Below are 72,089 nucleotides of genomic sequence, written 5' to 3'. Positions count from 1 at the left end.
AGAGACTGACACGCCTCTAGCAATTTCCTTTCCAGACAATCCTCTTATTCTCTCTACTCCACTTCCTTATCCTCAACGTTTTCAAAAACAAAAATTAGATAAACAATTTTCTAAGTTTTTGGATATTTTTAAGAAAATTCACATAAACATTCCTTTTACAGATGCCTTGGAACAAATGACAAATTATGTCAAATTCTTGAAGGACATCATTTCCAAGGAAATAAGGTTGGAGGAGTTCGAAACAATGAAGCTTACTAAAGAGTATAGTGCTATTCTTCAAAAGAAATTGGCTCAAAAATTAAAAGATCTAAGGAGTTTCACTTTGCCTTGAACTATTGGAAATTCATTTTTTGATAAAGTTTTATGTGATCTTGGTGCTAGCATTAATCTTATGCCACTTTCCGTTTGTAGGAAATTGGGACTTAGAGAGATGAAACAAACAACCATTTCTTTGCAACTAGCAGACCAATCCATCAAGTATCCACGTGGAATCATAGAAGACGTATTGGTAAAGGTGTATAAATTTATTTTTCCTGCTGATTTTGTGGTGTTAGATATGGAGGAAGACCAAGAAGTCCCACTAATTCTTGGTCGACCATTCTTGGCCACTAGAAGGGCTTTAATTGATGTTCAAAATGGTGAGTTAACATTGAGAGTGGACATGGAAGAGGTTATGTTCAACATCTACCAAGACATTAAATTCCCAAAAGATCCAAGCACTTGCTTTCAAGTAGATGTCATTCAGCAAGGTGTAGAAAAAGCCTTTCAAAAAGAAGTACTAGTTGACCACCTAGAACGATCCTTGCAGCAGATTACAACACAGCAACATGTGGGGAGGCTAGAACCTAAGGTAGCAAAGAATGAGTTTGTAATCTCTAAAGAAAAGATGTAGCAACCTATATCTCCAGAGTTGAAGCAATTCCCTGAGCATCTTCACTACGCGTTCTTAGGTGATGTGTATGAAAATGCAAAAAGCTACAAAAAGCGGACGAAGAAGTGGCATGACAAACAGATTCTTAGGCATGAGTTTGCTCCCGGACAATAGGTTCTACTCTTCAACTCAAGATTAAAACTCTTCCTGGGTAAGTTGAGGTCAAGATAAACAGGTCCTTATACAATTGACAAAGTTTTCCCTTTTGGAGTAATAGACTTGAAGGAAAAGTCAAGGAATATATTCACAGTTAATGGTCAGAGATTGAAGCACTACTATGCAGAAAAAATGGAGAGGAACGGTGCATTTATTCCTCTTGGAGATCCTAGTTGATGAAAATTGAAAAGTCTGGCTAGAGACGTTAAAACAAGCGCTTATGGGAGGCAACCCAAAGAGATTTTCTTTTGTTTATTTATTTTATCTTTATTACTTTATTTATTTATCTATTCACTTTTGAATAATTTAGATTTTTTATGCAGGTTTATTTAGCACGAATGCAGAGCTGAACATTTAATTCCTCAACGGATTCACCAAGAAGCCAAGGAAGTTTCTTTCTTTTCTTCAATCTTTCTCATCTTTTAATAACATTGAAAAAAAAATTAAAAAAAAAATGTGAATATGGATGATTAAGCCATAAGTGACACTACTTATTCCCTTCACATACTTGCATATAACCTAGGAGTACACACTTAGGTCATTTATGTGTAGTTTCTCTTTATATGGCTAGAACTAGGAATTGTAACTCATTGAAGGTAAATTGGTAGTTCAATTGTGTTAATCTGGCTATATAAACTCTTGTATCTACATGGTATCTCTAGAGGTTAAAAAAAAATACATGTTCACTTGACTTGTAGCACTTAGGGTTCCTTGTGAACACTGAGAGAGCGCCCGTGGTGACTTTAAAACCTTGTGAGGTATTATTGAGACATTTATCATTCTTTTGAGTTTTTGAAGTCAACTTAGAGTTCATAAAACTCAACTTTCTCTTCTTTTTTTTTATATTCTTTGTACACTAGTCTTGGCTTTTGACTTACTAGCCTAGGGGTGACATCTAGTGGGAAGATAGAAACCTAGGTCTTGTAGCCTACTCAAGATGCAAAGGCTGAGCCACCCCCAGAAATAGACTTATTTCGTGGACTCTTGTTCGAGCTTAATGCACATGGGTGGTATGAAAACAATAAAAGAAGTGTTATGATTGTCCTAACTGACCATGAAAAGAAAGAAATTGAAAAATGAGCAGAAGAAAGAAAAAGAAAAATAGAAATACCCCAGAAGAGGTGAAAGATTAATACCTGCTCCACACAACTACAACAAAAGTCAGGGACACGACACATGTTCTCCACATATGAAGACTCTTCACCCGCCTAATGCCTCAGATGTATTCACGCCTGATTTGTGAATAAGTTGATCTAGGATTGTCTTGACTGGATATGGCGAGTAGGTGAGAAGATGCTAGGGTGAAGGACCCGACACCTCGTAAATAGGCTGGATCCTTTTCAGACTAGTCCACTCCGTACATTTAGCATTTGTTCCTTACAAAATGTAAGATGTTTGATCATGACATTCATCCTCACATATGACGAGTGAACCCATCTTTTTTAAGTGTTTTTTAGGGCATACTAGTTAGGCTGAGTCAAAGCAACAGTTCTGTAGGTGTCCTTGGATATCCTAGGTGTAACAAGTCATACACATTACACACGCTTTGAGATTTCTTCTATTTATACTTGAGTTTATATGGCTACATTAACTCTGAATGGTGATTGTTGGTTAATTTTATGTGAGTATATTGTTCTCAATGGCTATACAATGATGAAACTTGAATGAGTGACTTTGTGTGTAATTTGGTGATATTCCTATATGTGAAAAGGTATGGTTGTGTTGCACGTGCATTCATTCACTGAAATTGATATGGCACCACCCTAGATTGCATTCACGTTATTTGCTAGAGACTAGCAAAATGCGAGTGGGGGGGTGTGATTACGCATCAAAATTGTGTAATTAGGCATTCAAAATTCACGCATTAAAGATCATAATTTTAATTAAATGCCCGATTTTGTCTAATATTTTAATCATGGAGCTCACTCGATAATTTTAAGATAATTACCCTATTTGTTGGCAAACATTTATGGACACTCATGTTTTATTATTGCAGGATAAATTTTAGACATTAAATTTGAAATTAGAATGTACGCGGGTCGTGAGCATGAAGAGGTGCCATATATGTGAGCTGTTAAATAATTGCGAGCTTGTGCGTGCACCAAATGAAGTCGTGTGATTTTGGAAAAAGAGTAATTTTGGACTTTTAAAGAAAAATAAAAAATAAAAATTTATGTGTGTATATATGTGTGTGTGCGTGTGTGTGTGTGTGTGTGTTTGTTTGTTTGTTGGGCATGCAAGTTAAAAAGGAGAGAATGCATTTAGATGGAAATTCAATTTTGAAAAGTCAAAATTAGTGGCTTTGGGTTGGAAATTCAAAATTGAATAATCAAGAATGGTGGGCGTTGGTTTGAGAGGCTTGTGGGATGATTAGACCACATGAATAGTGGCCAACCCAGGGTGCATAGTGCATGAGGTGCAAAAACAAAAGAAGAAAAGTAGGGTTTTGGAGATGATCTTTTTGGACTTTTCGTAAGGAGACAGCCGGGGGAGGTCTTTCAGGAGGCTTTTGGAGGCAGATACAGAAGAAGGTGCACACAGCAGCAAGGGAGGTGGTTGGCGATACACTAAAAAATTAATATCTTTTCGGGAACCGAAAAGTGGCGAACAACGGCAGTGCTCAGGGTGTTCGCGGCATGTGACGGCGGTGTTGTGGGTGTTGTTTAGTCTTCTACTCTCCAAATAAAAGAAATCATAGTGAAATCTTTTATGTTTGATTTAATTTTCTACATGAACTAATTTTTGTATTCTAGGAAAACGATGTAGCCCAATTTTATATGTTTGCTCTTCGATGCTAATGTGAAGTAGTTTTCTTTAATGTTTGTCTGAGTTATTATGCGCTTAATGCTTTTAATTAACTAGTCATTAATTAAATGATGTTGGTCTTGTGATTTGCTACCAAAAGGGGGAATTATAGGATAAATCTGGGATAATTTAGCGTAGGTGAATATAGAGATCAAAAGCCTTGTATGAACTTATATAGCATTAAAAAAAATCGAGGGTCTTATTGCATTCTTGCGTTATTAATTTGCATATTCTTATGTTAAGTTAAAAAACAAGAATATTCTGATTGACTATCGAAAAAGACTTTTAGAAAAATTGGAGATTTGCTAACAAACAGAGAAAATGAAGTCAAATTAGCTAGATGAGTAAAGCATGGTGAGTAATTAGGTGAAATTGGATTCCTCGAAGTTTTCACCCTCATTAATTTGATACGTGGCAACCAATTTTATTTCCCCTTGAATAGTTTATTTAAAATAGCCTTATTTCAATTTCGCATTCTAAAATTATTAATATTTCTAAATAAAATCAAGATTAGTATAATTTCGGTACTTGGTAAAAATTAAGACACCAATCCCTAAGGATGATACTCTTCACATCACTGTATTATAAAACTACGATACTGTGCACTTGCAATTTTTCACCGATCAAGTTTTTAGCGCCGGTGCCTGGGATTGAGTTTTTCTTATTTTTTCCAATATTGATACAAAGTAATCTTGATTTTTATTGCAGGATTGGGCAAACCTTGATAAAAATATTGTGTCTCTCTTGAAACCTAAGGTGTAGTCCCAAGAGGGGGGGTGAATTGGGTTATTTAAAATTTTTATTTTGAGTCCCTTTTTGAAATCTTAACCTTTTACAATTTTTTTTAAAGACTTCTTATTTTCTTGTTGATTAAGAAATCCACACGAAAAACTTTCGTATTCTATTCAATCCACATCCACAACATAAACAACCAAATAATCAACTATTCAAACCAATCAAACACAATACAAGTAATCAATTAATGTATGTTTTGCAGTATTCAGCTTAATTTTTAGCAGCCCTGTATATGAATATGCAAGTCTTGTAGTTGGCCTTTGAACTGAAAATTAAAATAACATCCAATCACTCTTTTAAATAACTCATATTTTAAATAAACTCTTAGTTAAAAGAATCTAGGAGTTGATCAACCAACATACTCCCTTTCAGTTTTTGCAATCAATGATGATCAACCCAATCAATTTTAATCTTAGGTTTATTTACTATCTGGGGTTGTTTGTAATATTAACACATCCACCCAGTTTATATTGTTGCTGGAATTTAAAGAGAATAAGAAAAGAGAGTGACACTGTGTTTTTACGAGGTTCGGCTTACCCCAACCTACGTCCTCGCCTTAGATTAACCACCTAAGAATTCCACTATACCTTGTTCCTTCTAGGTGGAACAAAAACCTTTACAATAACCAACCTCTTTTTCAGGTAGAGAAACCTCTCCAAACAATAACCTATGCTAGGTGCAACAGTCCAACTATACCTTGAACCATCAAAGATCTAATAGAAATGATCAGATATCTGCGTACAAAAACACTATCAAACACAAAATCAGTTGTACAAGTTAAATCACTAATCATACTTCAAAACCAAAACTAAATAGAAAATATGAAGCTCAAGGTTTAGAAGTCACCAATGGTTCTTTCTTATTGATATAGAAATCTTAGATGCAAATCAGAACCAAAGTTTTTTAATCAACTAGCAATATTGTAAAGTTTACCCTAGTAAGAGTGTGAGCGAGTATGAGTTTTAGGAGAGTTTTAACTTAGAAATCGTGTATTGCTTGAGCGTATGTTTTCATTGAGTAAGAGAGGTATTTATAGATTTCTTAAAGAAAAGTTTTCTCATTTAACAAGTTGACATGGAGTATTTAGGTAACTTTTCAAAAGATATTAAATCATAGAATTAATTTTAAAAAACTTCTCATATAGTTCGAAATTCAAAATCTCCGTAGAGTCAGTCGGTTGACTCACTCAACTGGGTCATTTTTGTACTAATCAGTCAGTTGGACAGGGGGTTGACAACATTCTGTCTCTCAAAAAATTAATTCTGATAAATTGTCAGTCAGCTAACTCAACTATGTTCAAAATAGCTAGACGGCTGGACAGACCAGGGAGTCAGTCAGCTAACTGATCCCAGTTCAAAAATGGCCAGTTAGCTGACCAGTCCTCTCTTTTTCATTTTTGATTTTTAAACTCTAATTCATTTTGAAAAGCTCAAGTACCACTATTTCAAAATCATTTTCAAGAGTTTTAGAAGAAATGGTTTCTAAGTCTTCTTATCCTAAAGAACTTTACATAAATAAACAGTAGTGAATTTGAAGTACTTACAAACATTCTTCTAAGCATGATCTCCTTAATCACTAAGTCTTGCAGCCTCTTGAGGTTCAGTCTTTACTTCAAGTCCTGCCAAGCCTTTAAGCTCTTTATTTGTCGTTCATTGCTTTAATATACTAAGAAGCTTTCACTTGATTGACTTTGATTTCCAGCTTACCTCCATAATTCATCATAAGTGTCCTTTTACTTAGACCTGAAATAAAGCCACTCAACAACACATGTTAAAACATCCTTCATTTGTTATCATCAAAACAAGATTGAAAAATCCAGTTAGGCCAACATCTCTCTCTATCTCATTTAATTTTCGCATTTAAATTTCTACATGTGTATGCTTGCTTAATTATTGTTTAATTATTTTACATGCACGCCTATATTTAAATGGGATATCATTTGTGGTAAATCGGTATAAATTTAATCTATCCAAAAAGTTTTAAATACCCAATTCACCCCCCCTCTTGGGAATACACCATTCCTGTCAAAGGGCTCCATCCTGTAAAAAGTGTTGTAAGGGGGGCTCCACCCTGTAAGAAATGTTGTAAGTGGCTTGGCTCCACCCAGTTAACGAAGCTGGTATAATGGAATCATCAAGCAGGTTGGCTTGGGGTGAGGACATAGGCGAGTACAACCAAACCTCGTAAAAATATTGTGTTTGCTCTCTCTTTCCCTTATCTCTTTAATTTCCAGCACTTGTATGTTTTTATCTAACTTGTTGTGATTACTGTATGTTCTTTAGATATTTGTGTGCTTGAATATTTGTGGGATTTGAGATTGTTAAAAAAACCTAGGTTTGTGAAATACTGATTGTGCTCAAAATTAGGGATTAAGAGACCTAGATTGTTTAAATACCCAATTCACCCCCCCCCCCCCCTCTTCTTGGGAACACACCATAAATCACATTTGGTATTAGTTCCTGGTTACAATAAGCTTAACCGTTTTTGGTATAAAGATTGCAATTGCTCGTCCAGGTGTTTCCCTGTTTTTCAAGAGACAAATCACTACAAGGCCTCCAATTTTTTGTGGTGAAAATTTTACAATTTTGAAATTAAAAATGAGTGTTTATATCAAATCTATGGATTGGAGGGCTTGGAGAGTAATAACACAAGGGGATTTTGTGCTAATGAAAATTTTTGATAACATAGAACTTCCTAAGTTAGAAAATGAGATGAATAAGCATGATACGTGTTTAATGCAAATAAATTCTCATGTCATAAATATGTTATATTGCGCCTTAGACACTAATGTACTTAATAAGTTTTTGACCTGTCTAAGTGCAAAGGAAATGTGGGAAGAACTAGAAATGAGATATGGAGGAACCAAAGAGAAGGAGACCACCACTCTGGATGTTTCAAGCTCAAATATGCAAGAAGTGGCAAATTGCGGTCTTATAGCATTAGTTGATGAGGAGTTAAGCATATCTCAATCTACCTCAGTTAATAATTCATTTAATGTTTCATGTGATGATTGTAATGATTCATGTGATAGTTATTGTGATAAATATTGTGTTGAATCATATGATGAATTTAATGATGAAAGTGTGTCTTCTTACATTCATCTAGAAAATACTTTATGTAAATTGCATAAGAATGTAGTTAGAATGTCTAAGATGATAACAATCTTGAAAACTGAAAATAAAAGGTTGGCAATACAATTAGAAAATCTAAGAGAATATCATGCCACCTTAGATATGAAAAAGATCGTGAAAGTTTTGAAAATCACTTGCTTGGAAAGAAAAATTAAAGATTATTCTAGAATGATTACCAAATCCACAAGTGAAAAAGGTAACCCAAATAAATTCTTAAGAATTAAAAAAAATAGATTTTTCAAAAAGGATTCGGGTTTATCTCATAAATCCCATAGTGTTGACCTTATAGGTCACGCCCGGTTTTGATAATGACAAATACTCCCGTATTTAATACATATCTAGTTCATGTGCAGGTTCATATTAGCATATCATCAATGGCACGTGAAAAGGTCAAAGCTTGAAGACAATCTCATGCTCTTAATTGTAATAATTTTTAGTGAAATTTGTCTATAATAGTAATTAGGATATTCGGTTTGTAATAAGCACACACATCACATGCAAGGTTTATTTTGTAAGCTCAAACCAGATAATAACCAAAAATAACCATAGAAAGATCTTAGAGTATTTCCTTTGGCCGACTGAAGGTCAACTGACACCGGACTTTTTTGGTGTCTTCAAATTGGACCCCAAGTGCCCCTAGGACACTCACACTTTCACATATATTTGTTAGGCACTTGAATAGGCCTTGTTTGCTTCAATACAGGACCGAAATGCACACACGATGCACTTTCGGTTGACCAGCCAAGCCAGTTCATTTTGGCCTGGTCGACCGAGACACCCTGGGTCAAAGTTTGACCACTAGGTCGACCAGCAAAGGTAGTTCAAAAGGCCCTGGTCAATCGAAACTCCCTTGGGTCAAAGATTAACCACTCGATCGACCGAAAATGGTAGTTCAAAAGGCCCTGGTCGACTGAAACCCTCCTGGGTCAACAGTTGACCATCTGGTCGACCGAGAACATTTGTTCTCCAATTACCTGGTCGACCGGAGGGTCCTTCGAAGAATTCCCAGCGATCTGGTCGACCGAACCAGGCAGTTCAAAAAGGCTCGGTCGACCCAACCTCAGAAGTTTGGGAAATCTCCCTCTCCGGTCGACCGAGCCTTTTAGTTCAAAAGTCCCCTGGTCGACCGAGCCATTTGAGTCCTGGTCGACCGAACCATTTCTGGTCGACCGGACCTCTCGGGTTGCTCCTATTTTTTTACCGCGGTTAATAATTTTAAACAGGGCTAAATTGATTTAAATGTCATTAAACTTTTCCAATAATCCCTAATAGGTCCCCGACGGTTAAAATTTTCAGTGTGTCTTGGTGGATTAATCATTGATTAGCAAAAAGGATTAAGAATTTTCTCTCTAGAGCAAAAATACACTCTTTTGATTCCTAGTGCTCATACCTCCTTACAAACACTCTAGCCTTCCTTCTAAAAGTTCAAAATCATTTGTAAGTGCTTTGAGTGTGTATTCTAAAAGGTTTGCTCTCATTGTTTGAAGTGCCTTGAATCGATTTTTGTAACGAGAGCATAACCTAAGTATTCTTAGGAGGCTTTTCTAATAAGCCTATTCGAAGAAGACTTGTTAAACTTCCAAGTGTTGCATTCTCATTGCAATAACTTAGGAAGTTTGTATTTGCATTTGGCTTGCAAAACTATTTTCAAACATATTCAAATATCTTGTAGTATTCATATTGATATTCTTGTGAAAAGATATTTGTGTGTGTTATATTAATCTTTGTAGCAATATCCATTCAAATCTATATCATTTGCTGAAACACACAGATTACTTATATCTTGCAATCCAAGCATATATATATTCACGGGATTGACACATTCTATTGATTGATATTATTAAGGCTTGTTTGATACTCTGTGTGAACACGTTTGATTGAATACTCTGAAATACACAGATTATTATTGACACTCTCACGTGCGTACTACACTGATAGAAAAATTGTTTGAGAGTTGAACTACTTAGACCACACTGAGCTTACATTATTAAATCATCTGTGGTGTATGTGTTTGTGCACATTTGTGGTACAAATCTGCTTTACGTGAAAGCACTCTTGTATTGTACCTTGTGATTGTATATTTGAGAGATTCCAGGCGTGGCCTGAGGGGGCGGTAATCCAGCCCAGTAAGGATTGATAAAGGTTGAGGTCAGCCCTGTGCTAATTTGACCTGGTCTATATAGGTGACGCTCCACTCGTTTAAGTGAGCAAGTTATTGTGATAATCCTTGTGCTGGTTAGCCAAGGCGGGGACGTAGGCAGTTGGCCGAACTTCGATAACATATCTGCGTGTCATCCTTTCTTTACTACTTTCTGGTGCTTGTGTGATTGTTTAAACTACTTTATTTTATTTCTAGTATATTTACATTATTTGCACTAGATTGACCATAGTCTTGTGAACATATTGCTATTAGGAGGAATACCTAGGAGATAAATTTTAAAAATACCAATTCACCCCCCCCCCCTCTTGGGATCACGGTAAAGCTAACACATAGTCATAAAAACTTTTATGCCTCATCAAGCAAAAATATGATATATAAGCAAAAACCTTCACTTACATATAAAACTTGCTTATATTGTGAAAAGAAAGGGCACATTCGATATACTTATCCATTTAGAGGTGCCAAATGTGAAGATAGGAAAATGATATGGGAAATAAATAGAATTAACCCCTTAGGGACCAAGGAAGAGTGGTTTCCAAAAGGAATTACTTAATTGTTTAGAAAATTCTTCCTTAGATTTTAGGGTTAGTTGTTTAAAACAAAAAGGGGTTGTGATGATTATTTGCTTGGGAAGTGGTTAGTACATAAATTGTCAAACCTTAATATGCTTTGTTTGCATACTAAGACCTATAGAGAAGCAAGCCAATATGATATTTTAAGTGATAATGTCCAATATTTTTGCTCAACGTGTATATATCATTATGATTGGTTAATATATGAATATATTGGCTATAGCATGCTTAAATAAACCCACTTCCAAATGGACAAAGGTTCTTAACTTGTTAAATAATTCTTAATGTTATATATATGCTTAAGTTGAATATCTTAAATATAGCATATGTTGTCCATCACACTAGCTTGAGCTTTAAGGAATTTATCATAATACTATATATATCATTTAACCCTAGACTCATCTTAGAGCATTAACTATTAATCATATTCTAGTGTTGCTAGCTTTCCACGTTTTTTTTTTTAAACATCTTTAGTGGAAAGTTTGGATGATATTATCAAGAAATGGATTCACTAAGATAAATTCTCATGCTAATCCAAAAACCCTCACTCAACCATGAACTTCAAAGTGTCAGTACCACGAAATGTGGTTTGAATTTTCAAAACATACGGTTGAGTCAAAAAGAAAAGAAAAATTAAGTCTGAATACTCTTTTGAATTCATTAGTGAATTATTCTTTCAAGAGTATTTATGTATACTCCCCTCATAAGCTCTCGACTTCAAATTGAATCAATTAAGAGTTGTTGAATGGTGTTAAATGGCTAAAATGATTGCACTAGGTTTTAATCTTGAAGAAGGTACAAAGTTCAAAGAAACCTAAGCACAAGCAATTAAAATTGAAAACCATCCGAACTTGTGCCTCTCATAAAATTCAAAACTAAGTTCATTTGAGAGCATTAGATAATTATATATAGGCTGCATAACTGAGGGGGAGCAGCAGTGTTTTAAATTTTTCTAATAAACACTTTTTAGTATTGTGCTTATCCTTTTTGTTTATTGGATGCCTTGTGAGAACTACAAATCACTATCCATAAATTGCTGATTATTTAAATTCATTTGATGGATAGTTAATTATGATAACTGCACTGAACTCCTACTATACAATTTTTGCTTAATGTTTATATTATCTTATGGATGGTACTTTTGTATGATAATTTATAGCATACACTACTTGGGCTATATTGAGCTGATTGGCTATACTAAATTACATACTAAATTGCATGCTTGATCTGAATGCCATCTGCATGACTAATGCAGATTTGTGAATTGCATGCTGATAGTGGAATATGTTGTTGCATGTTGATTCTTAAATGACGAATGTTTGTAAACATGTACAATCTCTGCAGTGTTAAAATTCCTTGATTTTTCCTAAAATGCACTAAATCATACACATATTCTGATCTTAGGAAAATCTAGTTCGTGGACATACCATTTGATCTAATCCTTTGATTATGAACTTAATTTGGGACCAAAATGGTAAATCATCATGTTTTGAATGATGCATTTTTTGATGATAGTCCATAAATTAGGGAATATACATGACAAAGGGGGCAATTTTCATTTCACACTTGGTCATTGAGTTATAGAACCCCATCTACATAGTTATTGCATGATTATTTGAGTGTAGCCTTGATTGGCTATCATTTGCTGAATGGAATGCAATATATAGTATCCTTTTGCTAAATGAATATTTATGCTGCATGCTGAACTCTTGCATGATAAATTTTGAAATCTCTTGCATGGTAAGTTTTATTATGAAGGATGAATATATGATGAATAATTTGTTAAATGAAATTCATCCTTAACTATATGCACTTATGCGTGCTTAAGAAAATATAGGGGAGCTAAGCTCCATCATTAGAGAAAAAGAGCATTAATTTAACATTCTTGTGGATTCATATGTATCATATTATCATTGTTTTTGTTTTTGAGTCCTAAGCTCTTATGAAAACCATGAACATTATATCCCACTTTTATGGATTTATGATCATATATGGATTGGTCTTGGAATTTTTGAACCTTACATGTCTTAAATTTTGATTTTCTGATGCGTATGAGTTCTACAGGAATAATCTTACTGGATGATAAAATTGGTTTAATCAAATATCCAGTAGAAATGCTTAAAGAATCAAAATTCTTGCCTATTATTTTTAGTGATATCATCCTTGATAGGTATAAGCACTTGATTACATCTAAGCTAGCTTACAAATTGAAAGGGGGAGCTTCTAATTTTAAAATTTTATCTTCTCACACTCACCCAATTTTTGGCTTAGATCTATATTGAGTTTACTGTGGCATGTATGTTTAAAGCATAATGATGTTGTTGCTCACAATAAATATGTTGCTATTGGCCATATGATCTTGCATTATAATTTAACATTTGGTATCATATGGTTGCTTGTTTTGGTTATAATATATTCTGTGCTTAATTGGTTACCATAAAAACTTAAGCTTGCTTTACCTTAGTGTTAAAATTTTTATATAGCAAGCATACTCCCTAGTACTTGATGATAATATCCAAAGGGGAAATATTTTTTTAAATGAATTTTCTTTAGCAAGAAATGAACTTATATAAGATATATCTTATCTCTTGCTTGTATAATTAATGACATTCATGACATGTGCTATTTGCAATTTTTTCTAAAATTCAATTTTCATGAAAATTCTTATTAATTTTAAGGGCCTTTTTTATTAAATAGTACTCTTATCAAAGAAGAAACATTTTTAGCCCTTTTGCTGATGACAAAAGGGGGAGAATGGTTTTGAGCAAAATTTTAAATTCTCTTCCTTCACATTTGGTATCTCCCTGCCCTTTTGTTATTTACAAAACGAAAGATGAAAGACATGATACTCATTGTCATAATTGTAATCATTTTTGTATCATGTGATTTTGTATTTACCAAAATATTTTTTAAGTAAGCTTCAACATAAACTGCACATTGACTTGAACTGAACTTAGTGTCTCAACTTGAAAAATTTAGAAGTATTCATGTTTGAATATGTGTGAACTGTATTGTATATCTTTTGACCTTATGCATATTGTAAGGAGGAGCCTTGTCAGGCAAACCCATTTTTGCTCTTGTATTTGTCATCATCAAAAAAGAGGATATTGTCGACTTTTTGAGTCCTATCCTTGTTTTGATTATGACAAATCACAGTATCTCATTTGTGTGCTAAGTGTATGAACAAATTTATATTTCTGTAAGCACAAAACATAGATGCAAAATGGAAGTCGTGAAGCACTTAAACGCACACATCATACGGCATATTCCATGGATATGAGAAATGCAAAGCTTGAAGACTTGTGTCTTTTCAATTGTAATGTTTTTAGGTTTCAATTGTGCATGCATATCATCTGATTTGAATTAAAACTCTCATATGACCTTAGACTGACCTTAGGCACTCTATATTTCACGGAAAATCATTATACAAATGTGCAAAAATTATTTCAAGTGTAAAAATCATTTTTGGAATGAAAAACTCCAAAACAAGTTTTTCAATAACCCCTTCATGTTTTTTCTATCACATTAATGAGCACTTTTCTTGATCAATCTGTTCTCTCTTGATTATGCATCAAAGTTGCGTAATTAGGTGTTTAAAATCATGAATTAAAGATTGCAATTTCACTTAAATGCCTTATTATGTCCAATATTTCAATATTGAGCTCACTTTATAATATTTGAATTTTTTATCCTATACTTGCCTTAAACTAATGAGTTTTTTGTATTTAATTATTGTAAGGTATTTTGGGAATTAAAGATTTTAAGCGGGCTATTCAAAATGATGCAAATGGAGGCGTTAAGTGCAAAATGAAGCTAATTGAGCGATTGTGGACAATTTCGACATTGCTTCATAATCTGAGCATAACTTTTTTCATCCGAACTTTGATTGAGATTATTCAAGATGTTGTGCAACACCAAGAAAAAGGTCTACAACTTTTATGTTTTGAGTTTTGAGAGATACTTGCTACATCAAGGTCGAAATTGGGTTTGAAGTTGTTGCACATGTTACACCAATCGTACATGGGTGAAGTTTGAAAGCCCAAAATTGATTTATATGGGTCATGCATACGTGGATCATACACACAAGGAAGCTGGAAATTAGAGGAGCAGCCATGTATATGAAGAAACAAGCATATGGGCCACCCAAAATAGGCACAAGTGCTACAAGAGAAGTGAGACACAACTTGGGTGAGTTTTGGAAGAAGAATGGTTTTTTTTACACATGTTGTGGTCGTGTGCATGTGTGTGGGCTGCAAGGAGCAGCTGTGCCATTAGCTTTTTGGGGAGTCTTGGGCCACCAAAAGTTAGGCCCAGGCACCTAACTCAAGATACACGAGTAGGGCAAACTAAAAAGGGGGGAATAGGGTTTTTTATGGAAGAAAATGAAGGGGTAGCAGCAGCTTTTGGAAGGGGCTATTGTGCATAGCCAAAAAGGAGGAAGGAGAGTGCTTTTGGATTGAAAAAAAAAACAAGGGAACACAACAACTTTTGCTGCTATGTGTGCACCAAATAAGGGAGGACATTCAGCCAACTCTCCATCTTCATCTCTCTCTCTCTCTCTCTGTCTCTCTCTCTCTCTCTCTTTTCCCTTACTTTTGTTTATTTACTTTCTGTTTTACTTCATTGTCATTTCAATACTTATTTTAATATTTAGTTTGAGTTGATTGTTGGATTGAGTATTTTTGTTTAAAGTTATTGTTAGGGTTTATTTATGTTTAAGATATTGTTGGATTAAGTTCATTTGCAGTTAAGCTATTGTTGAGTTTGTTTTATTTTTGTCTAAGATATTGTTGGACTTATTTTATTGTTGAAAGGTTCGTATTAGATTAATGAAATTCTTGCTTTTGATTCACTATTTGAATGCTTAAGTATTTAGTTGTTTGGTTTATTTAATTTCTTTATAGTTGTTTTATTGTTTGAATGAACCATTAGATAAATTATTTTGATTAATTATAGGATTGAGTTTGTTGGATTTATTTTTATTTAAGTTAATGTTGGAGTGAAAATTTCATGGTTGAATGTTTATTAAATGAATGAAATACTCATGTTTAAGTTCATAATTGAATTTTAAACATTGAGTCATTTGATTCGTTTAATTTCGCCATTGTTTAATTTATTGTTTCATTTTTTCGTTTACCTTCCGTCGGCTTTGTTATTTAGTTTGTTTAACTTTATTATAGTTAATTTATTGTTTATGTATGTTATGTTTTTTGGTTTAGGATTCGCTTCGTTTTAATTTCGTTACAAGCTCTCAAAAACCCAGAAATATGAATCTAAACTGTATTCAGTAAATGCTTGTTTATCTTCTCCTTGTTATTTTAATGCGAGTGTGAAATTAATCTACATTCCCTAAGGAGATGATCTGAGCTTTTGGGTTAATTATTATGCGATGGAACTCCGATACTTAGGATAGCCTTTACGCTACTCATTTCAAAGTGAGTCAAGTTTTTGGCGCCGTTGCCGAGAAATGTCAAATTTAGTTTCAAACTTGTGGTTTCCCCTTATTTTGATTTCTCTCATGATCTAAAAAAAAAAAAAAAAAATTCATGCTCATTTGAAGAAATTATTGCTGCACCTGCATCACACACTCTTAAAGATTTTTTGCAACCCACACGAACCACTGCACTATCATGCATTGCTTTACCTGATGATGCACCTAATTTTACGATTAAGCATGGGATGATGTCAATGATACCTCAGTTCCACAGGACAGATTCTAAGAGTCCTTGCTAGCACCTGACAGACTTTGATTTATATTGTACTACTTTTATTACTAAAGCTGGCACTGATGAGTTTATTAAACTTCATTTATTTCCTTTCTCTTTAAAGGATAAAGCGAAGATTTGGTTTAATTCTTTGAGGCCTAATTCTATCTCTAGGTGGACTGATATGCAACTTGAATTCTTGCATAAATTTTTTTCTTTTCAGAGAATTCAATTTGTGGAAAAGTAGATCAGTTAATTTATGCGTAAAGTTGATGAGACTTTCCAAGCTTGTTAGGAAAGATTTAAGGATCTGATAAACATCTGTCCACATTATGGGTTTGAGTCTTGGAGGCTAGGCAATTATTTTTACACAGCTCTCCCTCTTGAATGCAAATAGTTTGTTCAGACTATGTGTATTGGGGAATTCTTTAGCAAGGAACCAGATCAAGGACTCTCATTTTTTGATTACCTAACTAAAAGTGCTCAGCAATGGAATACACGATCTGATCGGGCACCATTGGCAACACAGCCTCTTAGAGCAATTGGTGGTGGAGGTGAATATGAAATCAAAGTGGAAAATGATGTCCAAACTTGTATTGCTACCTTGACTAGGAGGGTAGAAGCTATGGAATTATAGAAGGAGAGTGGGTCTAATCATATGCAATCAGCGAATTGGATTAATGGAGCACCAAATTATTCTCTAACACTTATAATCTAGGATAGAAGACTCATCCAAATTTTTCATGGAGGAATCATCAACCTGGTCAATCCTCTTCTCATTTTCAGCAACCTCCCCAGTCTTATGCACCACCTTCTCAGCCGACATATCATCAAGTTTCTCCTCAGCATAAATATCAGCCACATCAGATTTCTCATATCTATTCTTTAGCAGCGCCCACTGCACCGAAGAAATCTCTTGATGATAGCATGGCACAGATTACTAATTCACTGCAGCAATTTATGCAAAGTCAAACCACAACCAATACACAAACTTCTCAATCCATCAACGATATTATGACAAATTTAACTAAGCTGAACACAACATTGAATACATTAGAGAAAGGTGAATCCCCATCTCAAGCTTAGCTAAATACTCAAGTGCAAGTTGCAATCATGGAACCGTCTTCCTCTACTGAAGTAAATGTCAGGGATTACAATGTCGAAACAAATCCCCGCAGTGGTAAGGTGACTGGTATACCATATAGGGAGGCTGATCACAATGGTAAGAGTTCAAATTTCAAGGAACCAGGTAAAAATTTTAATGTTGATATTTCTGAAGTACCGAAGGTAATTGTTCCGACACCTTTTCCTCAAAGACTAATTCTTAAAGAACTGAATTTTCTAGAAAACATACTGGATAAAGATCTTTTCTTGTTAAAACAAGAAAGACAATTTGAACATTTTTTGTCTAAAACTTTGGAGAATATTGACTTATCTAATGCTAATTCATCGAATCTTGTTGCAGATAACAAAACAAACTTGTCGTGGTGACTCAAATTTGGAGACCCACCAATTCAATTTATAACCCTGCACCCACCAAATGAAATTCCTCCCAAGCCTCCCTCATGTATACTGTGATGTTTTTCTTTCCTTTATTTTCATTTTGTTTTATTTTTAGGTATATTTTCCTATAGTTTTAGTTTTTTTTTTCTTTTCCCTTAGTTCTTTACCCAGGTACTCTTCTACTTCCCTCATTATCATTTTTTTGCTTCTCTTATCAAACATTGAGGACAATGTTATATTTTAGTTGTGGGGAGGGGGAATATGTATGCGTAATTGTGTGCTGCCATGTGATATAATTTTAATGTGACAGTTGCATATGATGTTTGCATGTGTTAGATAGTTTGGCAATTTGGTCCACCTTAGGAAACTGCTGGTATTGAGCTTAGAGCATGCTAAATTCCTTATTTGTGAACGTTACATGCTAAATTTTTTTTTTTCTTTTGAGGACATGCAACATGTATGATGTAATGCGAATCAAGTTTAAATCAAAAGGGAAATTTATCCATTTCACTTGGTTTCAACCAAGGGAAGGATGTTGAAAGTTTTGCTAAACACACAACACAGGTCAGAATACTTAGAAAGACTACCTTAGGTTGTTTTTGGTTGATGTATACTTCAGTTGTTTGGGATTCTAATAAATCATATCCTAATGGTTTAAAAAGAAAATAGAAAAAGTTTAAGTAAATGAAAATAAGAAACAAACCAGGGATCAATTGCAAAAAGAAAAGAAGAAAAAAGAGAGAAAAGAACAAAAAATAAATAAAAAGAGGGAAACAATTGTGTATTGGAAAGGGCTACCTATTACCGAGGTCCTAACTAAATAACAAAGTGGGTGCCTTCTAAAGTGTAATAGCATGAAAGCCACCATTGTACATTCATGTACTTGAAACGGGTACCTACTACCAGGTTCCTAACTAAATAATAAAGTGGATGCCTTTTAAAGTGTAATAGTGTGAAAGTCGTCACTACAATGGTTTTGAATTAGAGTAAGACCATGCGGTTGTCTCAAATTAATTGTTGTGATTGAAACTGTTAATGTCTATTGATAGTCGATCTTAGAATTCTAACCTTATTCTCATGCACGTGAGCTTTGTTATATTCCATTACCTTGGTTGGTTTACTAAATGGTGTATAAATCTCTCAGTTGATACTTAACTTGGATTAATCTGTTTCCTATGTTCCTACACTCATTAAGCATATTTCATGGCATGTGATTTTCAAAACTATTGGAATTATGGTTGCTACTCCCCTGGTATGAATGTATTCATGTTATTTGCTAGAAACTAGCAAAACATTAGTTAGGGGTGTGATTACGCATCAAAGTTGCATAATTAAGTGTTTAAAATCATAAATTAAAGATTACAATTTCACTTAAATTCCTAATTATGTCCAATATTTCAATATTGAGCTCACTTTATAATATTTAAATTTTTTATCCTATGTTTGCCTTAAACTTACGAATTTTTTGTACTTAATTATTATAAGGTATTTTGGGAATTAAATAAGTGAAGCGAGCCATGCAAAATGATGCAAATGGAGGCGTTAGGTGCAAAACGAAGCTAATTGGGCGATTATAGATAGTTTCGACATTGCTTCATAATCTAAGTATAACTCTCTCATGCGACCTTCGATTGAGATGATTCAAGATGCTATGCAATGCCAAGAAAAAGTTCTACAACTTTCATGTTTTTAGTTTTAAGAGATACTGGCTGCATCAAGGTTGAAATCAGGCTTGAAGTTGCTACACCTGCTACACCAATCGTGCATGGGTGAAGTTTGAAAGTCCAAAATTGATTTGTATGGGCCATGCATACGTGGGTCATGCACACAAGGAAGCTGAAAATTAGAGGGGCAGTCATGTATATGAAGAAACAAGCACATAGGCCACCCAAAATAGGCCTAAGGGCTACAGGGGAAGTGAGACACGACTTGGGTGAGTTTTGGAAGAAGAATGTTTTTTTTTACACATGTTGTGGCTGTGTGCATGTGTGTGGGCTGCAAGTGGCAGCTATGCCATAAGATTTTTGGGGAGTTTTGGGCCACCAAAATTTAGGCCCATGCGTGTAACTCAAGAGAAATGGGTAGGGCAAAACTAAAAAGGGGGGAATAGGGTTTTTTATGAAAGAAAAGGAAGGGGTAGCGGCAACTTTTGGAGAGGGTTGCTCTACACAGCCGAAAAGGAGGAAGGGGAGTGCTTTTGGACCAAAAAAACCAAGGGAACATAACAGCTTTTGCTCCTGTGTGCGCACCAATTAATGGAGGACATTTGACCAACTCTCCATCTTCATCTCTCTCTCTCTCTCTCTCTCTCTCTCTCTCTCTCTCTCTCTCTCTCTCTCTCTCCATTTTTCCTTTCCTTTTGTTTATTTACTTTTTATTTTACTTCATTATCATTTCAAAACTTATTTTAATATTTAGTTTGAGTTGATTATTGGATTGAGTATTTTTGTTTAAAGTTATTGCTAGGTTTATTTATGTTTAAGATATTGTTGGATTAAGTTTATTTGCAGTTAAGCTATTGTTGAGCTTGTTTTATTTTTGTTTAAGATATTGTTGGACTTATTTAATTGTTGAATGGTTGTTATTATATTAATGAAATTTTTGCTTTTGATTCACTATTTGAATGCTTAAGTGTTTAGTTGTTTGACTTATTTAATTTCTTTATAGTTGTTTTATTGTTTGAATGAATCATTGCATAAATTATTTTGATTAATTATGGGATTGAGTTTGTTGGATTTATTTTTATTTAAGTTAATGTTGGAGTGGAAATTTCATGGTTGAATGTTTATTAAATGAATGAAATACTCATGTTTAAGTTCATAGTTAAATGTTTAAACATTGAGTCGTTTGGTTCGTTTAATTTCGTCATTGTTTAATTTATTGTTTCATTTTTTTCGTTTACCTTCCGTCAGCTTAGTTGTTTGGTTTGTTTAATCTTATCATAGTTAATTTATTGTTTATGCATGTTATGTTTTTTAGTTTAGGATTCGCTTCGTTTTTAATTTCGTTACAAGCTCTCAAAAACCCAGAAATATGAATTTGAATTGTGTTTAGAAAATACTTGTTTATCTTCTCCTTGTTATTTTAACACGAGTTTGAAATTAATCTACATTCCCTAAGGAGACGATCTGACATTTTGGGCTAATTATTACACGACAGAACTTTTATACTTGGGACTGCCTTTGCACTGCTCATTTCAAAGTGAGTCACATCTTAAACATTGTTCAACACAAAAGTTGTGAGATTTCCTCTTAGCTTTCTTTTGATTTCAAGAACGTTCCATTTGGAGTTTTCTAGAAAAAGTAATGCCCAAAATACTAAATGGTGTTCGTAGCAAAAAATTCCCTTTATGTTTCTGCTGCCTCAATGATGAGCGATTTTCTTAATCAATCACTTCTTATCCTAAAATGTGTTCAACATGAAAGTTGTGGGATTTTCTTTTAGCTTTCTGTTGATACCAAGAAAGTCCAATTTGGAATTTTTTTAAAAAAAGTTATGCCCAAAATACTTAAGGGTGTTTGCAACCTCTCGAGAAAGGCATAGAAACGGCCATAAAAAGGCTAGTTTTCAAAATAAAATATATTTTAACACCCCAACAGTCATAAAACGGTTATATATCCATTTTGCCTATAAATATCAACCCTAAACACTTGGAGAAGTCAAGAGAAACACTTAGGGAGCACACTTGCATATCTCTTTATTCTTGTTCATTTTTCAAACCCATTTTGAACATCAAATTCTTATTTTCTCCTACTCTTTCTTTTTGAAAAACTCTTTTAGGAGAAAATCTTGTGGGTTATTCAAGGAAGCTTGGAGCATATATCCACTCATATATATTTGTTTCAAAGGCTTCTTATATTTGAGGTATCTTGAAAGCTTGAGTTTATATTCACATTTATATATCTTGCTTGAAAGCTTTCTTGTTTTTGAAGATCAAACTTTCACTTCTCCTACTTTCATTTTTGGATATATTTCTTGGAGAAAATTTGTTAAAAGCCTTGACCATATTTACATTCATATATATTGCTTGAAGGGCTTTCTACCATTTGATATTTTGAAAGGTCAATCTTGAGAAAAAATTTCTCCTACTCCTTTATTTGAAAATATTTTTTGGAGAAAAATCTTTGGGTTATTTAAGAGAGCCTTGAGCAATATATTCACTTATGTATTCTTCACTCATATATTTTGCTTGAGAGGTTTCTCATATTTGATATTGCTAAGGTCAATCATATTTGAGAAAAATCATTTTCCAATCTCTCATTGTTTATTTGAAAAATATTTTTTAGAGGAAAACCTTTAGTCTACCAAGCTTCAAGTTTTAAATCATTTGAAGAGTGCATGTAGATTTTTATTTGTACATCTCAGCTTTGAAGAAGCAATTTCTTGTATGCACAAATCTTTATATCATTTTTATCCTTGCGGTTCAGTTAGTGAACTGTGCTAGGCATAGGGTATCGCCTAGAGAGGTAGCTTCACCTAGAAAGAGCAAACCAAGCGTGGGGTATCACTTGAAGAGAAGGGCTCCATCGTGTAAGGAGTGTTGTAAAGGGGGGCTCCACCTTGTAAGGAGTGTTGTAAGTGGCTTGGCTCCACCCGATTAACGGAGCTGGTATAGTGGAATCGTCAAGCAGGTTGGCTTGGGGGGAGGATGTAGGCGGGTACAACCGAACCTCATAAAAATATTGTGTTTGCTCTCTCTTTCCCTTATCTCTTTAATTTCCAGCACTTGTATGTTTTTATTTAACTTGTAGTGATTATTGTATGTGCTTTAAATATTTGTGTGCTTGAATATTTGTGGGATTTTAGATTGTTAGACAAACCCTAGGTTTGTGAAATATTGGTTGTGCTTAAAATTAGGGATTAAGAGACCTAGATTTTTTAAATACCCAATTCACCCCCCCCCTCTTGGGAACACACCATAAATCACAATATACTTGATTCTGGTTGTAAAGAAACAGGGCAAACCGTCGACGGTTTGGCCCAGGTGCATCGATGATTTCAGGCAGAGAGTTAATTGAACTTTGGCCTTAAGGAAACCGTCGATGGTTTGGGGGAATCCATCAACGATTTGCAATTCTACACCCAATGACTAGTTTTCAAAGTAAATAATTAATTTATTAAGCCAACGACCATAAAACGGCTAGTTGTCAAAATGACCTATAAATACAAGGCCAAAGTGTAACGGCCTGCCTATTTTACCATATTTTTTTTCCTTTATATATAATAATATACATAATAATCTTGATATCCTGCTGAACTACAACAGTCATGATCAACTCGAACCCAGGGGTGTCGAGGATAAACATGTCATACATCTCTGATACCTAAGGAGCGAAAAACATAAATTACATACATGTTATACACAACACTAGAAACCATACCAGAGTTTTACTGAATTTATCATATGTATACAAAAGTCCACAAAAGGACCCAAAAAGTATCCTAGGGTCATAAACTAAAAACCAATCTGACCCTAACTCAACTACTCACCTTTCTAATAGGATAGCTCGGTCAACTTCTACTGTTGCGGGTTCTATCCACCCTCCTACCTAGATTTCCTAAAATGTTTATAATGCTCGGGTGAGACATCTCTCAGTAAGGGAGATAAACTAATATCAGTGTGTGGCAACATGAGTATTATCATTTCATAATCATGAATTGTACTTAATTATATAACATGTAAAACTGTCTGTATAGTTTCTGAATAAAACATGATTGGACATAACATAATATAACATACTAAATTTCTATACACGTAAATCATCTTATATAATTGTACAATACTTGAAATAATACCAAAGATGAATAGCTAGTTGTTGTCATGTCTTGCCCCCCACATAACAAGGTTGTGCAGCCCATAGGCGGGACTTAGCAATGGCTAGCCGACCACGCTAAGTCAACATAAGTCTGTAAGTATGATGGGCTCGTCCCTCCTGTGTTGAACTATTAGGGGAACACTTGCACTACCATGAAGCCACATTGACTGTCATCTCCCACACTCTATTTAAGATGTGTGTTAGCACTAATATAAACATAATCGTGAACATATAGTTACAGTACCGTGCTTCGTGAAACTAAACTAAGTCATCCTAGTTCTGATAACATATAATACATTTCATAATACTGTTACATAATTGTTTTAAGTTTCATAGAAAATTTTGACATGATCATATTTTCTTGAATCTTGATATAACATGCGTAATTACGACATTTGCGCCATCATACCATAACGTATAATCATAACATCTGCGCTGACAATACAAAACGTATAAATCACGGCATCGATGCCGGCATAACATAACATATTAAACATGAAATTCTTGCACTGCTTAACATAATATTCTTTAAACCATAGTTCATGTACTGTTTTTATGGTTTTCCTGAAAACTATTATATCACGTTTATCTTGGAAAAATCATAATACTTTAACATAACATAATTATCATGGAAATTATACTCATGCCACACAAATGTGAATATTATTCTGAATATTAAATCTGAACTCAAACCATGTTTTCTACTAAAATATATAAAATCCATTTCTATATTCAATAGCAGTATTCCCAAATACTATATTATATCATACTTAATTTTTGAAAATAAATGTTATATAATAATAAATAATTTTATGAAAATGTTGACTTAATTTATCCTCTTACGTGACTTACTAAGAAGTCCACAATCTAACCTAAAACTATGTCTATAGTATTCCCAGCTCAACACCCTGAAATTTACATTTTCCTTAGCAAAACTTCAGTATTATTCCATCTACTACACTCTCCTCGGTCTAGAAATACCAAATACCTTATAAAACTTAAAATAACCAACTTACCCAAATTTTGGGATGGTGCTCAAGTTGGCCTAACCAACAATCTACTCAGGTAGACTTGAAAAGAATCTTCCCAGGAGTAGCGTGGCAGCTTCTGATCATCGAACCAGCGAGAAACGAAGCCAGAAACCTAGAGAGAAGGTGGGAGAGACGAAATCTAGTGAGAGAGAGAGAGAGAATTTTTCATGAAATTTTTTTGCTGAAAAGCTGAGGTTGGTATATTTATACACCTGGATTCATCAACGAGAGACATCACCTCATCGACGAGGCCAAGAAGGGAGTTCGTCAACGAGCTCATACCCTTCGTCGATGAACTTCAAGCCTGACATCACCACTCTCGGTACAGTTTCGTCGACAAGACACGTGGCGTACAATGAACCAGTGAAGGAGTTCGTCGACGAGACCAGCGGGGTCGTCGACAAACCCTGCTTTGTCCCCTTTTTGAATTTCTTTTCCTTCCACCTATTTTTCTCTTTCTTTATTATTTAATGGCTATAAATTTTTGGGTCTCTACACAAAGACTTGTTTAAAGATGGGTCTTTGTGATTAACATTTAGTGATTATCATTTCCAAGTACACTAAATTTTAGTTCATCATTTTTGTGCTCAATCTCTCTCTTGCTCTCTAATCTTGTTGTGATTTATTACTTGAGAGATTAGTAATTGTTTTGTATTGTATTAAATATCCGCTCATTCAAGGAGCTTTGTCTGTAATTCATTTTCATCTTATAAGGGTTCTTTGTGAACCAAGTGTTAAAGGGATTGGTTCCCTTGTTTGGGCTCTTTGTGGGCAATAGGGATTGGTTCCCGTGAGAAGGTTTTTGATGAACCGAATTGCTAGGGCTCTTAGAGAACCTTGTTGAAAGGCTTTGGGTGAGTGAAAGGGATTTGTTCCCATGTGTTAAGGCTTCTCCTCCGGTGAAGGAGGTTGATAGTGGATTGAGAATCCTTAAGTGTGTCTCAAGGCGTGGACGTAAGCAATGGGCCAAACCACATGCATTAATATCGTTTGTGAAAATTTTCTTCCCTACTTTTTTTTATGTCTTATGCATAATTTATATTTTTTATATTGTGATATAATCATTTGTATCTTTCCAAGTTTCTTATTTTGTAGTGAAAAGTTAAAATGCGCAAAAGAGTCCATTCACCCCCTCTAAACTCGACTCTAGGGCCAACAAAATCAAACAAAAACAAAGAAAAAAACTCAAATAAACAAAGGAAACAAGGACTTTTTTACTTTTATTTTTGTGGCTGAATCTACCAAGATAGATTGCAGGCATATCCTCCAATGGAGGAATGAAATAATTGATGTTCCAAAATATTTTTCAAAAAACAAGATTTTAAAAAACATTTTGGTGATTACTTTTGAGAGAACCTTTGAAGTCATTTAGAAACCCTTGAAAGCACTTGAAACCTTATTGAAAAATTATTTATTTCTTGATTAGAAAATTGATTTTTCAATGAACACTCTGTGGAACAAAGATTGAAATCAATTTAAAATATTAACAAATCCTTTTTTTCCACCTTTAACCAATTTCGACCATGAGTGATTACTTTGAAAAGATGATTTTTCATTGTTTAAACTTGAAAAACTTCGTGGATTTTTTGTGGATGTAAAACTTGGAGAACATCCAAAAGTCATATCATATATGCATGACTCCAAGGAAGTTTGAAAACTTTTGTAAAACTTGAAGACTTTGAGAAAAACTCAAGTGAGTTGTTTTTGAAGTAAGAAATTTGCTTTTTTATGAAAAAAAAAAACAACAAAAACAACAAAAATCTTCATGCAAGCAGCAAGCAAACTCAACCAACTACACTCGAATGAGTGTAGAGGCTAAAAAACATGAAGAATCCCAAAGGAAAATATGAGAAAAGTCTTAAAAATGGACTCTCGGGATTCAGCAATAAGCTATATACGGTTGACTGCCTGGAAACCTAACAACTACCTTTTCAAAACATGAGGGGGTAGTCGACCGCCCGTAGAACAAAAATGAACACACGTGTAATTTTATGATATTCAACATGTTTTTCTTTTCTTGTGAAACTAAAAATAAGACATCCTAGCACCACTAACATGTAACTAGTAACATTAAATGATACAAAAAAACATAACAAATCTAATCACTTGCACAAAAGCCTTTATACATCATGCATTTAACCATTCATGGAAATGAAAGAAAACTTAGAAAAAGAAGGGTTAGACATTGACCTCGGTGAAAAACTTAACTTCGTAGATCTTGTGGAGACCCCTCTCCTTCAAATCACATCATGCATTTAACCATTCATGGAAATGAAAGAAAGTTGAGAAAGAGAAGGGTTAGACATGACTTTGGTGAAAAACTTAACTTTATAGATCAAGTGTTAAAATTGGAGAAAGAATAATTTTTCACTAATGATTCACTTTCAATGCAAGGATTACAAGGGTATATATACATAAGAGAAATGGAAAAAAGGGAAAGTAAATAATTTGCTAAAATGGAAAGTATATATATCATTAATACTCCCCCTCAAGTTGGAGCATGGAGATCCATAATGCCCAACTTGCGTGATAAGTTTTGAAAATGTTCACGACCCAAAGCTTTAGTGAAGATATCAGCAAGCTGACTGTGGGTAGGAATATGCTTAGTGAAGAAGAGTCCAGCCCGTAACTTTTCACGAACAATGTGACAATCGATTTCTATATGTTTGGTACGTTCGTGGAAAACAGGATTTCTGGGCAAAGTGAAGAGCCGCTTGGTTGTCACAATATAAGAGCATAGGCTAAGAATGCGGCACGCCAAGATCATGTAAAAGAGTTTTGAGCCATGTAAGTTCACAGGTAGTAGAAGCAAGTGCCCAGTACTCAGCTTCGTCGGAGGAGCGAGAGATGGTAGTTTGTTTCTTAGTGCGCCAGAAAATGGGACTAGTGCCCAACTGAATGAAAAAACCAGTGGTGGAGCGGTGAGTGAGAGGACAACTAGCCCAATCCTAATCAGAATAAGTTGAGACTTGAAGAGTGTTGGCAATAGGAAAAAATAAGCCTTGACCTGGAGATGCCTTAATGTATTGAAGAACACGTACAGCAACATCATAATGCAGTTGTCTGGGCTGGTGCATAAATTGACTAAGACTGTTGACTAGAAAGACAAGGTCGGGACGAGTGATGGTGAGATAGATTAAACATCCAACGAGGCACCGAAACGAGTTTGGATCGGAGAGGAGAGCACCATCAGTATTATTGAGCTTCAGATTTTGTTCCATAGGAAAGTGGGCAGGACAAGCACCTAGATGGCCGCTATCAGTGAGGATGTCAAGAGTATATTTGTGTTGATTGAGAAAAATGCCAGTGGGAGAGCGAGCAACTTCGAGGCTAAGGAAATATTTCAATTTTCCAAGATCCTTGAGTTTGAATTTCTGAGCAAGCATGACTTTGAAAGTGCTAATAGCGGAGAGATCATTGCCTACAATGAGAATGTCACCAACATAAACAAGTATAAGAAGAAAAGACTAACCCCAAGAGCGGGTGAAAAGAGAGTGATTGACCTGAGATTGGGTGAAACCCGCAGCAAGTAAAACAGAAGTTAATTTAGAGAACCAATTGCGAGAAGCTTGCTTAAGGCCATAAAGGGATTTCTGAAGATGACAAACACGAGTCTCCCCCTATTTGCAATAACCTAGGGGGGGATCATATAAACCTCCTCATCGAGGTCACCATGGAGAAAAGCGTTGTTGACGTCCAATTGAAGGAGATGCCAATTCCGAGCGGCCGCCACTGCAAGAACACACTTGATAGTAATGAGTTTAGCAATAGGAGCAAAAGTATCATGATAATCCAAACCTTCTACCTGAGTGTAGCCCTTGGCCACCAAGCGAGCTTTGTGTCGCTCTATGGATCCATCGGCCCGGAGTTTTGTTTTGAACACCCATTTACAACCAATTGGTTTTTTTCCGAGGGGAAGGGGTTGAAGAACCCATGTATTATTGGTTTCTAAGGCTTGGATTTCAGAAGTCATGACATCACACCAATGGGAGTGTAGCACAGCCTGAGAATATGAGATGAGTTCGAGATTTTGGGACATAACAGAAAGAAAAGCCAAATGTGGTGTAAAGAAACGATGGTAAGATAAAAAAGAGGAGAGACAATGAACCGTACCTAAGGGACGTCTTGAAACTTGTGAAGTCGTGGAGGATGTTGGTAAAGTAGGGCAAATATAATCAGCTAAGTGAGAGATATGTGTGATAGCACGTTTGGGCCGAGAAAAGGGAGGTAGAGGGGGTGGTGGGGGGTGAGGGTTGGGGTGTCGGGGAGGGGACCAAGGGAGAAGGAGAGATGGAGGAGGGGCTAGGGTTAGGTGTGGGTGGTGGAGAAGGTAAAGTGTAGGAAGGATGTATATCAGGAATAGGAAGAGGAAGGATTGGAGAAGATGTGGGAGTCGAAGAGACGAGATAATAGGGAAAAACATTTTCTTCAAAAGTGACATCACGGGAGATGAAATTTTTTTTTTCAAGATCGTAGACACGATAAGCCTTATGATGAGTAGGATAACCTAAGAAAACACATCGAAGAGCACGAGGAGAAAATTTATCGCGATGTTGGTGAGTAGTTTGGGCATAACACAAGCACCCAAACACTCGCAAGTGTGAATACAAAGGGGGTTTCTGAAAAAGAAGTTCATAAGGGGACTTATGATTGAGGCTAGGTGAAGGAGTACGATTAATTAAATAGGTGGTTGTTAGAATGCATTCGCTCCAAAAGGAAACGGGAAGATTAGCTTGAAAACGTAAACACCGAGCCACATTAAGAAGATGACAATGTTTACGCTCGACAACACCATTTTGCTATGGTGTATCCACACATGTGCACTCGTGAAAAATGCCTTGATCATGGAAAAAGGTTTGAAGCGGGGTGGATAGAAATTCTCAACCATTATCAGTGCATACATGCTTAACAGTGCAATTGAAATGATTTGTGACCATGGCGCAAAAATTTTTAAGACAAGTGAAAGTATTAGATTCGTGCACATAAGATAGACCCATGTAGCACGTGAGTAGTCATCCACAATTGTTAAAAAGTAATGTGCACAAGAGAGTGAAGCGGTAGGATAACCACCCCATATATCACAATAAATCTGATTAAAACAAAATGTGCTCTTCTGTGTATTCAAGGAAAAAGGTAAACGAGTGTACTTGCTCTAGCATAAACATCACAAGGCAAATGAGGAGAACAAGTATTTAAGGTTTTCGGCATACATGAAATGGAAGGGTGACCGAGACGTTGATGCCAAAGAGTGGTGTTAGAAACACGTTGAGAGTGAAAAACTGAGGCAGATGGGGGTTTATAGTGGCAAAGCCCATCACGTACTTCACACGTTCCAATCAGACTCCTCGTTGATAGATCCTGAAAGACACAAAAAGTGGGAAAAAATATAGTAACACAATTGAGATCAGTGGTAAGTTTGCTGATGGATAATAAGTTAAATTTAAATGAAGGCACATAATGAAGGAGAAAATCGCATAGTGCCCGTATAACTTACAGGAACAATGTCACCATTTGGAAGCTTAATGGGGCATGGCTGATGGAGGAGCTGAATATTATCAAGAGAAGACAAATTGGAAGTCATGTGATCGGAGGCACCTGAATCAACAATTCATTTAGTGTTAGAAAGCAAAGCAGAATTACAAGAGGCAAGGTTACCAGCAAAATTAGCAGAGTTGGTGTTCAAAGGTGATAAAGGATCCAAGAGTCGATGACATTGTTTGCCGGTGAGACGAGGGATTGCAATCTCATAAGAGGTTGAAGAACGTGTGACAATATTTTCCGCCATTGAAAAACCATATGCTTCCATAATGTCAGATCAATTCAGAGGAATCAAACTGTTGAATTGGGTCAGATCCGAATGTTGCAACGATCAAAAATATAAACCTTCAATTTGATAATCTACGAAGTTTAATCAGAGAAGCCGAAGGTGCCGTAAAAGTGTTGAGACCACTAAGGAGAGCGAAAATCGGAGATGGTCAACCGAAAAAATGCCGAGAACTGAACTGATACGGGATCGTCGGAGAAGACGCCCGGAGTAGCTGGTTTTTGAGGAATCGATTTTACGATGGCTGGGGCGACGACGCTGTAGTGATGTGAAGACTAGAGGCGAGTTGGCTGTGAAGAAGGGCTGCTGACGTCTTGCTGGGTTCGGCCTTGCTAGGAGGAGGAGCTCACGGGGGCTGGTGTTTGCTTTTTTGCTGTGTGTGATTGCTGCACTGGTGTGGGAAAGCCGTGAAGGCTGGAGCAGGGAAGCTGCAATGGTCGTGAACAAAAGGGTTTTTCTCGGGTGCTGGATGTGCAGCACAACAAATAGCCACAGTAGCTGTGATGGGTGTGGCTGATGGTGGTCGGGGCAGAGGGTGCAGCTGTGGAGCAGAGGGCCTCAGTAGCTCATCGGAATGAAGGACGGAGGCTGCTGTACAGCAGAACACGGGATGGGTTCTAGCTTCGAGAACTGCTGGAGTGATTGTTAAAAAAACTGAGGGATAGAGTAGAGGAGCCAAGGGAGCAACCAGCAGGGATACTGAGAGATGGCGGAACAGTCATGCGAATGCCGAAGAAGACAACCGGAACTTGAGAATCTAAGAGACGGAACTAAGAAAGACGAAGACTGCTGCTGGAGAAACTATGAGCGACAGTGGATGCGGCAGATGTGGAGAATACAAACGCTGCGGAGACCGAAAAACGGGACAACCAAAGACGACTAACGCCGGAGAGAGTCAGACAGAGTGAAACAAGAGGGTACCGAGTTGCAGCGAAGAGACGAGCTGTGAGAGGAGCCGCAAAAAAACGCACGCTGGGGAAGACGCTAAGGAGCCGCGACTAAGATATGTTGGAACGGCCGGAGTGTGGTCTTTGAGGCCGGAACCTGCGGGAACTTGTTGGATGTGCGCGGCGGTAGTAAGGTTGCGGCAAGGGTGTGGCAGCAACAGGACAGCAAGGGCAATGACAAAGAGAGGCAGACCAACAACAGTGGGGGCAGTGCGGCGAGGCAAGAAAGAGAGAAAAAAATTTAGGTTTTCTCTCATACCATGTTAAAATTGGAGAAAGAATAATTTTTCACTATTGATTCACTTTCAATACAAGGATTACAAGGGTATATATACATAAAAGAAATGGAAAAAAGGGAAAGTAAATAATTTGCTAAAATGGAAAGTATATATATCATTAATATAAAGTGGAGGATTTCTCAACTACAAATCACTCCCCAAGTACCCCAAAAATCAAAGTAGAGATGTTAATATCTCCCTTTCTTTCTTTAATCAAATCTTCGAATGCAAAACCCTTTGAACACACTAGAAAACTCTCCTTGTACCCACTTGGACATGTCCATTTTTCTCTTGGAAATGGTCCTTTTATATATCTCTAATCTAAGGAAAACCCCCCTTTTGAAATTGAATTTTGAAAATTCAAATTAAAAAATAACTATCATTAATTACCAACCATCAATTGTCAATATCGTTACTTAACATGTGAACATCAATGGGACACACGACATGCCCAAACTCCCCAGCCAATCACAAGAATACAACTCAATTTTTCAATTTTGTTAGGGTTGGTCAACTACTTGAAGGAGATGGTCGACTGCCTATTGGAGCGTCAAGCTAGAATTAGTGGGAAAGGGACCATCGACTGCCTCAATTGATTTTCTTCCTTTTTTCTTCTTTTCGTTGACTTTTTTTTTTTTATATATGTTCAACTTGGTCTTTGTCTTATAAGGTAAAAAATGACTATCAACAGTTGAGATATGCATAGATAGTTGACTTCAGAAGGAAAAGAGAATTAAGAATGAATTTTTTGTTTGATACAATATGTGAATATTTTGAAAAATAATAGACCAATTTACAATAATATATTTTGATTCCAATGCATGGCTAAGAGTAAATAGACTTTAGGCCACATGGTCTATTACCTAGCCAGCTATGCTCCCTGCTTGTGCCAGGTTTAGGATTATTTCCATAAAGTTATTTGGTTAGTGTCTTATCATTTAGGAAAATAAGTGGTTAGAATAGAAGGATTTGTTAATTTATACGCAAGATGTGTTATTATCATGAGCAAATAACAATGTTTTTTTTTTTTGTATTTATAACCAAAAATATGTAAAGAACGGCTATTCTCAAAGTTCACCATGTGAATGTCTATTTCTTTTCTATTCAACTAGTTGTGGGCATGCATAATGTGCATGCTCTTCTATTTTTTGTGTTATTTAAGCTACAGTAGGTTTAGGCTATGTTACAAAAAGTAGCTCATTTCCCATTCCAACCCTCCTTCTAACTCTTCTCTGGATTTGAACCTAAGACCTCTGACTTGAAAGTCGCAAACTTTAATCACATATGTTCTTTGAAGGACCTATTCCTTTCAATAATAGTAGTTTATAAAAATAGTATGTCATATTCAAAAGTTTATTTTTTATTTAACAGCCTAAAACATATATATAGAATTTTAAAATGTAATTTTGAAGAACATTTATGCTTGACCAAATTTGGCACATCAATTTACAATAATTTACCTCACGTTTTGTTTGCAAAATGGAATAAGGTAGGAGCATTTGATTGTAGCAAGTGATGTTAGAAATTTTGTAGTGAAAACTTCAATCATGAACCTTGTTACACAATTTATTTATTTTTATATTATTTTGTGTCATTGTAAAATTTAGCATAAGATGAATGTCAATTAAACTTTACATGGTACTCATTTTTGTCATATTCATCTTCCAATTCCTTATTTGTATGTTGTGGTTCTTCCTCTTTCTATTCCTCCCTCATCCTCAAGTCCATCTTCATTTTCTTCGTCCTCATCTGTATCTCCTTCAAACTATCATGCTCCAACATAAACACACAAAGAAAACAGAAATAATTAATAGACCCATATTTCATAGACAATGATATACAATTATATGAAAGAATTAACTGGCTTAAACATACTCTAGACTGTGCTTACATATCCTTCACCATTTACAAAAGCTTAGACTTGCATAGTAGAAGAAAAAATATAGACATTTCAACAATACATATTACTAAAATCAATTGCATAGCAAGTCAAGCCTAATCAATTATTGAATGGCTTATGAGATATCAGTGGGTTCCTTTAATCACAAATGAATAAATTCCAAAACTAGTGGGAATAGGTTTAAGATGGTAGTAAAATTTTACAAAATGAAATAGGCATTGATGTCTTTTTCCCTCATTAAAAAATTCCTTTGTTTATCTTAAATTTTTTCATAACAAGGTTTTGAATATTTAATAGAAAGAGAATTGTCCTAATACCAGATAGAGAGAGAGAATCAAGATAAATCCAATGGAGCAAATCTTTGAGAAGATTGATTGTTGGCAGAGGTTAGAGAGGAACTAAGAGAGATCCAATAGGGTGAAAAGCTTGAGGAGACTAGTCAGTAACGGGGTTGCTTGCAAAGAAAGTAGGAGGAAGGTATCATTGATATTTGGTGGAGGAAGAAATGTGTGCCTCAACTAAAAATGTTGAACTTGAGATTTAGGAGAATGAGGCTAGTGGGAGTTGAAGTTACGACGAATGGTTATAAGGGTGTTTTGGGTAGTTTGAAAATCGGTTTAAAAAAAGGGTAATCCCTATTCTAATAGTAGAGATGCTAGATGAAACTGACCATGGAGCACACACACTCTCTATAATTTTATTTTTAATTTAAGTAAATGATTTTAAAGAAAATAAATAAGAGTTGATAGTTATTTTAATTTGATTATAGTGGTACTTATGGGAGTGATTTAGGTATTTAAAAATCAACTAAGTTTGATGAGGAATCTCGTTCTTAGTACTAGAGATTAGAGATAACACAAACTTTTATATGAGTAATTTCTATTAACTTATTGCATTTTTAGACAAATTTCATTATATTCTTATCTTATGTTTTGAAGAATGAATTTTAATTTTATAATTTAAATTTATATAAATTTGAATAAAATAAAATATAAAATTTTTCAAATTTATAGAAATTTAAATCTAGTTTCTAAAATCTATAATTCTAGATACTATCTTTTTGGCTTTTTTGTCTCTTTATAAATAATCTGACTTGGTAAAATGGATGAAAATCCATTAATTCGAACTGAATTTGACCTGCTTAATTTGACTTAAATTGATCTACACATTAAATGAGTTAAATATAGTTTAAACTTTTCTTATCTGCCTCTAAATGAGTCGATTGTCGGATTTAGAATTTTAGTCGATAAATATCTGTCTATCCGCTAATAACTAATGTCTAAATTCATTAATAATCACATATGCCCATGCTTATTAGACATCAATTCAAATAGCATAAATTTTATTGATCAAGACGTAACTACACGCTCCCCACTCTTACATTTCTGTATGTGCCTTTGAGTCTATCCTATACCCACATTCAATTCAATCCCAAATACTCAATTTTTATCGTGATCAAAACAAAAGCCTCTAAATTCTTATTTTTAAAAATAAAAAAATTATAATTTTGCGATTAGTTATTAAATATTTAATAATTACTAATATATAATTTTAAAAAAAAGTTAGTTATTATATTACAAAGTAAATTACTCATCATATGGTAAAAAAAATTATACTAGAGATAAGAATGATAAATTATCTATTTTCCTCCACAAATTCGATTCAAGTTGATATAAATTCATAATTTAATTGAATCGAATATGTATTAAAATATTCTTATTCAATAATTTAGCTAATTTGCTAAACATTATTCAATTCGATTGCTTTCTCAAGTTTGTGACCGTTCTTAATTTTGCAAGAAATATTATTTTATTCTTGAGATTTGATTTTTTATAAAGTGTAATTCTGCAGGAGTAAATGTTAGTTAAAAGAAAAGTAGTGGTGTGAAGGCATTTTAGAAATTATTTGGTGGCTGCCCCTACGGCACATGGCCCCGTTACCCGCAAAAAACAAAAAAGGAAGAAGAAATGCATAGCCTGGCCTAGAGATCTTTTTTATTTTTTATTTTTTTTCTGGGTGGGTGGGGCCGGGTATAGAACGGTCAAGAGACTTCCACGTTTCACCGCATGGAAGAACGGGAGCGATCTAACGGTCCATATCTCACTTCGAAGCACCATCACGCTTTCTTCCTCAATGTTACTCGGGTGTATGTACACGCTACCCGGAAGAGATGGCGCTTGCTACACGTCATCACTTGCGCAGAACGGTACACGCTGGCGTGTTCCATGGAGCCACGTTGTGAGCCACTATGGGATAGCTGCAAGTAGGCCCCATCAAATCAAAACATATAAAAATGACGGTTCCATTAGCCCTATCCATTTTACTTCTCGCTCCTTCCACTCCTCGTCACGAACTTTTTTCTTTTTTTAATCCGCTCTCTCTCATCGCTCCTCTCTCTCTCTCTCTCTCTCTCTCTCTCTCATCTGTACCGCGAACAAAGCTTTTTAGTTTTGGTCGTTGCCGCTCAAACCGCTCTCTGCGTTTTCAGATCGAAAACCCTAACTTTGCAACCCTCGTTAGCAATCTTCTGATGACAGTCGATGAGGAACGATGATTATGACGCTCTCTGCGAATCTCAGATCTTGAAGATTTGATGTCCGATTCAAAGGCAGTTTCTGTGGACTGATGATTCTTGGATCTCCGAGTACTGTCTGTGTTCATTACAATCAACTTGGAGGGCGTTTTGGATTTAATAGGGGGGAGTTTTAAATTGGTGGTCCTTGAAGGTAGGTTTGTTTTGAATTAGGAGATTTTCGCCTCTCAATTTAAATTTGAGGGTGGGGGCGGTTATATTAAGTTTGAATGTTTTTGTACTGAGTTTCTCTGATGGCGTTTGTTGCTGATAAGGTTTATGGAACTGAATTGTGTGAGGAGTGTTGTGTGTTGATGTTATTGGGAAAAGATTGAAATTCATTTTCTTTTTTTTAAGTTTTGTTTAATCACTGTGGAGGGAGGTTCGATGAAATTTTCAGTGATTTAGTGTTCTGTTTCTTTGTTTATTTTTCAGTGCTGGTGGAAACTCTTTATGGTTTTAATATCTATTGGCCTCGGATTTTTGGAGAAGGCGCCGTTGGATGGGAGAAGGGGCAGTTTGTTTGGCGGTATTAAATAATGAAGAGATGGGAAGTGAGAACACTTTGAGAGCCGACCGTGACCATCCATGGCTAGCAGGTGATACTGACTCGGTGGAAGTTCCTAGCAAGCAGCAAGTGAAAGAAGCTTCGAACGATGACGTGTGCTCTGAGGTTTTGAATCCTACTGTTTCTCCCAGGGAGAATGCTTCCAGTATTCAAACTAATAGCAGCCAAGTGGCGGAGCTGGCTAGCAGGAACAAAGGTGGGTGTTGTGAAATCACATCCACATGTTCTGGAAACTCAACCTCAGACAGCTTGAGTGAGGAAGAGGGCAATAGAAAAGATACATCTGGTGATGTCTCAATGTCACGTGTTGTTCTGGAAATTCCAAAGCATGCTAGCTCTTCTGGAATCAGAAAAATCACATTTAAATTCAGCAAGCGGAAGGAGCATTGCAATCAGTCTCCCGCCTCAGTTGCACAGCCTCCTAGTAACTGGGCTCCTAGTGGCCTGTTCTTTAGAGGCCCGGACGAGGAACCAGGCACCAGTAGCACTATTTCATGTGTCCCTATTATGGAATCAAAAATGTCTAAGAAAGCTATCCCAGATTGCTACCCCACAAATGTGAAAAAACTGTTGTCAACTGGTATTCTGGAAGGGGCTAGAGTGAAGTATATTTCTGCTTCAGGAGAGGTGAATTATATGTCTATATGTTACACTTCTGCAGTATGCATCGTAATTAATTTTGATCGAGGCTTTTGTTTCATTTATGTGTTTTTCAGAAAGAGCTCTGGGGAATCATCAGTGGTTGTGGATATTTGTGTGGCTGTTTGACATGCAATTTCTCCAAAGTAAGTTAGCCATATGCATCTTAAATTGTTTTAATTCTTGGTATACTTGAGCATTGATTGAATGATTGGTTTAAGCAGGTCCTCACTGCCTATGAGTTTGAGTTGCATGCTGGAGGCAAAACTAGACATCCAAATAATCACGTATATTTGGAAAATGGGAGGCTAATATATAGTATCGTCCAGGAATTAAATACCACCCCACTGAGTGAATTGGACGAAGTAATTAAAGATATGGCTGGTTCATCTGTCAATAAAGAGTACTTCATGGTTTGGAGAGGTAATGCCAATTTTTTTATATGCTCGCTGTGTTTCATGAAGTATTTCTATGTGCTGCCATTTTAATCACTCATGATTCATGTTGCATTTCGGTTGAGGGGGAGGGGAGAAAAGAAGAGGGGGAAAAAACACTGTCACATGTGCAGTTGCAGACACATACACTTACCACAACTAGTCCTTTGGGACAATAAAACCTCGAGGGAAACATGATTTATATGTTGATTTTTGAAAGTTTTCCTTTTCACTTTTGTATGGATGTATGGTTTTGATGTAATTTTTGGTAATCTGCAGCTAGTTTAGAACAGCAGAATTTGATGGAAGTTGGTAACCCGCAAAACTTGTTTCATTCACATTTGAGGTACGAAATTTTCTTGGTAAACCCACAGATTGCATGTTTGCACTGCACACTTATCCTCATAGCTTATTCTGTGAGTTTTTTGGTAAACCCACAGATTTCATGTTTGCACTGCACACTTATCCTCATAGCTTATTCTGTGAGTTTTTTGGTGTTATACTAAAGAAATTTATTATTATTCTTGGGTGCATAATATTATGGGAGTTTTATTGTTATGCTTTGGTGAAGAAATTTATTGCTATGATAAATTTCGTGTTATTGTTCTTGTAATCCAATTCAAACTTTTTTTTATTTTTTATTTTTTGGCCAAGGAGATCAGATAAGATCAGGTAATTTTGGATTAAAAAAATTGGGTCTCTGCACTTTCAGAGCATATGAAGGATTCAGATCTTTTTCTCTGGAAAGATAGCATTCAAATTACTTATTTTAAGGTTGTTATTAATTTTTTAACTAATAGAAATGGACCAACTTTCCTGACATTTTTTTTTGCTGATTTTCTGTTTTTCATGTGTGCCTATAATGTCCTGGGTTTAAAATTCTAATTTGTTGGTGAATTTTCTTAAAAAGGGAGAACATTTTGGGAATGCTGTGCTACTATTATAATGGCTTGAAAAGTTCAGGATATCTATTTGAAAACATGGAAATGGATCAAAATAAAAGGGACTAAAAGCTTCCTCTATCTCATGCAAAGTTACAACCTAGCAATTATTTTTTTTCCAGCTTTTGGTTCTTGTGGAAAATTTTGGCCTAGGAAAACAGCTCATGTGGTCAATCAAAAAAACTGAAGAAAAAAAAAAAAGACCCTCATAAGGTGTATAACAACTTCCACCTTCGTAAACAGAAGCTGTATCTGGAATAAATAAGCATATGTTCACCCCAAAATTAAAACAAAAAGTGGAAAATAATTCTGAACATACTATCCAGACGATGAAAAGTAATTATATTCCAATCAAATATTTTGTGTTTGTGTAGATAATATTTTCGTTAGCATGTGATTTTTCCCCTAAACAGATGAGTCTAAAGAAAAGTTCGTTTGCATACAAATGTTAGTCTACACTATGATTAAACAAAGTCCCATTAAATCCCTAAGAGGATTTTATAACCTTTAAATTTTGTTTCTTTTCGAACAAGAACTAAAAAATAAATAAATTATGGAAGTAATCATTTGGACATGGCTGTTCTTTTGGCCATGATTGTCATATTTGCTGGGATTGGCTTGGGCTTTAGTTGAGCCTTTCAGTGAAGTGAATTTTTGTTCAGAAATCGGGGTCCTTGAGTCCCTGAACGTCAGTCACTAAATTGAAAATTAAGTTGAGATTAGTAAGAGGGATACATCTATCATTGCTGATAGACACTTCTAGCATTACCCATAACTGATTGCTTTGGCAAAGAAAAAATGGCTCACATGATCAACGAAAAAAGACCCTCATAAGTTGACAACTTCCACCTTGGTAAATGGAAGCTCCCCAAAATCAAACGAAAAGTGGAAAATAATCTCAAACATACTATCCAGACAATGAAAAACTAATCATTTTTCTTTAAAATATTTTATGTTTGTGTAGAAAATATTTTCATCAGCATGTGATTCTTCCCCTAAACAGACGAGCTTAAATAAAAGTTGCATGCATGCAAAAAATGTTAGTCCATACAATGATCAGACAAAGTTCCATTAAATCCCTGACAGAATTTTATACCCTGTAAATTCCATTTTTTTTACATCCATGAACTACAAAAATTCGATGACATTATCTATGAAAAACATGAAATCCAAGCTATTTGGTTTTTTTGGATAGAAGTAGTCATTTGGACATATAGTTCTTTGGCCATGAAAATATGATAACTTATTTACTTGAAAAATGAGCTGTATTTCTTGGAGCATTCTTGATATTGGAAGAGAGAGGGAGAGAGAGAGTTAATAATTATGTTTGCCGTGTTTGCGAAACTAATTTTTATTTAATTTGGTGAGCGTGCTTGAGAAATGACTTTTTGAGGCTAGCAGGAAAAATTTGAGGCATATAAGGGTTTTTGGAAAACTTAGAAAAGGAAGAGCTTTATGGAGATGCTTGATTTTTGCTACCTTGTGGATCCTTTGGATTGAGAGGAATTCAAAAACCTTCAAGGATTGCCCAACCTCTGCTCGTTTGTTATGGGATACAGTTATGTCTCTGGCCTCTTTTTGGCTCATTCTTTTGGTTGTTCAGGGGTTGTTGCTGCCTGGCCTGCAAAGGGATTGGGCTTCTTTTTGTTTCCCAGTTTGTTCTTCTCGCAGTTTACTTTGTATTTTCTCGTAATATATTTTTTCTTATTCTAGAAAAATAGGGTGAGGCTTAATTTAACTCAGACTTTCCCCTGGTCAAGTACCAACTTTGCAAGCCTGCTAGCCTTCTTTTAAACTGTTCTATGACTTGAAAACAATCAGAGGAGATTTTTGTGGCAGACTGGCAGGGTAGTTGGGAGGACTTCAAATCACTGTGTGAAGTGGGGCATTGTTACATTCCCTATTCAAAATGCTTGTTTGTCTCTTGAGAGACTCGATCCTTTCAACAATGGCTCTCTGAGTAGCTTTTACTGTATGCTGTGGAAAGGAAAATTTATGGAAAGCTATAGTGGGGGCCACACTGGCAAAATAAGGGTCACCAGCATAATGGCAGGTCATCGAAACAGAGCATCTGGCAGCTCAGAAGAGTGCTGTAGAAGCATATACAAGGAGTAGATGGGAGAAATTCCTGCAGCATCTATTGTTTGAGTTTGGAGAGGAATCTTCATACTGTGGCAAGCTGTTTGGTATGGGAGCACCCCTTCAAGCGACTGGTTCTTTTTCTTCAAATGGAGATGCTTTGGTCTGCCGTTGTTTTGAGATGGGGGAACTCAAGTGGTTTGAAACCCTGATATGGAAGGGTGCCTATGGAACTGGAGTTTTCCAACATTTGAACTTGTTCAAAACTTTGTATTGAAGTACTATTTATGGGGTTTGACTATTGACGGCAGGAGGTGGAGAAGTTTAAAATTCAGAGGCGCATGGGCTATTAAGAAATATTATTAAGCAATTAGAGAACCCAGCAGCTACAGAAGTTACTATCCCCATATGCTTGAAGAAATGCATTCTGTATAACTAATACTTTGAAGGAGAAGACAAAGTAGAAGCCATGTGTTTTGAAACTCTTAACTCATCTTTGACTTTGGAAGACCTTGAGTTCCTGACATCCTTGCCTTCTAGGAAAAGGCTATCTCAGCACACAATTTTTGCAGTAGAAGGTTGGAGGGAGAGGGAGAGAGAGAGAGAGAGAGATGGCAAATGATGTTCTCCATATGTGTTTGGCTTTCACGGTAAAGGGAAAGGTAAAGAGGGGTTAAGGGCACAAAATTTAAGATAAAAATTTAATTCAATCAATTCAGTTTAAGTTATTAATTTTTTGAATAAACCAAAAGCTGAAAAAATTGAATATTCTCTTATTATTTTTAGCCAATCTGACCAAAATTTTAAAAATAACTAAACCAAATTAACCAAAATCTGTCTGTTTGACTAGTTAGTTCAGGTCCATTGTTGGGAGATGTTTTGGATCTTAACACTTTCCCTTGGAAAGCTATTTACTTTCTTTGTATAGAAAATGATTTGGGGAAGGGTTCTAACCATTGACAACTTAAATTGTAAAGGATTGTGCTTGATGATGGATGCTATATTTGCAAAAGCCCAGAAAAATTGGCTAATGGCCTGCTCTTTCATGGCAGATGGGTAATGTTGCTTTGGACCTTGATGTATGCTTCTCTCGGGATTCATTGGCTAGTGAGGGATAAAGTGGATAACCGGGTAGTTGCTCAGAGGGGCTGTCAAAGTAGGGCTGGAAGGAAGGAGATGTTGGATGCTATCTCATTGGCTTTGTTTTGGAGAGGGAGAGGAATGCAAGGGCATTTTAGGGGATAGAAAATAAATTGCAGATGGCGTTAATATATGTGAAGTTGTGAACACTATTTCTATTTTTGGAATTTTTTATGCATAGTGTGCTCTCTTTGGGACCTTCTAATGTGACATTACTTCAAAGAGTAATTTATTAACTCAGTCTTTGTATTTAGATTAGGAAGGATAGAAATTGTTGGAAGTTGGATTGTAACTATGTTCAGCATTGATATGCTCAATCACGCAGGGAATCTTAAGATTTAAATATTGCATATATTAAGGATTCGGTCATGCTTGAGAAAGAAATGAATTGAGAAAAATATGAGCACATACATTGAAGTTTATTAACAACATTTATGAGTCCATAATGAGCTCTTGACAGGGATTTTTTATTTTTATTTAATATTGTTTGGAGGAGGGGGGAATGCACATACTTTCTTAGTGCAAGCCCTGGAATCAACGGTAAGGGTGTTACAACCAAACTTGAATGTCACATGTTCAAATCACCCAAACAGTCTATTCAAGCATGGAGGTAGGGTTGCCTAGATCTTGACCTCTCCAAACTCTCGATTGATTGAGAGCCTTGTGCATTGGGTATTACATTTGTTTTAGTAGACATGAATGAGCAAAAAGTTTAGTAGATATTATTTTTTTGGTTAAATGTGACCATTTTGGATGTTATCACTAAAATGTTCCTTTGAGGTTAGTGAATAAAAGAATGCAGATGAAGTTTCTTTTGGAACCTGAAAAAAGAAGCAACTTAGACATGCGTTTCATAATGCTTGACACTGTGTATCTGAAAATGGTCTCGAACTTATAGAGGCTTGGCTTCAGAGTATTTCTGGAGGGTGTGAGCATGTTTCTTTTATATTTTATAATTCTGGGAAAGTTGGAGAGTGAATTTTGCCACCTTGATGAAAATTATTAATATTGCCCTGAAAAGAGCAACCTCTTTAGATGTTTAGTTCTTATGCTTGACACTCTGGTGGTGACACAACAAACAGTTTGTATAACTATGGTTTAATGATTTATTTGGTGTGCAAGAATGCTATGGAATTGGTCTTCATAATTTACCGTATAATTTTTCATTCAATTCCACTCCCTGTCCATTCCATTCTAGCTGCCAAACATTGGGTTAGAGAATTGTTGGGTGTGAGCTAGTTTCTTTTGGACTTGATAACTGCAGGCAAGTGGGAATTTCATCTCTATCAATCTTGATTAAGTTAAAAAGCATTGTTTTGAGTGGTGTTGGGTCAAAATGTACATAGAGAATTGTCAAATTCTACGGTCTGAATTGTCTTTATCAACTATGGGAATTGGGAAGTCCAGGGAAACCACAATGTTGCAGCTTTCTTATGTGTATGTTGTTGATGGTTTTTAGCACCCGTGCTTTCTTTGAAGTCCTTTGTTGAGTTGATATAGCAGTTGTCAGCTAGAAAAATGGGGGAAAATTTATATGCCTTACAGCATGCATCCTTTTCCCCGGCATGCTTCTGGGAAAATATATGAAAATAGATCAGCATTCTGTTCATTCTAGCTAATACCTAGTTTCTCCCCCGAACTTTCCTGTGGTTGAAGTTTCAGCTGCCCAAGTCAAGCTGTAGAAGACGCGTTTGGGCCTAGATTGAACCAGCTAACATTTATGGGGACAACAGAAAAACGGAAACGTGTGGCAAAGAAGTTTGTTCTCTCCTCCTTTCTCCATTTTTTTCATTTTCTTTTCTTTCGACTACCTGATTCTACATGGTTGAATTTTTTCAGAAGCATTCCATATTCTTCTTTGATGGATTCATATTTTACAATTTCATGCATTGATCTATATTGTTGCTTACTTTGCACCTGCTCTGCAGGCCAAGCTCCTATCTTCCGCAGTCAGTCTTGCAAAAGAAGAGATCTGCTGAAGGAGGCACTAAGAAAAGGTTTCTTTTTCTTTTCTTTGAGAAACTCTACTAATTTTAGCTGTCTGCTCCTATGAGAGGCTGCTTTTCTTTGGGTTATCTCTACCCTAGCTTGAAAAATTTACTTGGAGATTGTTTACACTTTCTTTTGACAGGGATAATGATCTACATCGGTTACTTTTCATGCCGAATGGACTTCCAGATGGGGCTGCATTGGCTTACTGTTCTAAAGGAGAGGTCCTTTTTCTAATACATTTCCATGTTGAAGATGGTTTTGGGTTCTCCTTGAGATCCAGTTTGTGGTACTTATTGATTTGTTGTTTTCCCTCCTTTAGATCATACTCGAGGGCTACAAACAGGGAAATGGAATATTCTGTAATCACTGTAAATGTGAGGTATACTTATTAACCTATTATCTATCGATTTCATTGTTGCTGTTGTTATTATTATTACTGTTATTGTTATTATCATCATTGTCATCATCGTTATTATTGGTGATCAGATCAGCCCCTCACAATTTGAAGCTCATGCTGGCTGGGCTGCCAGGCGTCAACCGTATGTTGCCCCTGAAACACCCTTGACTGTATCTCAAAAACTTTATAACAATGTTCTCTCCAATTAACTTTTCATGTCTTCTTGCAGCTATCGTCACATATATACTTCTAATGGATTGACACTTCATGATATAGCTATTTCATTGGCTAGTGGGCAAAATCTGACCACTGGAGACAGTGATGATATGTGTACAGTATGTGGAGAAGGAGGTGATTTGATTCCTTGTCGTGGATGCCCACGGGCTTTTCATGCAGGTGCAAGTCTTGCATTTATTTCCTTTGCTTTCATGTGCATAGTAGATTTATTATGTTTGGTTTTGATGTTTTCGATGAGATATATTTCAGAAATTTCATCATTAAATCAAATTTGTAAAAATTCAGCTCCATAAAACATTTGATTGAAACATTTGGAGTGAGCCACACATTGGTTTTTCATCCTATCTTATCTAGGAGACATTTTTCGTTTTGTACCGATATGTTGTTCCACATGATCTTAACTCACATAATCACATTCTTTCTTGTACTTGTTTGCCTATGTTTGCCCATTCTTTTGGGGGCAATCACTTTTTTAAAAGCAAAAATTAGGTTTGAAGCCTTTGATGATTTGCTTTTTTAGCTTTGGGAAAATGATATTGACCTCCCTTGAGGTTTGGCAAAAAGATAGGGAACTCTCCCGAGGTTTTGAAAATCCCATGGACCTCCCTTGAGGTTTTAAGAATGCAATAGACCTCCCTTGCCATTTGATTTTTAGGACACTTACACCCGTAAAAGTCTTTTTGCAAAATACAAGGGGAGATCTGTGCCTTTTTGCAAACTTCAAGGGAGGTATGTGGAATTCTTGAAACCTCAGGAGTTGTCCTCGGAATTCTTGAGACCTCAGGAGAGGTCCTTGTCTTTTAGCCAAACCTTAAGGGAAGTCAAAGTTTTGAGGGTGTGTTTGGTTCATTGACTAAGGTTTATAGGATTGAATTGAATTGGATTGGATTGGCTATAGTTATTATCCGATCCCATGTTTGAATTGGAACATCCATTGAATAGGTTAATCATTCAACATACCTAATACTCTTTATATAAAAATTTATTTTTCTTTAAATTAGGCAATATGAAATTACTTCAAGGTAGCGTTTGGTTTACAATTGAAATCGGAATTAGAATTCACTGGAATCAGAAACAGAATGCCAGATTCCTCACTCATGTCTGGTTTGACACAGAATTGGAATCGAAATTGTACTATAATGTTTGGTATATATAGATATAGGAATCAGAAATGAGTTTAGTTAGTATAAAGAATTTATTCAATTAATTAAATTTAAAATAATATAATTATAAATATAATTATAATATAGTATTATTTTATTAAGCCATATAATAAATTATTTTTTACAATAAAATTGTTTTAATAATCATGTACTTGATTATACTTTGCGTATTATATTATATCATATTTATTATTATTATTATTATTATTTTGTTTTAACTATATTATTATTTTATGTGTTATAATATTATTATATATAATGTAAATATTAATAATAATGGTTAAAATATTTTATAATATAATATATAATGTGTTATTGTATATTTATATTTAATGATGTCATAATATTAATATTATTTTTTAGATTTATGTAATATATATGATATTATATATAGTATTATGTTAATATTATTTTTTATTTAATATATTTTTTATTATATTAATAATGATATCATAATATTAGTACTATTTTTTAAGTTTATTTCATGGAATGGAGAATGATGGTCAAGTTGATAGTAGTGGCATAATGGCATTTGAAGGCAATTTCATCCAAGGATCCTCGAGATCTCTTACTCTTTTGAAGTAAAATAAAGTGGAAAAAAAACCTTACAACTTAGAGGGTAACTGTTCTTTTCTTCATTGCCTTATCTTTTCCCGGGGTAAATGCAAGGCCAATTTTCTGTTTTTCCCTTAGTATTGGAACTATAGTGAAACAATAGATGTTTGACTTGATTGTATTTGTGGTCAAACTAATCATATTTTGAATGATTATCTATTATTTATGTTTGTTTGAAAACTACTTAATAATTGACATTTTTTTTTTTTTTTTTTGCAGCTTGTTTGGAATTACAGTTTGTACCGGAAGGTCATTGGCATTGCCCACATTGTAAAGATAATGTTGGCCCTGGCAGAACAATTGCTGCTGGAGAGTCCTCAAATATTGGGAGACCCATTGTTATACGGTTGACTAGAGTTGTTAAAGCTCCAGAAACCCAAATTGGTGGTTGTGCTGTTTGCAGGTTGGTCACTGCTTTTCTGCTCTCTCTCTCATCTTCATAGTTTCACCTTTCTCTTGTAAAAACTTCCTTCAAAGGCTTGAGGGGCTTTATTCATTGAGATGTTGGCAGAAGAGAGTCCTGACTTTTTTATCATTGAGGTTCTTGCATGGTTTAGTTTAAAGTTTCTGAAAATATGTTGCAGTCGAGAAGATCAAAAGTATTAGGTTGATCTGATGTCTCTGAGAAGGTCCATTTGGCTAATACGTTTTGTAGGCAACATTTTTAGTTAGAAGAAGTTTGAATGACTAGGAATTCCTTTTTCTTTTTTTTCCCCTTTGTGACCCTAGTAGCAGAACATATGCATGCAAGGAAGACTTCTTTGGCACTATTGGTAAGTGTTTGTTTGAAAAAGTCCACAATTTTTAAATAAATACTTTTGATGCTTTCTCCACACTAATTGGAAACTTAACACCTAAGATACCACCGTGCAGCATAAGATGGAGTTTATTTTAATTCACTAGTTTTACTTCATTATACTATTTCTGCCACCTTGAATACTTAAAATGTCTTGACATAGTTTCAGATCTTGATGAATAAAGTGAGATTTTTATGGTCATGCAGATTATAAATATGTGTACAAATTGCTATGTTTGTTGTATCCATATGCTAGCTTTTTAGGATTACATGTTGGTGCATTAGAGTGGTGTTTCATCCAGTATCCTGTGCATTTTATGCCTTTTACAGAGTTTTGACCCATGCATACCATTATGCATACCCAGTTCATCCTCGTGAGCTTGTTTTCTTTACTTGTGCCCAGCCTTCTAGTGATGGTGAAACTTAGTGATTTCAAGCAGCTAGTTCGTGGAGTCTTGCCTTTAGAGGGCTGGGGAAGGTTGCCTAATGCACACAGCCTTAACCCTGCATAATGAGGGGTTGTGTTTATGACTTGAATCCATGATGCTTTGGTCAATCTTACTGATGCCTGAGTACCACCCTTGCTGAAGCTTAGTGATTTCTGGAGCTGAAATTGATAAAAACATTTTGAAATTACTGTAGGTTTGGGATAATATTTGTAATTTCCATGCATAGATATTGGTCATCATGGTTCTGACAAAGGCAGGCAGTCAAGTTTGTGTAATTCTCCTATAATGTGAATTTCTGGACTATTGAGTTTTCAGATACCCAGATACTGCAAATTAGTATCTGAGGGGTTTCTTACCCATTGGAAACTTTACATGCACATTGACTTCATAATGTAATTAATTGGTTATTATCTTGCATCAGCAATAATATTATATGTTGATTAGACTAATATCCTTTTTCTTGATTGTGTTTTATTAGGGGCCATGATTTTGTTCCATCTGTATTTAATGACCGGATGGTTATCATCTGCGAACAAGTATGTTTTTTGATCTTGTTACTCATTTGTGCCTGTCTGAGTGCATGCTTCTTTAAAACTCAAGATTTGACTATTATTTTACTATTTATTCTTGATTAGTGTGAGAGAGAATACCATGTTGCTTGCTTGCGGAACACTGGACGCTGTGATCTGAAAGTAAGTGGAGGCATTGTTTACTTGTCATGTGATTATGATGTAGCAGCAGTTGATAATTTGCCTCAAATTTAACGATAGGAACTCCCTGAGGATGAGTGGTTCTGTACTGATGACTGCGGTAGGATTCACCGGGCTTTACAGGATTCAGTTTTCAATGGTGCCATGACTGTTCCAGATTCAGTTTTAAGTGCAATAAGCAGGAAGTACATACAGAGAGGAATAATTGATGGAACCGGAAATGATGTGCAATGGAGAATTTTAAATGGGAAGAGACGCCATTCAGATCATTTACGTTTGCTTTCTAGAGCTGCTCAAATTTTTCGAGTAGGTCCTTGGTGGAATTTTATTTATTTATTTATTGGCCATTCATGCTATCCTATCTAAAGAGTTAGAAGTGGCACTTTATTGAAGAATCAGAGCCTGTCTAAATTTCTCATTTTTTCTGTTTTTCAACTATGTTGTGTCTGTTGCGCCTCTTCGTCTGCTCTCGTTTTATATATTGTGAATATGTGATGCCTCTGCCTTTATTTTATTTTTTTTTTCACTTCAATTTTAACACCATAACAATAGTTTTTCTGAAATAATATTTTAGCTGAAGGTATAGACCAAATTACACCTGCTTATTCCTGTTCAAAGCCCCCACCCCCGCCCCAAAAATCTGCTTATTTCCTTTTGTCTGAATTTTTTTCCCTATGGTGGAATAAAAATAAGATAGGTTGCTGACTTGGTCATACATGTTCAAGAGCTCTAAGATGTCCAAGAACATGACACTCGTCTATCTTGAGCTGTCTTTGACACTTGTGCCAGTATTCTAGACTGGATATTTGTGCCTTGCTTATTGGTGCTAGGCAATATTTTTAATCCCCAATACTTTATTTTTCTTCTTGTCATCCTTATATCTAGATTTAAGTTTACCTTAAGAGTAGACAGGATTAGCCAGATTGTAGTGGATTGGGTTGTTCTGGGTTTAGAATGAAAGTTAATGACAAATGGGCAAATGGACTGTTTCTGTCGTCATTCTACTTTTCAATATTAATGCTATATTGCCATTATTGCATTCTTGTTATTGTCATTGTTTGATGTGGATTCATGAGGTGTTATGCTGATATTTTTCTTTATTGTGGACATTAGTTTGTCTTATGAGGAGCCAAGGACACTTAAAAATGACCTGTACTTCGGCACAATTGCCAAACACGGTGGAGTTGGTCTCATTTGGTTTGGTGGTCCATGTCTCCATGATCTTGGTTTTGTAGATTGCTTGAGGGTCCATGTCGGGCATGCACATCCCATGCCCACACACGTTTGGTGTGTGCATGCATGGTGGTGTGTGAGAGAGAGACAGAGAGAGACCAAGAGAGATTATTATTTTCCTTCTGTTGGCTCCCTCGGTTTGATGGGTTGGGATTGGAAATTGTATAGTTTACTTTGATCTAATGCTCCTCTGTGTTAAGTTATTTAGCCCCACAAGATATAGGGTTATTTAGCCCCACAAGATATAGGGACTTAAGCTGATTCTGGCTACACCAAAGACCAGAAAAAGGATTAAATGGTTCAATTCGGTCATCTAATTCTGGTAATAGAGGAAGTTGATAACATTTCTGAGCTTATAGGAATAGCAGAAAAAAAAATTCTGGTCATTCCTTTTTTGAGAACATTTGGTTGCAATCTAGTTGAAGAATGACGCTTGAAACTCCTGAAAATTCTTAGATTTGTGCCTTAAGACAAGATTGGGATTGTAAATCGTAAATGGTTAAAGTTGAGTGCTAAAATTGTGGAAAGAGTTATTTATACGTTTTCGGAACAAATAAATTGCACGAAAATTACAGCAGAACTAGGAGATAAATTTCATTTTCTCATGATTTCCGAGACAATGCAATGGTGATATTCTCATACTGAACTGAATCATGCATTTGATCACTCTGCTGATGCTTCTTTGGGTGCTTCTCAATATTTTCACCAAAGTTGGTAACTGCATTGTGAGTTGTTTTGTGGATGTGGTGAGACTTCCATTGTTTATCTGCCTGAATAGTGGTCACTGGTTAAGCTGTTATAGAATTGTGCACTTGTTCCTCATATTTATAGTATATTTTTTTAAAATTTTATTTTCTAAGGAAAGAAAGAATAGACAAGGAGGATTAGACATCCTCCTAGACAGAAGAAAAAGAGCAAATAGGGAAAAAAAATGTATTTAAGAACTCAATGTCAAGCTAGCAGACTCCACCGATCTTGCTGTATATCAGAAAAAACTGACTCTGTCAAAGCAACCGGATGAAAAGATCCATGGCAAAGCAAAAAAAACCAATCTAATTCCCAGATCAAGTCTCTAGACAAAGTCTTGTTTTGAAAAATACCAGCATTTCTCTCCAGCCCAATCACCCAGAAGACTGCAGAAATGGCATGGCATCAAAGCTCTCTCTCATCCTTACACCTCCAAAACCCTTTGATATTCATATAAGGTATACTGAGGGAAACTCAATAATATGAATAAAAGTTGGCTATTCTCTAATTATAATACGATGATGATGTTATAGAAAATGGACTGTTTTATTTGCGTGTAGTGCTGTTGGTAGCATATTTAGAATATTATGATTTTACGATTCAATTCATATGATTCGTATCAATTCCAAACCATATCAATTCGAATCGTGCTAGTGAATCTAAGAACTGAATCATTGCCCAATCTATTGTTTCACCTTGTGAATCTAACGATCTAGACCTATCATATACAGACCCAACTAGTTTAAAACCTCAAAAATAAATTTCTTTTTTTTCATTGCTTTTATTTTTACATGTTACCTTCCATTCCTTGTCTACATTAGTTTTGTTATAAAAATATAAAATTTATAGAACTTTAGGTCTTATGTTGCCTTCACAAAACCATTCATCACTCTTGGAGGAGTATAGTGTTTTGCCATTGAGAAGAAGGGATAGAACACTCATCATCTATGATAATACTTGTGTTTCGTTGTGTTGTTAAGATTCAAAAGTTGATTTTTTAGTAGTATATTTAATAATTATCAATTTTAAGTTAATTATTTTCATTTCTTATCCAAAAAAAAAACATGAAATATTATTATTTTTTAATTGTTGATAAACGCCAAAATTTCAGATTCTTATTAATTTTTCTTGATTCCTTCCCTTAAATAGCGTAAAGTTCATTTTTTTTTTTATTATTTCTTGACACATTCCCTTTTCATTGTTTAGGGAAATCTTACACATGAAATACGATTTTTTTTTAGTTGAAAGTTTAAAAGTATTTTACTATTTTGCTGCTTGTTCATATATCTATAAATGCATGTCCTTTAGAATTGATTTTGGATGTTTGTACCAAATCTTACGATTCGATTCAATTCTCGACTCCCAAAATATGAATTATGATTCACAATTCGAATCTCGATTTGACAACTATGGTTTATAGACTCAACTTGTATGTGGGGATGGTATCATTGAAGCTACTGCGAACTTTCATATGCTTCTTATTTTGTATACTTTCCCCAAAACATTTATTCATTTAACTATTTCTTGTATTTCTGGGTAGCAGGTTATTTGCTGATGTATAACAAGTACTTGTTTCTAGCGTTACTTTTTCAACCCTTAAATTATTTGGACCATCTATTTTGCAGGAATGTTTTGCTCCTATTCGGGCAGTTTCCGGTCGTGATATCATACCTGTTATGGTCCACGGGTAGGTTGAAATTTGTTTTGTTATTTGTGTCTTCCCCAACTTCAAACCTATATATTATTGTTGTTGTTATTGTTATTATTATTTAGGGAGGAGGACACTAATCATGAATGTTATATCTTGTTTTGCTTGGCTTATAATTTTTTTTCTATCTCCTATGGAATTTATTTTTTAAAGAAGCTATAATTTGTGTCTCTGCTGATTTTGCAACAGAAATCATACCAGAATTAGTGTATGCAGAGACATGTACATATATGAATTATGAAGTTTCAGAAAAAGACACAATAGTCCATTAGCTTATTATTTTCTCTCTTTGTTTAACATTGAAATTTCAAGCCAAATAAGCATTGCACACAGAGTCGTTCCTAATTCATTTTTGTTCAACAACCTTAGTAATGCCACATGATACAATGTGCTTATGACTTTCCTTTGGTTCCCATTCTGCTAGATGGGTTCTCCACTTTCCCTCCTTCTTTATTTCTTTCATTGTGTGCGTGTGTTCATGATAAATAAGCAGGTAAGAACTCATAAAAAAGAGTACAAATCCTTTTTTTTTTTTTCTTTTTTCCTTATTTTTTGAATTTTCTGATTTTAATGACTTTTTTTCAGTGGGAATTAGGATTATAACAATATATTGAACTCTTAATAATTGTTTCCTGCAGTTGGATCAGTGAGCTACAAACACTTCCAACTTGTACATGGATAATTTTAATTGAATAGATTGATCATATTTTGATCATCACTATGATATTTTCCTGCTTGTTAAAAAATAAAGATTTTTTCCCTCATACTACAAGAGGTAAAATTGTTAAAATAGTTTGGACGTTCAATGGATACCATTAGATGTCTTGTTGAGGGGGATTTGACTCACTCGAAAAATGAGCAGCTCGGAAGCTATCCCTTATAGGAGTTCTGTCTGTAATATTCAACCCAAGGGTTAAATTGTCTCCTCGGGGAATGCGTTTTAATCTCAAATTTCACATTCGTCCAATCGAAAATAAAAATGTACTAAACTCAGTTCAGATTCGGGATTTTCAAGATTGTTTGACTTATTTTGACCAATTAAATAAACACGCAAATTAAAGTCCTGAAACTAGCACGCACGGAATTAAATAGCAATAATGGAAACCCTAATCTACTCGAGGAAACATCGAAACGCACGCTAATTAAAGATAGTAACTTTGAACATGGAATTAAAACACACCGGAATGGAAACTCAATCAGATTCAAACATAGACTAAGAATCGAAACTTTAACAAAAATCAAGAACTCGAACCAAAATTTAGTACTTTGAAAACTTAAGAAATACCCAGACAATATAAAAACACGAACTTTAACAAGAAGAAACCTAAACTAAATCAAACTTCAATTAAAAATTAAGTTTTTTTAAGAGAAGGGAACAATTAATTTAATCTACTACTAATTTACGGGAAGACAAAACAAAACAAAACACAAAAAAACACAATTAAATAACCACTACAAAATAAAACATTAAATTTCAAACTTGCAACTAACATAGATAAATAATAATAAAAACAATAGTATCCATCAAAAGAAATAAATAAAGGAAAGAAAGGAAGAAGAAGAGAGAGAGAGCAAGAGAGAGAGAGAGAGAGAGAAGAAGAAGCCATAGCAGTTGGTGCTCGGGTTGCTGCTGCTACTGGTTGTGATGACTGGTATCTCCAGCTGCTGGTGTAAGTGTTGGTGGCAGAAGGAGGCTGCTGTTCTGGCTTCAGCTGTGGTGTGCTCGGGACCTGCTGCTGGTGTGCGTGTTGCCGCTGCTGTTCTTTGGAGTATGGAGCAGAGGTGGCTGCTGGAGGGACTCTGGCCTGGGGGCTGTGCACAGGGGAGTGGGCTGGCTGCTGTAGGATGTTGCAGGGAGCTGAGGGACGAGTGAGAAACAAGGATAGGGAGACAGGGGAATAAGGAGAAAGGGAAAGAAAAACAGAATAGGAGAGGAAGAGGGGAAGAACAAAAGAAGAGAAAGGAGAGGCTGAGGAAAGAGAGAGCCGCGAGAGAGAGGAAGAAAAACAGAGAGAAAGAAGAAAAAACAAGGGAAGAAGAAGGAAGGGGAGAGAGAGTGCCCGAGGGCACAGCCTGCGCAGGGGAAAGGAAAATAGAAGAATAAAAGGGGGAGAGCTGAAGCCCTACGACCCGCTGGAGTTGACCCATTTGAGGGATCCGACCTGGCCTGCATGGCCGGGTCACATCACATGTTTTAATAATTTTTTTTCTTTTTTTCTTTTTTTTCATTTTTTGTTCTCCGCAAACACGGCCTGTTTTTACCCTCTTGGAGCCCATTTCGCTCGAAACTCAAAACATGGAAGTTGTAGATAATTCTTTTCACTTTTTTCAGAAATTTGAATCGTCTCGATCGGAGCTCGGACAGAAAAGTTATGCACGATTTACGAACTGGTGCCGGTTTCGACTCCCGGGAATTTTCCTGCGATAAAAAAATATCAAAAATTCATAAATTGTCCAATAAAACTCAAAAATGATAAATATGATATTTTGTTAAAATATTGGACGTAATTAAACATTTAATTAAAAATAGAAGCCGTAAAGCCTGGACTAAAGTGCCTAATTACGCAATTTTGTTGCGTAATCAAGATTCATTGAGGGCGAGGGTGTTACGATAAGGGGAAGACAAAGAAGAGGATCGGTTGCGGCTGTTCAAAAATATCTAAGATAACTTTTATTTACAGAGGAAATATCCTTAACTTGGATAATGAATCCTGTAGCCAATCCTAAATAGGGAGACGAAGGATTTAGTTGTGGTTCTTCCATCAGCCACATGCTGTTCTAACTATATTACTATGACACTGGTAATGTCCCTGTTATCCATGCTGTACTTATTCATGCTGTGGTTTTGAAGCATATAGAGATGTTGAATGTGCTTATGCATGTATTATATGCTTCTAGAGAAGGTCAAATTTTTTCCCACATGAACACTTGTTAGTGCATACAAGGAGGCAATTAACACTCTACAGTCAAGTTAGTCAACCATCTATGGTCAGCTGCTGTTGCTATTTGTGTTCCTGTGTCCTTTGTAGTTGCTTCAAATTTGCATGGTTTTTTTTTTTTATTCTGTTTTTACACATATCCAGACAGAAATCTGGTCTTAGTTTTTTTTTTTTTTTTTAAATTTCCTTTTTTGTTTAGGCATTTGATTGTATTATTATTTCTTATTTTTATTACCTTTTTTCACAGGAGAAATATATCTGGACAAGAATTTGGAGGAATGTACTGTGTAGTTTTAGTTGTGAAGTAAGTTGCATCCTAGAATTTAATGTTGCTTTTGGTGGTATTTGAACTCAACTTTAAACTGTCCTGAATGGTTACTGAGTGTGTGTTTATTTGTTTGAATTATTATTTTTCATGCATGGCCAGGTCTGTTGTTGTATCAGCCTGTCTTCTTAGGGTTTTTGGTCGGAATGCTGCTGAGCTTCCTTTAGTAGCTACAAGCAGGGCAAATCAAGGAAAAGTAAGCGTACATTATGTCATTGTCATTTTGTGTGGCTATTATACTTTTATTTTTATTTTTTTGGGTTGGGGGGGGTGGAGGACGAGGGGTATAAATTGCATTTATCTCCCTTCATTTTTCATATTTATTCAATCTTCGCCCTCTTTTCTCTCACTAATACCACAACCCAAATAGTATAATTGATGGGCTGTATATCATCATCTAGAAATTTCTAATTTGTAAAGTGAATGTAACTTATAATTTCACTATTTGTCAAATTCTAACCGCATTGTCAAAGGATGTTAGTGCCATGAATTCTAATTAAGGGTACTTCCCACCACCCACCCATTTCCCTCTCCTTAAAGATCCCTTTCTCTTCCAAGATTCTAATCTAGTTTGTAGTGTTTTGATTGCTCAAAATTGATGCAAACAATATTCATATAGGTTAGTAATTCACATGGTGATTCTTCTGTTGGTTTTTCTAACCACATTGTCAGGGGGGTGTTAGTGCCATGACTTCAAATCCTGGGACACTCCCCACCACCCCCAAGAAAAAGAGACGAGTAGATAGAACACCACCCATAGTTACTAAAAGCCACTAATACCCTTGTTCATTGATAATTGTTACAAAGTTTTTTGTTACATTTTGATTCCAAAACATTGAATCTAGCTATCCAATGTTACAAAATATTTCCCATATGACAATGTAATCTTCTAGTAAAAATGGAGAGATATCTCATTGTAGTTTCATATTGAACCATGTTAATCTACTTTACAAATGAAAATCTGTTAAATTTAGAAGCACCTCAACACCCTCTGTTAAATATGTTAGTGCCATCGGCCCATTATGTACTTGTGTGTATATATAAATATAGAAGTATAAGCTAACACAACACATTTTAGAGCACATTTTGTTCACTAACATGCTGCATTTTAGCATGCAGTAGCACACTTGTATACCTATAGAAAATCTGAACAAATTGCATTTTATCTGATTCATTTTTCATCTTCATTCAATTTTCTCCTTCTATATCCCTCTTGGCCTCTTTTCTCTTACTAATACCACAACCCAAACAGTATAATTGATAGGCAGTATTACCATCCCGAAATTCTAATTTGTAGAGTGAATGTTAAACTTAGAATTTCACTATTTGTCAAATTCTAAGTTTTACATTCACCCTTCAAATTTTCTCTCTAATTTCCTTGGGACTCTCTTTTTGAATTTTTTGTGTCAAGACTCGAGAGATCTCTTTTTGAAAGATCTAATCATTCAAATTTCTAAACGTAGACCTCTCCTCAAAGAACACTTTTCCTCCCAAGATTTTAATCTTGGATGGAGTATTTTGATTGCTCAATATTGATGCAAACAATGTTCATATTTGTTAATATTTCATGTGGCGATTCCTCTGTTGGTTTTTCTAACCACATTGTCAGAGGGTGTTTGTGCCGTGAATCCAAATTATGGGGTACTCCCCCCCACCCACCAAAAATAAATTATAAATAAATAAATAAGGGGCATCCATGCACGGAAAAAAAAAAAGCAAAGAAAAGAAAAGAAAAGAGAAAAGCAGATGGAACGCCACATTTGAGTAGTTACTAAAAAGACGCTAACACCCGTGTTCATTGAGGATTGTTACGAAGATTCTGAAACATGGTACGTTTTCATTTCAAAACATTAAATCTAGCTATCTAAAGTTCCAAAATATTCATATGACAACATATTTTTCTTAGTAAAAATGGAGAGTTATCTCATTATAGTTTCATACTGAGTCATGCTAATCTACTTAACAAACGAAATCTTTTTCAAATTTAGAAGAATCTCAACATCCTCTGTTAAATATGTTAGTGCCATTGTATATAAATATAAAAGTATAGACTAACACAAAGCATTTTAGAGCACATTTTGTTCAATAACATGCTGCATTTTAGCATGTAGTAACACATGCTTGTATATCTATAGAAAATCTGGACCTTTTGTGTTCTAGCTAACATGGTCTACCCTTTTCTTCTCCCCTGATCTTTTCTAATGGCAAGGTGAAATGGCCCTGAATTTAGGAGGCTAAATTTTAAGTGGTACCTCCTCTGTTGGTAACTTAGTTTTCTTGTCCTTGGGGTGTCATATATCCCTTCAGTGGTAAATCTTATAAGCTTATTTTGTTTCTTCTTGTTTGTAGGGTTATTTCCAAGCATTATTCTCTTCCATTGAGGGGCTACTATATTCCCTGAATGTGGAAACCATAGTGCTCCCTGCAGCTGAGGAAGCGGAATCGATTTGGTTAAATAAATTTGGCTTCAGAAGGATGACTCCTGAGCGAGTAAGTGCATCTCTATTAATAGGATAGCGTCTCCTTCTAAAAGCTTTCTGAACTATTGTTGACAATTATGGCCAAGTTCTAGTTCGTGTTTTGCAGATATCCAGTCTGCATGGTATGGACTTGAGAAACTTGATCATATATATGGTGGCAAAGATGAAAAGGAGTTATGGTTGATGGTGTTGGGAGAAGTTTGATGATTAATTCAGCATCATTTCATCTTTCATGCTTATCAATTATTATTACCATACAGGGCTAGACAGTTAAATATGTATTCCCCCTTAAAAAACCTGGGCTTAATTTGAAATCACTTTTCAAGTAAATTTAAATTTTAACTGTGCTGAAAGAGAGCAACAACAGTAAGCAGGAGTTGTAGGTAAGGAACATGCAAGACCTACACCAAAAGTAAAGAAAAGGGGAAAAAAAAAAAGAAAAGAGCAAGATCAGGCTTTGTTGTTCATTGAATGTAGTGGAAAAATGATCAAAATGGTTTTGAGGCACCAAGTTGAGCTTTCAAGGGAAAAATATTGGGATGCTACTACAAGTGAGCTTTTGAGGTGGGACTTGGGTGAATGGTAAGGTTGCTCCTTTGTGACCGATTAGTTATGGGTTTGAATCCAAGGAAACAGCCTCTGCATAAAAGCAGGGGTAAAGTTGCATGCACTGTGACAATCGTCCCCTTACCTTAACAAAGCGGGGAGCCTTGTGATGACCAATAGCAGAATCTTATATTGACTTAGCCAACATTTTTGTTTTTAATTTTGTACATCTGTTTATGAATTCCCTTATTTAGTCAAATATGTGAAATGAAATTGGTTCTTATTTTTCCTCTCCCTTGGTGGTTCGACCTAAGAATAGGTCAGTAGCTGCACACAAATTTTCTCAAGGGAGTTTGGCACACAGTAAATGCGAAACAGTTTTGGGCATTTGATATATTCTGTTATGCAGGTGTCGCAGTTTAGGCCCATCCAGTTTACTGTTTTTAATGGAAGCTCGATGCTAGAGAAGGAGGTTCAGAAGCGAGAATAACATCATGCACGCATTGTCTTTTAATGGAAATCCAACCTCGAAGGAGTTGACTTGCTGCGGAAGCCAGAATAACAGCATGCCCCCATCGGTTTCAGAAGTTCAATCAAAGATGTTGGAAATAGAACTGTTATTTGTTTGTTTGTTGATGACTTCTGTGTAACAATGCCTGCTATTTTTTGTTACTCAGCTGGCCAGTTGGTATCGTGACTAAGACCTGCTTTGTTGATGTAATCAGTCATACCATACGCATTCTGGCGAAATGTAGGAACAGAAGAGCCTCTGTATAAACGAACATCAATTGTATGTTCTTTTCCCTTCTCCTTTCCCCCCTTTTAGCCTCATTTGTCCCGATACATTTGTTTGGAAAATAATGAAGAACCATCTTCATCCCCTTTATCCTAAATTTAAATTGTTGCCCTGGCTCTATAACTCAAAACTCCACTCAATAGCACTTGAGATTGAATAAAGTTCGAGCTACTCAAATACTTTTAACCACTAATTGACTAATTCAAGTTTGAATTTTGGAATGCTACTTACGAGCCAAATTGAGTTTTTGCAATCTAATTATTTCTGCCATGATATATTTAATGTATTTGTTTGTATAATATGTACCATATATTTTAAGCATGTATTTAATATTACTCAAAATTTTAATAATATATAGTCTAGTATGGTAGGGTTTAACTTTGAGTTCAAGTTTGTGCTCAATTCAACAATTCCAAGATTGATAAGAGTTCAAGTTGAGTTTTGAATTTAATGTTTTCAAATTTAGCTCAATTTGAGTATTATATTGTGTTAATCCAATTCAATTTGAATACACTTATTGCGGCAATTTGTCACTTTGGGAGTAAATATGCTCACATAAAATTAAAAATAAATAAACTAATGACAATTTCAAGCTAGGATCAAGCTATTAGAATTTCGTAAATGACATGTTTATTATTACATATTCCAAAATTTTGAGTTAGAATAATGAAAAGAGGACATGCATAGGGCAACAAGCAAGCTAAGTCTAGCATTTCAGAGACACGTGGAATGCAATGCAAAGCATATAAGGCGCCAGTGGTAAGGCTCAATTGAGCAACTACTGGGGCATTGAGCTTACTCCCATAAGGGAGACGATTTTCGTTCAAGGGAAAACAGTTGGAACTCGCAAGTGAGGGAGAGATTGTTGAGAATTTTACTTGTGAGTTTGTCCCACATTGGAGAATTTAAGTAGATGATGGGCGCTTATATACATTATTGGGCCCAAGGCCCAATAGGTTTAAGTTTTTATATCAAGTTGGTGCTCACTCATGTCTATTAAGCCTGCCCATGAGCTCCTCCAGCGCTAGCATGCAATTGGTTAGTTTGGTTGGTTCAAGTAGGAAAAATGAAGAGTTCAATTTTCTTAGTTTTACATGGGAGAAAACAGAACTAAACCAATCTTCTATAATCGATTAATTTTATTTCAAATTTTCAAAGTGAAACCCAAACCAAACTGAAATATTTGATCTATTATTTAGAGAAAGCAAACCAAATCAACCAAACTGTCTTTTTGGAAAATCAAATTGACCAAAGTGGCTAGGTAGGGTGTAGGCCCATAGGAAGATTGCCAAAAGGGTGCTGACTATGATGGTTGAGGGTGGGTTTTGGGCTTGGGCTATTTAAGAAGGAATGGATAGTTTCTATGTTTTTGGTCTAGACCGAACTTTAATTTTCAAAATAAAAAATTAAACTGATATTTTTTGGTTCCCAAAATTACAGTTGAAATGAATTGAATGGGTGTATAAATCAAACCGTAAAGACTAAACTAGTACAGTTTGGTTAATTTCTTTGGTTTAACTCGAAGGCACACCCCTAATTTTTACAAAGAAAAGGAACAACCCCTAAAACTAATTGCAGTAATCATGAGAGTACTCTAACAAAAAAAACAAAAAAAAAAAACTAAACATTGAAACCTTAGCTCTAATTGCAACCCTACAAATGAAAAGTCATTTTTTTTAATAGCATAGTTAGGCAGATTACCATCACACCCTCTAAATATTTTAAAAGTCATCGTCCTTCTTCCTTCCATCTTTGTAGAGAAGTGTTGTATGGTTCATCTTCTTCTTCTTCATTGTCAGAAAGAAAAGTTCAGTGACCCCATGTTTAGTTTACCCAAGAAAACTCAGTGCAGTTAATGGTGGTGGTTGAGGCATCTGTGCACACATGCCTCTAACTGGAGGAAAATGATGCAACATGTGTTATGGTGGCATCCATGCTGCCATGGACGCAAAAACAAGTTCCAGCACAGCATAGATAACGAAGAGTCGTTTAAAGTGGATGGAAAGGGGGACACCACAAAAAATTGTAGTTGGACGACTTTAACACAAGTTTAAAGTTTAGTGGTATTAAATTTTTTAGTTAAAAGTTCAGTGACTACGGATGTGTTTTACCCTGCTAAGCTATGACTTTGATATTGAATTGGATTCAAGTTCTAACCGATAAATTGGATTCAAATTCGGATCGATAAATTAGACATGCCATAAATATTCAATCCATTCATCAATGTATTTTTTTTTTTTTGAGTTTTATCTTTTGTGTAAGTACCAAAAAAAACAAAAAACAAAAAACAAAAGTTGATTGCACTTTAAGAATTAGTAAAGCATCACCCCTTAACACATGGATGTGTGGGGCTTGCAAATGAAACAATGCCACTTGGGAGCTTAACTCATAAGAGCCTATCTATTTCATTCGCTCACAATTTTAATTTTGATTCATTTAATAAATAATTTGTACTTGAATATGAACAAATGGACTTGGCTCATTTTGATTCATGAGTGACTTGATGATAGGGATGGTTTGAACTCATGTAATAAGCTTATATTAGGCTCATTTAGTAAGGTTGAATCAGGCTTGATAGACTGCAGTGGTCATAAAAGTGGGGAATGTGTAGACGTTGGCTTATTTATCTCAAATTGGATAACTTGAATTTCATGATAAGAGGACAATGTCCAAGGCCAATAGGCTAGCTTGATGGGAAACAAGAAAACTCTACAGCAAGGCTCTTAACCTTTTTGCCCAGCAAAATCCTAACTACATGTTTGGTTTAAGGAATGACTATTCCTTGGAACAAATTAGTTATATGTTAGTTACAATTATTTATACAAAAAGTTATGTTGATATCATAAAGCAAATAATAATGTGAAACTCTTTTACAAGTCCATAACAAAGAATAGACAAGGAATAACTATTCCCAAATCTGTATTGTGGGAGTACCTATTATTTTGTTGGGGTTAATTTTATTGTGTTATGTGTTTTTCTAAATGCCATGGGTGGATAAAGAAGAATTCTTCACCATTGAATAGCACCACAGAGGGTGCATTACTAAATTTGAGGGCAAAAGGATATCCTATGGATCTAAGGTTGATCACTTTAACTAGTGTAGTGTTGAAGGTATATCTTTATTAGATATAGATGGCATGACAGGGGCATTGGGACACAAGGGGTTTATGACCTATTATTGGATTGAAGAAATCAAGGGATTTGATGATGGATTGAGAAAAGTGGAGTATGCTAAAGATGTGTTAGATGTAGCACAACAACTTGGAGCAAGTAATGTTGTAAAAATATACCTGCATTAGTGGACCGATGATGATGCTGCTTAAGTTTTTTGGTGCAATGATATTTCAAATTTAAAGTCCAATGTGATAATTGAACAATTGGGAATGAACAATTGAGAAAGGAAGGGGATGAGACAAAGAAGGTTGGTATCAATTATAGGCGCACACAATGGGGCTTAGAGGGCTGAAAAAAGGGTTGACAGGGTTGCTGGTAGGGCTAAGACTAGGTATAAAAGGGTTGAGAGTGGGCCAAAGAGGGTTGAGAGGGCTGAAAGTGGGGAGGAGAGGGAGAGCAAGGCTATTGATGGAGTTGAGAGTGGGGATGAAAGGGTTGAGATGGGCCAAAGAAGGTTGAGAGGGCTGAAAGTGGGACTTAGATGATTGAGAGTGGGGAAAGGAGGGCTAACTAGGCTATTTGTAACAACTCGACAAATTTTAATAATTTGAAATAATAGGGAAGATAGAAGGGAAGAAAGAATAAATTCGAAAAGGTGGCAGCAAGCATTCGTCGATGAACTGACTGGTCTCGTCGATGAATGTTATTATTGGCTCGTCGATGAGGGCACGTGTCTCATCGACGAGGAATTACCAAGAGGGGTTTTTCGCATAATGAAATTCATCGATGAGTTGGATGTTTCGTCGCTGAATTGTGTACAGAACTCATCGACAAGTCCACGTGTCTCGTCAACAAATCCCTGCATATAAATAGTGGATTTTTTTTTTCATTTCAGCGAAAATTTCTTGCATGTTCTCTTTCTCTCTCTAAAAATTTGGCCCTTTCACCTTCCCTCTTCAATTTCGGGCCAAATTCACCTCGATTCGACAATTGAAAGCTACCACGAGACTCCTAGGAAGATTCACTACAATATAGGCGGAGTGGACCTTTGATTTGAGAAGTTTGGGAAACATCTCAAAACCAAGGTAAATGAGTTATTTTAGAATTTCCTTAGCAAATATTGTCATTTGGAGCTTAGGAAGTGTTATAAGGGTGTTTTGCTAAGATTTGAGGAATTTGAAATTTCTGAATTACAAGGTCTTGTTTTGTTGATTTTGGGTCGAATTTCGAAGAGCAGGTAAGGGGAAATATTTTATAATGACTTTTTAATAATTTTAAATGACTAGTTTAGAGTATAAATTTATATATATACAGGTATAATTTTCTAAACTTTGATGGTATTGAAATGTTGTTTTTAGATAAATAAATTATATAGGGAAAAATCGTGTGGTTGAAACCATTTTTGATAATTAAATGATTATGGATATTGTGGAATGAAGAACTATTGAGAATGCGAATATTGTTTGATTGTGAATTCTGGCTAGTTGAATATGTTGATGTGGTGTATATTGTGATAGAATTATTGATATGTTGAATGGTTGGTTGTCTATTGATGTGGGTTGTGGTTCATGTAAATTACGATATAGCGCTAACAGTGGTATGAGGAGGTCGTTATATGGACGATTATATTGGGAGGTAAACATTGGCAGCGGTATGAGGGGGTTGTTTACCTATTTACTATGAACGGAGTGTTGTTTTGAGTCCTGTGTGGACATTTATGCTGTGATTTGGTTAGTCGTGTGTGGACCAGTCCTGTGTAGACATTTATGCTATGATTTGGTTAGTCATGTGTGGACCAGTCCTATGTGGACATTTATGTTGTGATTTGTTAGGGTCCTGTGTGGACGATTACATGATATGTGGATGTATGTGTGGGTAAAAATTGGAAGATGTATGAATATTCTATGTGGATTGATTGTGATATGGGTATAAGCGTGACTTTAATTAATTAAGTATTTATGGTAAAGTTAATTACTCCACCCGAGGGCTTGCTGAGAAAGGAGAGTACTTTGGTAATTAATTGTGGGTACCAGAGTAGAGGGAAGCCACTTGTATGGGCGGGTGATCTTCCCTATTCTCGATGACTTTACCTGGATACATAACCCGAGGGCTTACTGAGAAAGGTGAGTGCCATGGTGTTAGCACTAGAGCAAAAGGGAAACTACTTATATGGGCAGGTAGATTTCTCTATTCTCGGGAATAACTAGTAAAATATTGATGATTGTGGGTATGTGATTGGTTGGCAAAGATGTTGACATTGTGTGGTTATGGGATTACTTGTGGATCGTGGATGCATTTTGGATAGATATTTTAATTGTATATTAAACATTTCAGTCACACACTGTTATAAACTATTTCTTCCTTACTGAGAGGTATCTCATCCCATCATATGTTAAATCTTTTCAGGTCATCCGGGTGATCAAGTTTAGATAGCTCCAAGACAGGGTAGTTTTGTGAGTGGGACTTAAATGGTTATGTTTTAATTTTTATGTGTTATTATATTTCTTTCATGTTTTGTAATATAGAGAATGTGGATGTGTAAAATGAGTTTGGTGATGTATGATTATAGAACTCTGGTACAATATATATTCAAGGTATTATATTATTATTTTTCCGCTACGTTAATGGTATCAGAGACGCATGTCGTTTTCATAACACTTCGGGCCATGTGGCGGGTCCGGAGCGTTACACTATTAGTGGGGTTGAAAGTGGCATTAAGGCTGAGAATGATGATAAGTGTAGCTATGATTTTATTGATGATGAATTGTTGATGGTCATTTTGTTTGAATAGTCAAAATCCTACCTTGAAAATTAGTATTTGTCAAAAAGACTTGATTACCTCTCCCTACCTTTCAACTCAAGGAAATATGACTTCTTTTTTTTTGTCATTTTTGACTATTTTTGGTGATTTAAAGTAGTCATCAATTGTTAGGAGCAGTTCAGGAAAGTCTTGGGTTTCACACTCAAAAATCAAGATAAAATATTGATTTTGTCTTTTCTTGCCATTTTTTTTTTTATCTTGTATGTTCTTTTTTGGTCATTTTTTTTTACCATTTTGGTGATTTGGAATGGTTTGAAATGGTTAAGAACAACCTAGTGAAGTATTGGGTTTCACACATAAAAATCGAGGCAAAACCCTATTTCTGCATTTTTTTTGTCAATTCAAAAAATTTTGACTCATTTTTAGCTATTTAAATCCTCTTAGGTGATTTAGAGCAGTCCAAAATGGTTAAGGGCAGTTCGCAAAGTTCTGAACTTTTTATACGAAAATTGAGGAAATTGCAATCTTTTAGTTTTCCTTTTTTATTTTTTCTAATTTCTAGGCCTTCTAATTTTTTTTAAAAAAAAATTAGATTTTTTGGGGCACAATTTTCTTCAATTTGGTAAATTATTTTTTTTTTCAAAAATATTAATTTTAAAATAAAATAAAATAATAATTACTTTAGCATGTGCTCACACATATGAGGCAGATCGATGTCATTTAAGCAACCTTACCTCCTCAAGTGTATCAAATCATCATCTTTGGCCACCAATCAAAGTTTAAATGTACCAAATGCATGATCTTAAGGAGAGATCAAGATCAAAATACTTACCTCGTATCTTAATACTTTCAATCATTGAGAAATCCCATATTTTTGCATGCGAGCCTCTCAATTTTGGTAGAGTCTTCTTCTTCTTTTCTTTTTTTACTCTCTCTAGCTTGGGTGTGCAACCCTTCCCCTGTGCTCAACATGCTCCCCTTTTGCCTCCTCTTGTGTTTGTTGCTCTGAAGCCTAAGCCCCTTTAAATAGAGTAAATCTTGGGCTTCCTTTCTTTTCCTTTTCCAAAAATTCCCTTTATTATAAAAGAGCTTACTTTCACATCCAAATGAGGTGTTTAGGCCCTTTTTTTACCCTATCCTTGACCAGTTTTTAATTCAAACAAGGACAAACCTCTCTTGTTGATTAAATGAGTTTCCAATTACAAAAATTAAGGTCTCAAATTACCCTAAATGCAAGATTTGCCTCTCGAAATATATGGAAAAATAACTGAATTTTAACCAACTATTCTTGCGCTCACATTGACTCTTGAATTGCTCTTTTAACCCTCAATTAGTCCCAATTTTGGCTATATTGACCTTGGACAAAATAGGGTATTAACATCTCCCACTATCTTACATTGGATAGCACTATAGGTAAGTCATCCATACCATTTTTCTCTAACTTTTCAAGCATGTTTTATTTCGTATTTCATATAAAGCATGTATCTACATGTGTATTGTTGTGTATATTTCTTGGATGTTAGAATTCTATATTAGCATGCTTATTTTTAAAATATGATGTTATGAAAGTTTGCAAGTTTCAAAATTGAAGTGTCGTTGATATTATTTTTTCAAAAAATAGAAGAAGAAGACTGCTTTCAAAATGAAATTGCATGAATCTTTTTGCAGGTTTCTACATGTTTGGAATTTAGCCTTTTCATGTCATCTAGGATCAATTTAGAGTAGGGTAGTACTTTGATTTGTGAAACTTGCATAGAAATTTTCTATAATATGGATTTTGCATGCATGTGGTCAATTGAACTCTAAGGCATGGTTGACCAAGCTTTTTGAAATAGGAGGTCAACCAACCAATGACGCATAATATATTGGCCAGCCTAAAGGTCAATTTTGGCCATTTTTTGAATTGTTTTCTTGAGTTTCTACTATTTTTCCTACAAAAAAATTATCATTTTCAAAATAAAGTTTAAAAATTTTGTTCATAAAGTAGCTTTGAACATATTTTGAAAAATAATTCTTTTTTGAAAATTCAAGTTTTCAAGGTGTTGTGTTTTTTGCAAGTTTTATGGGTTTTCTTTTCAAAAAACCAAAAGCTCCTTTTTCTTTTTTTAGGAAAAATTTCTTTTTAAGACACAATCCATGATGCAGTTTTTGGTTATCTTAAAAACCTTTTTTTTTTTCCTTTCTAAAATATAGCATTTTCAAATTTTAGTGTTTTCAAGGTCATTTTTTGAAAAATCAAAATTTTCTGTTGTTTGCCAGATGCACAGTGCAAACACACAATCACACACAAATTAATCAACAAACAACCAATACAATCACTCGATGATGAAATATACTAAACAAGCAACACTCTATAATGAGAAGAATGAAAACACAACCAAAAGACACAAGATTTACGTAGTTCAGCAATTTGCCTATGTCCACGAGAGCGGCAACTGTTTTCACTATCACAATGAAGCTTACTCAAAACCACTTTTAGCCAAGATATTCATGGGGCCACACAAATCAAAGTGAACCAATTCTAATGCCTATTTTGCTTTATAGCCCTTGGCCGAAAAGGGCCACTTGGTCATCTTACCTTCTAAGCAGGATTCACAGACTAGTAGTGCCTCCACTTCTAATGAACCTAATGGTCCATTCTGAACCAGCCTTGAAATTCGTATCATATTAATATGACCTAGGTGTAAGTGCCAAAGATAAGTTTGGTTCAATTCAGAAGGTTTCTTTCTCTTACATGGTAGTTTATCAGTGTTATTCAATTCATTTAGTTGCACTGTAGGAGAAACATGATTAATAATATAAGGTCATCCACCAATGTACCAGAACAGATAAAATGTTTATTTAACTTAATAACAACTGAGCTATTAAAATAAATGGAATATCCTTAATCAACCAACTTGGAAACTGAGAACACAGTCCTTCTAATGGAAGGTACATAAAGAGATTCTTTCAATATTAAAATCCTATCTCCACCAAAAAGAAATGTAAATATCTCCTACTACAACTACTGACACTCTTGTGCCATCTCCTAGAGATACGTAAATCTCCCCATCACTTAGCTGGAACCCCTACAAAGAATTTCAAATATGATTAGTGGCTCTTGTATCTACACACCAGGTACTAGTAGATATCACTGCTAAAAATGTTTCAACTACTAGTGAATGAGATATACCTTGTTGTTCTGTTTGGCGAGATAAATTGGACATTGTGATTTCTATTGCCTTGGCTACTTACAGTGAAAAAACTTGCCTTTAGGCCTTTTCACTCCATCATGCAGCCCATATACTACTGGCGGAGTTCCCTGTGGGTTCTGAGCCTTTTTCTGCTTTTTTCAACCTTTTGGCCTAGAAAAAGAACGTTTCTCAGAAGAGCAATAGTTGGCTTCTTAATGAGGCCCTCGGCTGCTTGAAGCTCTTTAAGTAGTTCCGCCAATGAGTAAGAGAGCTTATTCATGTTGTAGTTCAGGTAAAACTGTTTGAAAGAGTCGAGTTGCAATTGGAGAACGATATCGACCTGGGTTTCCCCATCGATTTCAACTCCAAGGATCTTTAGCTCATTGAGAATACCGATCATCTTCAGAACATGATCCCTTACTGAGGTCTCTTCTACCATAGTAGTATTCATAAGTTCCTTCATTGCAGTTTGCCTAGCAACACGATTTTGATCTCCAAACATTTCTTTGAGGTTCTACACTATATCATAGGAAGAAGGCATAGACTGATACTGATGTTGCAAAACATTCGACATAGATGCCAAAATGTAACACCGCGCCATCTCATCAGCCTTAATCCACTTCTGGTAAGCCTGGGTTTCCTCATCGATTGCCCCTTCACCGAGTTTCTGTGGACATACCTCTATGAGCACATACTTGTACTCCTTTGTAGTCAGTACAATATCCAAGTTCCTTTTCCAATCAATATAATTAGGTCCAACCAGTTTGTTTTCTTTGAGAATAACAGCTAGGGGATTGAAAGCCATTTTAATCTTGAGAATCACATATTATAACAAATTATGATGAGCAATAATAAACTTTTAATTTAATTAAAAGAATATGGTTCTCTCTACAAATATTTTTTTTAAAGAATCTATTAGCAACCTAGCACATCGTGAGTAGTATACCTCGATGGGAGGTCGTCTACTATTCAACATTTGTGTAGACAGGCGAGGACCTATTAATTTTACTATCTAAGCAAGTAACTATGTCAAGGAAAATTAAAATGCTGATTTAGCTTTGGTCCTATGAACAATAGTAGTGACTCAAATGGTAAGGATACTATTATTCATAACTAAGTGTACCATCACATAATACTAGACCTATTGTCCTGTAGGGAATCCCCAGATGGAGAGGTGACCCAATACTAACAATTACTAGAGTTTATACTTGGTGAGTCTGTAATTAATTCCATCTGATGGGGAGGAAGATACTAATATCATCACATAAAATTAATTACTTCACCTATAAACTAGTGATGGAGACCATGTGATTTATATGTAATAAATTCTCTCACCCACTTAGTTATTAATTCATGAGTGATACAAATATGTGTTTAATATTCCAATAAATTTAATATTCAAATATTGGTAACTAAAATATACGCAACAAATAAAATTCCAAATTCCCTTAATTATTTTTTTTAAATTGTAGTATAACTTGTGAATTAATTTTATTCTCTAGTTGCACATGCATAAACCAACATTGAAATTTTAAATTTTACATGCTAATGATATAACACAAGAACAACAAACATGCCAAGCAAGCATATATAAACAAGGAATATGATATAATAAATATTCCATCTATTATGATCAAGCAGCTTGCATCATAACACCGTGAATCCTTGTTTGCCATTACACCACTACTATGCGCTGCTACGGACCATCTGATCATCATTTTGTAACTAGGGTTTCACCCAATTTTCAACCATTATTCACACGCTGCAACTGTGCCTCCTTCTCAGATGAAGCTGCATCAGATTACAGAATCCTATGCCTCCATAACTGAAGTTCACATGCTACGAATCTTGTAATAAACAATCGCAATCACGAAACATAGATTCGTGTGACCATAATTTCCAAACAAAACGTTGCAAAATAGAGGTTAGTGCATGCACACGTTCTACCCTAAGCATACATTGGTTCGATTTTTGAAGAACATGGTAATATTATCCATATACAGTATCAACCGAGTGTCTGATACCAATTGAAAGGACTTCCGGAATAGCTCCAAGATCCGGCTGTAGTGCATACGGATAACAAAAACAAATTAATTTGATCATGCAAACCCTAATTACACGATTAGGATTATACCTGCGAAATCTATCTAGTTTGACCCCGAATCTGTAAGTACGAAAACGAGCTCTTGAAGATGACCAAGAATCTTCTACCATATTCTTTGAACACGCCTTGCTCCTGAGAGAGTGGGCTCGTAGGCGGCTACTAGGGTTTTCTTTTCTCACGAAAATGTTTACCTCTGTGAGAGTTCGCTCGTCGTACCCTAGTTGCTGAGTGGAGCACGTGTATACAGGCTACAACAAGCACCTCTGGGCAAATATGACTAGGGCTTCCCACGTAATTAAGAATTCCTAATCCAACCCGGATTCATCCTTAATTACGTTAATTATAATTCATACCACTAAATAATTATAACTGCACTCCCTGTTATATTCGAAATTAAATTTCTAGCTCCTATTATTAAATGCTTATCTATCTCCCAACGTAAAGATTACAGATACTCGTATATTAAATTAAATTACTGACAATTTAATTAATTGACATATTAATTCCTTGAGACCTTCCACTTAACTTATTTAATGTGTCTGATTCAAAATCCACCTACAGGATTTTACACAATCAAAACTTAAAAGCTTCCTCAAGGGGTATCATCAATCCCGATACTAGGACGTGGATTCTATCAATAATTAATGTTCTCCATGCACATAAAATCATCACCCAACTCACTGAGTTTATTGACTCATAAAGAATCTCACTCTTCTATAAATCAAAGTAATAAACACTATATGCGCGTGTCCAATAATCATATCAGGATTAAAAACATAAGCACTCATAATAACCATGAGGTATTGATTGTTTTATATAGTCAGTATAAAAACAATTACCCCAAGACAGTTCTGTTCAATACACACAAAGTGTACTAGCACAAGGAGTTGGAATTGTACCATTCCTAATAGTCAAGAAAGACCTATTAAAACCTTGTGCTACAGTCCTACCAATGGTGTCTCCAATTTCATTTAATACTATGAATAATAAACTTATATTCTATAATAACTGATGATCTAATCTTTTGTTTATAAGTCGTACTCTACACACTAGATCACCTACTATATAGAATAAAAAATACACATAAATAATCAATAAATAAATAATGTCAGGCAAACATTGCTCACAATGATTCTTATTAAAATGGAATAACTGAAGTTATTAATAAATACTAAAACCGATTACATAAAGCATATCTTTTAGTATAAATCCCTAACAATAGGATCCTTCATGGTAGTAATGGTTACATAAGACATCGGATCATACCAGGGTAGTGGCCTAATAGTGCCTCTGAGTCCATTGTAATCCTGCTCATCTCCCGAGCTTGAACTCCATGCATTATGACCAGTGTCATCTTTGCCCTAAGTTTGGAACTCCACCGACACCATAATCTCCTTTCTGCTCCAATTTATCTTGTGATACCTGAAGTCTCATGAGCTAGAACTCTCTGCACTTCTGCCTTGGGTCTCCAACTCCACTTGCACAACATGCTCTGTAGTGACCCAAAAATTATAATAATAATAAAAAAAATAGAAAAATAGATTTTTAGCTAAGGCAGGAGAAGATCGGCGACAGTTTTCTGAAGAAGTCAGAAAATCGGTGACGGTTTTGGGAAGTTACCGCGGCTGAGTAAAGGTAAAACACTAAAATTTGAAGCCGGTTAATAGAAAACCAGCGATGATTTTCTGAGAAGCACAAAAAATCAACGACGATTTTCTGGCCAGTACTGAAACTTATAAAGAACCGAGAGATGTATTTTAAACTTAAAACTTAATATTCTCTCTTTCTCTCCTCTCCAAACCCACGATCCCTCTCCCTTCTCTCTACATTTTCTACTTTGTTAAACCTCATTTCACGATCAGGAACCACCACGAGG

At 35.3% G+C, this 72,089-nt stretch overlaps 2 protein-coding genes across 3 annotated transcripts; one reads left to right on the top strand and one right to left on the bottom strand.

Annotated features, from left to right (window-relative positions):
• Positions 1–35,871: 35,871 nt before the first annotated feature.
• On the top strand, positions 35,872–59,158 carry LOC131159172 (uncharacterized). Of its 2 annotated transcripts, none has more exons than XM_058113882.1 (20): positions 35,872–36,281; positions 36,563–37,322; positions 37,412–37,480; positions 37,559–37,757; positions 38,048–38,114; positions 43,591–43,686; positions 43,857–43,925; positions 44,060–44,141; positions 44,240–44,299; positions 44,407–44,459; positions 44,547–44,713; positions 46,552–46,735; positions 48,056–48,113; positions 48,213–48,269; positions 48,348–48,593; positions 51,893–51,954; positions 55,162–55,218; positions 55,342–55,435; positions 57,589–57,729; positions 58,675–59,158. In XM_058113882.1, the coding sequence occupies exons 2-20, from the start codon at positions 36,630–36,632 to the stop codon at positions 58,753–58,755; spliced, it is 2,535 nt and encodes an 844-aa protein (XP_057969865.1). In that variant the 5' UTR covers positions 35,872–36,281; positions 36,563–36,629; the 3' UTR covers positions 58,756–59,158. The 2 variants fall into 2 exon arrangements, with proteins under 2 accessions (XP_057969865.1, XP_057969864.1); XM_058113881.1 differs by having other exon boundaries at positions 43,585–43,686.
• Positions 59,159–68,221: 9,063 nt separating this feature from the next.
• Positions 68,222–68,611, bottom strand: LOC131160898 (uncharacterized). The gene has a single exon (XM_058116773.1). The coding sequence runs from the start codon at positions 68,609–68,611 to the stop codon at positions 68,222–68,224; it is 390 nt and encodes a 129-aa protein (XP_057972756.1).
• Between the last annotated feature and the right edge of the window lie 3,478 nt (positions 68,612–72,089).

Source organism: Malania oleifera, chromosome 7 (assembly GCF_029873635.1).
Source record: "Malania oleifera isolate guangnan ecotype guangnan chromosome 7, ASM2987363v1, whole genome shotgun sequence".
Taxonomy (NCBI): Eukaryota; Viridiplantae; Streptophyta; class Magnoliopsida; order Santalales; family Ximeniaceae; genus Malania; species Malania oleifera.
The sequence above is the reverse complement of the archived record's forward strand: the minus strand, read 5'-3'. Positions and strand labels throughout refer to the sequence as shown.

What these genes read in the sequence shown, in the direction of transcription:
- LOC131159172 (XM_058113881.1), top strand. Translation starts at nt 36,630, where the DNA reads ATGGGAGAAGGGGCAGTTTGTTTGGCGGTATTAAATAATGAAGAGATG. An exon ending in GTAATCACTGTAAATGTGAG is followed by an intron (nt 44,300 to 44,406) that starts GTATACTTATTA and finishes ATTGGTGATCAG; the next exon opens with ATCAGCCCCTCACAATTTGA. An exon ending in TGGGCTGCCAGGCGTCAACC is followed by an intron (nt 44,460 to 44,546) that starts GTATGTTGCCCC and finishes GTCTTCTTGCAG; the next exon opens with CTATCGTCACATATATACTT.
- LOC131160898 (XM_058116773.1), bottom strand. Translation starts at nt 68,611, where the DNA reads ATGTTTGGAGATCAAAATCGTGTTGCTAGGCAAACTGCAATGAAGGAA.